This window comes from Oncorhynchus mykiss, chromosome 27, assembly GCF_013265735.2.
Source record: "Oncorhynchus mykiss isolate Arlee chromosome 27, USDA_OmykA_1.1, whole genome shotgun sequence".
Taxonomy (NCBI): Eukaryota; Metazoa; Chordata; class Actinopteri; order Salmoniformes; family Salmonidae; genus Oncorhynchus; species Oncorhynchus mykiss.
In genome coordinates, this window is record NC_048591.1 from 4,381,151 (window position 1) to 4,453,239 (window position 72,089).

The window sequence follows — 72,089 nt, forward strand, 5'->3', positions numbered from 1 at the left end:
GAAGCGCTGGTCTGTTAATTGCTTGCAAGGCATTTGTTTACACTGGGGCTCGGTTAGGGGCACAGCTGGTCCTCATCAGGGCTGGTCTGGGCTGATGTGTTGTATGAAGTTGTAAAAAGAAAACATTTGCAGCCCTAGGAATGCAATGGGCAAAAGATGGTCAAAAAAACATATCCTCCTTTTTCATGCTGCGGTGAGTTTTAGTGCAATAATAATGATGCCCAACACAAGTACAACGATGTTGAGGATTTTGGCTATCCTGGACGGCTATTATTTTTATTTGATAGGGCCATAAGTAAACAAGAAAATGCATATTCAGAGGTGGCGCTTCTAGTGGCTGGTGATTTTTATGCAGGGAAACTGAAATCTGTTTTACCTCATTTTTACCAGCCTGTCACCTGTGCAACTAGAAGCAACAAAACTCTAGATCACCTTTACCCCACACACAGAAACTCATACAACTCTCTCCGTTGAGAGTGATGGTCCATGGCAAGAAGCCTCCAGTGATGATCAGTGGCACGAAGCCTCCAGAGACGGTCTCCAGTCCAGAGTCTCCAGCGACGGCCTCCAGGCCTGAGCCTCCAGCGACGGCCTCAAGTCCGGAGCCTCCAGCGACGGTCCCCAGTCCGGGGCCCGCAACGAGGTTCCCCAGTCCGGGGCCCGCAACGAGGGTCCCCGCACAGAGGCGCCACCAAAGTGGGGTGAGCCAGAGGTGGAGCGGGGTCTACGTCCCGCACCAGAGCCGCCACTGCGGATAGATGCCCACCCGGAACCTCCCCTATAGGTTCAGGTTTTGTGGCCTTGGGGAGGGGAGGGGGGGGGTACTGTCACGCCCTGACCTAAGAGAGCCGTTTTATGTCGCTATTTGGTTTGGTCAGGGTGTGATTTGGGTGGGCATTCTATGTTCTGTTTTCTATGTTTTTGTATTTCTATGTTTTGGCCGGGTATGGTTCTCAATCAGGGACAGATGTCTATCGTTGTCTCTGATTGGGAATCATACATAGGCAGCCTTTGTCCCTGTTGTGATTGTGGGAAGTTGTCTTTGTTAGGGGTACTATTGCCCTTGTAAGCCTCACGGTCGTTTTTTTAATTTCTCACCACACTGCACCTTGGTCTCATTCCGACGACGGCCGTGACATTAACATTCACAAGGCCGTATGGCCAGACGGATTACCAGGACGCTTACTTAGAGCATGTGTCTTCACTGACATTTTCAATTTCTCCCTGACCCAGTCTGTAATAGTAAAGTCCCTTTTGCCCAAGAACGCCTTTTTAAAAACATGGATGATATGGCTGACTTGTTTAAACAAATGTGGTTTCTACTGACAATTGAGATGTACAAACTATGGAATAATGGGATGATGAGCGTATAAGAAGCAATCCGTAATTTTGATAAAGATATTAATGAGCGAGCTAGGACGCCACTGCAAATAAGTCGTGGTGATTGGGGATCAACAGGCCTTTATTCCGTGGTTGTTTTAATTTGCTGCTACTTTGGTTGCAACTCAGATTCAAAATAATCCTTCCCAGCAGAATCAGGTTTAAATACTCACCTGGGGGGTACTATTCAGTAAATTGATAATCTGTCTTTCTAAAATATTGATGATAATGATGCATGTGATGCATAATCCAGTTCCAGTAGTTATTATTCATTTAAAATTATAGAATGACCTAGTACCATGGTGCAATTATGCTACATGATAAAAATGCATGCTTGTAATAGTACAATTTAGGGTACAATAGGTGGACATCACTCCATTTGAAGAACTTTTAGTAAACTGTGCACATTTTCAGTACCCCTGAAAATCTCATGGCGGCACTCTTGGTCTTTTTGTGTTCAGATACTGCTGTAAATGGTCCATTATGAACCGAAGAGTTGGGTGAGCTTGTACTCTCCAGCGGGGTGGCAGTGGCAAGCACTCTCTGCTATATGACTGGAGCTGTTGTCACAGGCCTAATATACTGTATCAAGGCTTTATATATTTGTTTGTGGAAAATGTAGTTAAGGTGCTGCACGGGATATTGAACGCTTCGAAACCACACGCCCCTACTTAGAGCACGTGACCTTTAGAAATCCAATCCCCACTTGGAAGAAAAAAAGTTTACCGTTACCATAGTTACAGGTACACTACACAATCAAATCGAGAGGAAAAGTAAAGATTGACTGCCACAACTATTGTAGCTACAGTAGCTAGCTAAACAAATAAAATACCTCGTTTCCTTGGTATTGCATAATATCCGTTTAGCAGATTACTTGTAAACAAATAAAACATGACAAAAGAGTTCGAGGATTTTGAGAGTTTCTTGAAGAATGTTGATGAAATAAGTAAGTACTGTACCAGCACCACCACCAGTTATTATTCCACAGTAACGTTAGCTAGCTGACGTTAGGTACGTGTGCGTTCGGGTTTGAAGCTAGCTAGCTAGAGTACTAGCTACTAGCAACTAGCTGAGTGTGAAATTTGTTAGGGACAGATACAGTCAAGTCATTTTAGCTGACTGTTCTGGTGAAAGACATAAGACCAATGTAGTTGGCTAACGTTAGCTCTAACTTTAAAATACTGTATCTAACGTTAGCTAGCTAGCATCTAGGCTTTCAGGACAGCCAGTAGCCTAATTTCTGGAAAGCAGTGGCGGCCAATGCCGTTTATGATGCGGGAGGACGATTTTATTTTCTATTACAGCATGTTGGATGACTGTCATTCACATTCCATGCACCCAGTTCAATGAAACAGAGATTTATGCTACTACATGATACTAGAATTGATACCTATCATGAGGTTGATACAACCCAGTTTATGAATTAACGTTTACAACGTAGGTGCACACAGGTAGAGAAACATTTTAGATGATAGACAGTGACACATGCAATACCCCCTTGCACACTCTTGTCTGCATCTAGCTTATCTAGGGCGTGTTGGTCAAATGCAGGTATTTGTATCCCTGCAAAAAAAACTTTCCAAGCCAAACCATGTCATAACTGCTACACACAGCCTACATCGTTGTCCCCATATTAGCTAACGTCCTAGTCAATATAGCTAATATAACTAATGCCTTATTAATGCTACAATCATGCAGTAATGTTACAGTACAGAGTCAGTAAGCAGTTACACCGGTGGGCCCTGGTGGTAAGAAATTAATACAACCAAAAGTTTACTTTGACTTGGAAGAGTTCCAGTGTTGTGTTGGATAGTCATAGCCAGCTAGCAAACATAGCATCCCTCTGTTTGAGCTAGGTGTTTGAGTAACCAAACTAGCTAGCTGCATTTGCTAGCTAAGTAATTAAGTGAAACTGAAAGTTAAAAAATGACTCTCTGTCCCTTGCTTCTCCTTCATTTTTGAAGAAATTAATTTGTTGAAAACTGTTCAACTATTGTCTTTCTATCTCTTTGAGGCAACTACTCACCACATTTTATGAACTGCAGTGCTAGCTAGCAGTAGCTTATGCTTTTAGTGCTAGATTCATTGTACTCTGATCCTTTGATTGGGTGGACAACATGTCAGTTGATGCTGCAAGAGCTCTGGTAGGTTGGAGGACGTCCTCTGGAAGTAGTCATAATTACTGTGTAAGTCTATGGAAGGGGGGAGAACCAAGAGCCTCCTAGGTTTTGTATTGAAGTCAATGTACCAAGATGAGGAGGCTACTGTAGCCCTTCATTGCAAAACAGTGTGTTTTAATAAATTATTTGGTGACGTGAATATATTTAGTATAGTTTTATCTAAAAAGGATAACCTTTTCAATGTTTTACCATTTTTATTTGTATGAAATTCACTGAGGAGGATGGTCCTCCCCTTCCACCTCTGAAGAGCCCCCACCGCTGGAAAGACAGCTCAACCACTTAGCCTATCTACTTTTTGGACTTGAATGCCAAAACATTCAGGAGATGGAGGTGCTCAAAGTTGACCCATTTTGCATAACCCACCAAAACCCACCAAAAGCACCATACCATGAGACATCCATGATGTCTTCATAACAGTATATATATTTTTTTACATTAGTTAAAAGCTTACAAACTGGGTTGTCAAACAATTGAATCATTTCTAGAATACCACGTCAACTCAGATTTTTTTCTCTCCGTTTTCGCATATGTTGCAGTTTGGACACTAATTTACATTGCATGTGTTGTGCCCACCATCGTTTGAGACACAACATACTCTTGAATACAGATTATGTAAAATAGGATCTAAGCTACAACATACGCGAGAAAAAAATTATCAGAGTTTCTGCATTTTTAGAGAATTTGTTAAATGTAAAAAAAAAACTAAAAATACAGTATATATTAAGAAAATTATAATAATTCAAGAAATTATCAAATAGTTTGTCAACCATTTTTGTAAGCGTTTAAATTAAATCAAACTCAACTGTTTATATTTTTCAGTGATGAAGACGTGAATTTCTCATGGTATGCAAAATGGAGCAACTTTGGTCCCTTCTTGAATATTTTGGCATTCACGTCCAAAAAGTAACTTTCTGACCACTTCTACCATGAGCAAATATGTATGGTAAGTTTTGTTCAATTCAAAAAGGGTGCAGTAAAAAAGTGATTGAAATGAAATGGAAAGACCCTAATTTGTTTTCCCTTTATTTGTTTATTCCTGATAGGGTATTGTCTACAATAGCTAGATAGCTACTTTAGATTAGTGAGGCGCACAGTCATTTCAGGGTAATGCAATGATAAAGAATAGTCTACTGCTGAAGGCAGGCTACAACCTAAAACTTTACCAAGGAAGACCTAAGGTGTTCATGTATAAATTCAGACAATAACAGGGATTATGGGAGTGGTACTAAGTGAATAAAGCAGGTCACAACCATTTCCAGAGGAGTGACAAAGTCAACACATCTAATGGAGTATTTCACCCAAATTACAAAATGTCACTGGTTTCCTTACTCTGTAAGCAGTATATACAGTGTATCTTACCTTGTCTGAGTGCTTACAGGGTAAGGAAACCAAAATGTAATTTTGTCATTTGGGTGGACTATCCCTTTAATCTGTGTGATCTCGCTCTCTGTTGCCGATGTGAGTAAATTTTTTAAACAAGCCAACACTCGCAAGGCTGCCGGACAGCACAACAGTGCCTCTTCCCCCTCAGGAGGCTGACAAGATTTAGCATGGGCCCTTGGATCCTCAAAAAGTTCTACATCTGCTCCGTTGAGAGCATCTTGACTGACTGCATCACCGTTTGACCGCAACGTGCTACAGAGGATGGTGCAGACAGCCCAGTACATCACTGTGTCTGAGCTCCCTGCCAGCCAGGACCTCTATATCAGCCTTGGTTTCTCAAATGACTGCCTCGCCTGGTTCACCAACTACTTCTCAGATAGAGTTCAGTGTGTCAAATCGGAGGGGCCGTTGTCCAGACCTCTGGCAGTCTCCATGGGGGTGCCACAAGGTTCAATTCTCGGGATGACTCTTTTCTCTGTATACATCAATGATGTCGCTCTTGATTCTCTGATCCACCTCTACGCAGACGACACCATTCTGTATAATTCTGGCCCGTCTTTGGACACTGTGTTAACAAACCTCCAGACGAGCTTCAATGACATACATTGACATTCAATGCCTGCCCGTCTAGCATCACTACTCTGGACGGTTCTGACTTAGAATATGTGGACAACTACAAATACCTAGGTGTCTGGTTAGACTGTAAACTCTCCTTCCAGACTCACATTAAGCATCTCCAATCCAAAACTAAATCTTGAATCAGCTTCCTATTTTGCAACAAAGCATCCTTCTGCGCTTCAGCACTGGTCATCCCCAAAGCCAACTCCTCCTTTGGCTGCCTTTCCTTCCAGTTCTCTGCTGCCAATGACTGGAACGAATTGCAAATATCACTGAAGATGGAGTCTTATATCTCCCTCACTAACTGTCAGAGCAGCTTACCGATCATTGCACCTGTACACAGCCCATCTGTAAGTAGCCCACCCAACTACCTCATCCCCATATTGTTATTTATTTTTTTGCTCCTTTGCACCCCAGTATCTCTACTTGCCCATTCATCTTCTGCACATCTATCACTCCAGTATTAATACTAAATTGTAATTATTTAGCCACAATGGCCTATTTATTGCCCTACCTCCCTAATCTTACTACATTTGCACACACTGTATATAGATTTTTCTATTGTGTTATTGACTGTACGTTTGTTTATCCCATGTGTAACTCTGTGTTGTTTGTGTCGCACTGCTTTGCTTTATCTTGGCCAGGTCGCAGTTGTAAATGAGAACATGGCCTACCTGGTTAAATATTATATTTTTTTTATAAAATCAGGCGGTGTCGGAGGAAGGCGTGAAAAATGACCAAAGAATCCAGCCACCCAAGCCAAATACTGTTCACTCTGCTACTGTCTGGCAAACGGTACCTCAGCATCGACTCTCGGACCAACAGGCTCCGAGACAGCTTCTACCCCATATCCATAAGACTGCTATATAGTTAATTAAATGGTTACCCGTTCAATTTGCACTGACCCTATCTTGCAGTGACTCTATGCACACTCACAAGTCTATACAGTACATACACATTACATACTCACACACTGACACTCATACAAAGCTCCACACATTCACATACATTACATACATGCACACACATACAGTACATGTAGATACACACACACACACACACACACACACACACACACACACACACACACACACGTATAACGGCAACACAAATACACACATGCATACCGACACACACACACACACACACTTTTACAGTCATTACATGCTGCTGCTTCTCTGTTCTTTATTTTTACTCTTATTATTATCTATCTTGATGCCTAGTCACTTTACCCTGCCTTCATGTAAATACATACCTCAATTACCTCGTACCCCTGCACATTGATCTGGTACCGGTACTCTCTATATACTGTATATACTGTAGCTTCATTCTTGTGTATTTTATTCCTCTTGTGTTATTATTTCCTTTTTGTTATAATTTTTTTAAACTCTGCATCATTGGGAAGGGCTCGTAAGCAAGCATTTCACGCTAAAGACCACACCCATTTTATTCGGGGGCGTGTGACAAATCAAATTATATTTGATGTAATCTCTTTAATTTACTCTATGTAATCTGTGATGTTCTTATACAGGCGACCTGGTCAAGGATCTGAGCTCCTCTGATGTAACGTCTCAGCAGAGAGCTGTGGAAAAGGCTGATTGCTACATAAGTACCTTGAAGGAGAAGGAGGAACCATGCAAAACCCTCCTCAACAGGACAGTGATAAACACCAATCCCTCACAACAGGCACCTGCACCGACGGTAACAGCTCAATACTCACTCTCACTCACTCTAATGACTTTTCAGATTGTATACCAATCGACTTGAGATCTTTCCTGTGGTCTGTAATAGGTTGGTTAGGGTGTGCATTGTATAACAGCAGGTACATTTTTAGCATCCTTTCATTTGGTGTTTTTTGTCTTAGAAGTTACAGTTGAGTAATTTGATGCAGAAGCGTGTGTTTTTGAATATTTTTCTTCTATTCTTTTATTGCAGGGTTCACAAAATGATCCCAGTTCAAGTGCAGGTGTGTGAAGCTAAAATGGGTCTCTCTTTTGCTGTATGATGAGATTCTAAGGTTTGGGACAACTATATAAGCAATCATTTAGGAACAACTCCTTCATTTGAGCATGATGTGTAGCAGATCAGGATCTGTGAAACTCACTTCTCCGCCTGAAGTGTCTCCACTTGCGTTGACAAATAGCTAGATTTTTGGTAGCGCTACTGGGTAAGATGCTTCAGTAGGGCAGTGGTCTGTGTTTACGAGGCAGAGATCATGGGTTCAAGCCTCGGTATGAGCCGAGTCAGGAGGAAGCGGTACTCGCTAAGTAAGCAGCATAACATCCATGGCTGCTTTATTGTTCTTTGAACTGCAGATTGCCCCTTCAAGTGCTTACATGGTACTACATCATACTGCCCAGAGCACTGGGTCTTTTTGATCTGCAACTCCACCTTTAATTGTACTATCCCTAAACATTTATTTAAACTAAATAAATAAATCCCTAAACATCAATCGACTTTGCTCAGAATAAATACGATTCAAACCTAGTAAATTGCACCACACAGTAAATTCCAATTCAATAGCATATGGATGTCAATACCCTTGACTGGATTACCAAGATCAGCCTATCAAGGTTCGGTAACAGTGTTTTATTAAATTGTATTTTCTTTTTTGTTAGGAGTTAGATTAGCTTTAATATTGCAGATAGATTGGGGGTTCTATCAATGTAATTGTTTGCATAATTTCCAATCTCCCATATGTTTAAAAAAATATATAATTATCTTCTTTATTCTTTTTATTTTTATTTATCCGTTAATTTTACCAGTTAAGTTGACTGAGAACAGGTAACCCCATTTGCAGCAACGACCTGGGGAATAGTTACTGGGGAGAGGAGGGGGATGAATGAGCCAATTGTAAACTGGGGATTATTTTCCCCTAACCCCTAACCATCCCTCCCCTAATTGGAGTAAACTAATGGACGACAATGCTTAGGCTTCTACTTCCAGCTTAATCATACTATATACATTTTACGGACACTGTATATTTGACAATAGTTCTCATTTTTTCTTTGTTTTTCTTTGTTTTTAGTCCCACCCTTCAGCTACTCTCAACCCCTCCCATCTATCTCTGTAAAACATCCAGTTTTGATTTCTAATTACCATATATTTTTCAACCCTGCTGTAATTTTACCAAGAGTATTATTATATTTGTGCTATTTGCAGGGTTAGCTCCAGGTAAATGTTGCAATTATTCAGCTATTCCTGAACCTATGACCAAAAGCAAACTACGTATGGGCAGTACCAAAACAATTGATTTAATGATTTTGTCTCTTCGCCGCAAAATCTACAGAGCTGGGATGGTTGTATTGATTGCAAGAATTTTATATAATAATTTGAATCAGTTCACAAACCATGTGCCATGGAATCAGTAGATCAAAAATCTCTTCCCAACTATTTTGTGAACTGTATGCCGCAGCTGTTCATTTTTTTGGTACTTAAATTAAACTGGTATACTTTTTTATTTAGCACATTTTCTTTAACCAAATGTGGTCTTTAATGTAGGAAAATCTACAGAGCTGGGATGTCAGCTGACTGACAGGTTCCTTATCTTCTCCCCCTTCACTTGCCTCTTCCATTTTTGCGGTAATGCTGCAATCAGTTGGTTGTAATTTTGAGTAGAGCAGACATTTCTATATATTTTTGTTAGCTGCATGTGTGACATAACTCCACCAGTCCAATTTATGACATCATTAACAAAGATTATAGATTTTTAGAAATGTTTTATCAGTTACTACTTATGAGTTGGACCATAATATTTGTTGCAATATTTGTTCTGTCTTTCCTGGTAGATTAAGCTGAAATTGCAACCAACTTTCTATGGCTTTTAAAAAAAATAGCTGTAGATATTCTAGAGATGATTTCATTTTCAAATAACCCGAAAGTGAGAGGTTGGAATCTGAATAAAGGGAAAAAGGAATTTTTTAAAACCGGGGTTAGCCATTCTTACTAATCTGCTGGAAAACCCGTTCGGATTTAAATACAACTTTTGTATGACTGAAGCCTTTAGTGAGAGGTTAAATTCTTGAATATTTAATCATTTCAGCTCTCCAAATTCATATTTATTATATATGTAGGCGGGTTTAAATTTTGTCTGGCTTGCCATTCCAAAATAAAGAGGAATATCTTTTTCTCATATAATTATAAAAACAAGTCAGTTGGTGTAGGCAGGGCCATATGTAAGTAGGTAAACTGGGATATGACTCAATCATTATACAGGGTAATTTGTCCACAAATAGACAGGTATTTACCTTTCCATAGTAGCAAGATCTTATCTATTTTTGCTAACTTTCTATAAAAATGTATTGTTGTGAGATCGTTTCTTTCTTTCTTTCGGGATATGAATACAGAGTATGTCCACTTCACCGTCACACCATTTTATTGGTAAAATACAGGGTAGTGATTTTTTTTAGTGATCCAATACGTAATATGGTAGGTACACTTATCATATTTTGGTTGTAATCCAGAGAGGTTACATAAATTATCTAGATCCTCTATAAGGCTGTACAGGGATACAAATTGCGGATTTAAAAGAAAACATGAGTCGTCAGCCTACAATGACACCTGGATTTCTAGCCCATTGATATTGTTGGATCCAATTTTCATAACTAACATTTCGATGGCCATAATAAATACTAATGCCACTAGTGGACAATCTTGTTTCACTCCTCTTGACAGTTTAATACTGGGCTCCTGAGTGGCGCAGCGGTCTAGGCACTGCATCTCAGTGCAAGAGGCGTCACTACAGTCCCTGGTTTGCGGTCGTGATTGGGAGTCCCATAGTGCGGTGCACAATTGGCCCTGCGTCGTCCGGGTTTGCCGGGGTAGGCCGTCATTGTAAATAAGAATTTGTTCTTAACTGACTTGCCTAGTTAAATAAATAAAAATGCTTTCTGAGAAGTAGCCATTATTTACTATTTTACACCTGGGGTTACTATACATAACTTTAACTCATTGTATAAGAGATGATCCAGAATTAAAATAGTTCATTTATATATAAATTCTAGTCTACTTTATCAAAGGCCTTTTCAAAATCAGCTATGAATACCAGGTCCGGTTTCTCAGATTTTTCATAGTTTTCTATTGTTTCCAGTACTTGTTTTATATTATCTCCAATGTATCGTCCATGTAAAAAAAACTTTCTGATTAGGATGAATAATATCCGACAATACCATTTCAATTCTATGCGCTATGCATTTTGCTAGAATTTTGGCATCACAACACTGATGTGTAAGGGGCCTCCAGTTTTTTTTAGGTGGATTGGATCTTAATATTTACCATCTGGGTCTTGTTTCAGTAATAGTGAAATCTGAGTATCTGATAGTCTATCATTTATATAGGAGTGGTTGAAGCAGGTTAATAACGGACCTCTGAGTACATCAAAAAAAGTTTGATATACCTCAACTGGTATGCCATCTAACCCTGGAGTTTTCACAGACTTAACCGCCTTAATTGCATCAAGAAGTTCCTCCTCTGTAATTTGGCTTTCACATGAGTCTTTCTGTACATATATTAATTTTACAACAAAATCCTTACAATTAACTTCAGTTAGTGGAGATGAAGGAGACTGAAACAAGAATTCATGCAGGAAGTACTTTTGTTCCTCTTTGTAAATATTGTTTGGTGAATCATGGAAGACTCCGTCATTTGTAACACGTTTCTGTAAATTATTTTTGATAGCATTTCTATTTTGAGGATTAAAAAATAGCTTGGTGCATTTTTCCCCAAATTCCTTTATTTCACTTGATTTTTTATAATATATTACACTTGATCTTTCTTGAATAAGTTCCTGTAGGTCTTTTTGTTTGTCCTCAAATGTATTCTGTGCCTGTGCTTATGTTTCCAAATAATGTATCTTTCGTAATCCAGTTAGTGCTCTCTAAATCCCCCCTGTGAAAAGTATATACTGTAGTCCCCAATTCAATTGTAATTCATTTAAATTGGTTCTGCTTCTTACATGGTTCTCTTCTGTGCCTAGTGTAAAATTGAATATCTGTACACATACTGTACTCAGGTACAAAGAGTGGAATAGAGTCAATCCCAAAGGTTTCCCATCGTATTTAACATCATTTAGTGCAAAGTTTAGTGCAACTCCAAGAATTAACTACTATGTTACCAGCTGACCACTAATGATCCACAAATGTTCTTCTCATTAATGCATTATCTAATTTCACCGTTTAGAAATGTAGAGTTTTACATTCCATGTAAAACACTTGTTTATATTCTCCTTAATTCTGTAGATCATTTCATGAAAATGATGGAAAGCGATGCAGAGGACAGACATCAAAGGAGACAAAGGAAACAGGAAAAGGCAAACGGTGTGTATGAAGTCATTTCTCTAGCATGGATTAGCTCTTGCAATTTCCTAATTAGGGTCGCTCTTAATTCAGCGGTTTTTAACCTGACACTGTATTTGTTTATGTCCTTACTCCCTCAGCCCTTAAAGAAAAGGGGAATGAAGCATACGCCCAGGGAGAATACGAGACTGCTGTGAAGCTTTATAGCGACGGTTTAGACGAGCGACGAGACATGCAGCCGCTGTATACCAACAGAGCACAAGTACTCTCAACTTCATTTCAGCTTCGCTTCACTTTTAGTTAACTTAAAAACAGTATGTTGAATACTATCGGTCCACTTTTCCCCCACTTTTTCCTCTGCAGTCCTATATCAAACTGGGGAAATATAAGGAGGCCATAAGTGACTGTGAGTGGGCTCTAAAGGTAAGGCTGACTAGGAACTTTGGGTCAATCACTAGCTCCCTCATTCTTCATAACGCCATTCCAGGCAGTGCCCTGGTGATCCTGTAGTGTCTTGGGAGCACAGAACATACCGTGCAGTGTAGAGTACAGTACAGTGCTCAGTGACTTCAATGAACTGTAAGTGGTGTAGAGAGGGGATGAAAGTGGGTTGGAGTACTGTATATACCCCTTAGAATCTGTAATAAAAGCAGTACAAAAAAATCAGTTGCTCACCTTTCAGGACAATCTATTTCGAAAAACATACAAACTAACTAGACAATGGGTTTGGCCTAATTCAAGGGAGTACCGTATTTGAAGCTTGAGTAAATGTGGTTTTGTCCATATTGCAGATGATGTGTTCGGTTGATGTGTCACGTATGATTCTCTTGCTCATATTATTTCTTTACAGTGTAATGACAAGTGTGTTAAAGCATATCTTCACATGGGGAAAGCACACCTGGCACTCAAGAATTATAACGAGGTGGGCATTCCATTTCATTTGAACCATATCTAACTGCATTGCAGAGAAAACAGCCTACAACTGTATTCAGTCATTCTGGATGCCTATCTGCTTCAAACCTTGTGTTGATCTCCTAAAATGCAGATTTTGCAACTTTTTAAGCTTACCTTTCCTTCAGCAAGTAGAGTCCTGCAAGCGTTCTGCTTAATACAATATTTAAAATACAAAGTGACTGCATTTCTTTCTTTAATGGTCTCAACATTTCTGCTTACTCTCTGTCTGTGTGTATTAGTGAGACCAGAGTCCCATATAATGATCTATGGCTCTGGTTGAGATTAGTAGAGTGCATCAGCCTATCTCATGACCAAAGGTAGCTGTAGGAAACGTAATGGACATATTTCTCTTTTACAGTCACGAATGTGCTATCAAAAGATACTGGAAATTGAGCCAGGACGGGAAAAGATGCTCAAAGGTAAGGCAAAATAACACGCTGAAAAGTCTTGTTGCAAGTAGAGTCTGTTACTCAGATTTGCTCATGGTCCCACTTAAACAAACTACAATTTATAAAGGCTTTTATAGAGCAATCATAACATCTCAATAAACACTACATAGATGTCTCACAAATCATTTATGAACAAACTCAGCAAAGTCATACTATGTAAGGGTTATATATGACCCATGTAATCATTTGGCGAGGATCATCAACTAGATTCAGCTGCAGGTGTAATAATTATTTTTGCTCAGAAAAGGGCCAAATCAAGGAGAGCCAAATCAAATCTCCACCAGTAGGGGAACCCAAGGACCTAGGCTAACCCACCATCATCAGGGATGTGATTCTTCCTGATTAATCAGAAATTACATTTTTTTTATGTACACTCCATTCATATACAGTGGGGCAAAAAAGTATTTAGTCAGCTACCAATTGTGCAAGTTCTCCCACTTAAAAAAATGAGAGAGGCCTGTAATTTTCATCACAGGTACACTTAAACTATGACAGACAAAATGAGAGAAAAAATCCAGAAAATCACATTGTAGGATTTTTTATGAATTTATTTGCAAATTATGGTGGAAAATAAGTATTTGGTCAATAACAAAAGTTTATCTCAATACTTTGTTATACACCCTTTGTTGGCAATGACAGAGGTCAAACGTTTTCTGTAAGTCTTCACAAGGTTTTCACACACTGTTGCTGGTATTTTGGCCCATTCCTCCATGCAGATCTCCTCTAGAGCAGTGATGTTTTGGGGCTGTTGCTGGGCAACACGGACTTTCAACTCCCTTCAAAGATTTTCTATGGGGTTGAGATCTGGAGACTGGCTAGGCCACTCCAGGACCTTGAAATGCTTCTTACGAAGCCACTCCTTCGTTGCCCGGGCGGTGTGTTTGGGATCATTGTCATGCTGAACGACCCAGCCACGTTTCATCTTCAATGCCCTTGCTGATGGAAGGAGGTTTTCACTCAAAATCTCACGATACATGGCCCCATTCATTCTTTCCTTTACACGGATCAGTCATCCTGGTCCCTTTGCAGAAAAACAGCCCCAAAGCATGATGTTTCCACCCCCATGCTTCACAGTAGGTATGGTGTTCTTTGGATGCAACTCAGCATTCTTTGTCCTCCAAACACGACGAGTTGAGTTTTTACCAAAAAGTTAGATTTTGGTTTCATCTGACCATATGACATTCTCCCTATCTTCTTCTGGATCATCCAAATGCTCTCTAGCAAACTTCAGACGGGCCTGGAAATGTACTGGCTTAAGCAGGGGGACACGTCTGGCACTGCAGGATTTGAGTCCCTGGCGGCGTAGTGTGTTGCTGATGGTAGGCTTTGTTACTTTGGTCCCAGCTCTCTGCAGGTCATTCACTAGGTCCCCCCGTGTGGTTTTGGGATTTTTGCTCACCGTTCTTGTGATCATTTTGACTCCACGGGGTGAGATCTTGCGTGGAGCCTCAGATCGAGGGAGATTATCAGTGGTCTTGTATGTCTTTCATTTCCTAATAATTGCTCCCACAGTTGATTTCTTCAAGCCAAGCTGCTTACCTATTGCAGATTCAGTCTTCCCAGCCTGGTGCAGGTCTACAATTTTGTTTCTGGTGTCCTTTGACAGCTCTTTGGTCTTGGCCATAGTGGAGTTTGGAGTGTGACTGTTTGAGGTTGTGGACAGGTGTCTTTTATACTGATAACAAGTTCAAACAGGTGCCATTAATACAGGCAACAAGTGGAGGACAGGGGAGCCTCTTAAAGAAGAAGTTACAGGTCTGTGAGAGCCAGAAATCTTGCTTGTTTGTAGGTGACCAAATACCTATTTTCCACCATAATTTGCAAATAAATTCATAAAAAATGTAACAATGTGATTTTCTGGATTTTTTTCTTCTCATTTTGTCTGTCATAGTTGAAGTGTACCTATGATGAAAATTACAGGCCTCTCTCATCTTTTTAAGTGGGAGAACTTGCACAATTGGTGGCTGACTAAATACTTTTTTGTCCTGACTCCTGATCACATCCCACCATCTTGTCACCAAATCATCCCTGTTAGGCATCCTCATTTATTTACGCATGATAACAGCCCTGTAACAAGGACAAGCCTACAATGACAACCCAAAGCTGGATGGTACTCATTGTTACCTTGCAAATAAAGCATTATTTTTTTTCCTTTGTGCCATCATTGCCGTTGTCAACTGTGGTAAGCTTATTTTGCTTCATTAAAACAGATGGTCCCAATAGCGTTTTGTTCTGAGTCGCATGCTCATTTCACTGTTTTGTGTCAATTTAGACTAGGATGGATTCCCAATGAATAATGACACTATCATTTTCACACGTTTTGAAGCTGTTGTTCGTTGTCGACGTGTGATTATGGAGATGTTATGAATCATCGGAAAAGACGGCAACAACGTTTCTGGAATACCCTCATTAACTTTCCCTAAATGTATTGAAAGTAAGATAATTACTGAATCTGTGTATTTAAGTGGTGATACCTTTAATTCGGTAGGGTTAGGAAACATTCGTATGGCCTCCTTGCAAAGTTGTTTCCATTTCTAATCTGTGGGCCCTACTACCTGTTTATAGCATATGATGCTATTTACAACATACAAATGCATATTATGAGGAACGCGGTGGTCATACTGTCCTACACTCCTTTGATCCACTGCCATGAGGTTACCTCATACTAGGCTCCTCAGAAGCCACCTGTCTCCGAGCCCATGTTTTCTCCTTTCTTCCTCAAGAGTATCTGACCCAAGTGGATTTGGAGGAAGAAAGAGAATGCCAGGAAAGCAAAGCGTGGGAGGAGTTTGATAAGGGGGAAGAAAAGGCCACGACAGTGCTCCAACTGTTGAAAAAGCTGGAGAGACCCGATCAGTTCCCGTTATACTACTGCGCAGGGCTCAAGCTTCTGTCGCACGCCATTACAGACTGTGAGTACGCTGTTGGGAGTTTCCCCATCCCTCCAAATCTTGTGTGAGTGTGAGTGGGTGTGAATGTTATTTCTTCCGCTTCGCTTTCCCCAACCCTCCTCATCCTATCCTGTGGGCCAGAAGGATGTCAATGGATGCTCCTTCAGGTCAAGGGAGGACAGCGTCGACAGGTGGGTTTCTCTTATTCATGGTTCTAGTAGTCGACTCCGAAAAAATGCAGTTCATCTACTGTTACTGAAGAAATGTGAAACTCCTAGGAGATCAAATCACTGCACAGACCTAATGTTTGTTATGGTGGTTATGGTCAATTTGTAATCCTCTGAAAATAAAATCCGGGAGGGAAGACCTGACCTGACCCCTCTGCGGTATTGATTTATCTTCCCGGTTCATTTTATCACAGTTCAGCAAACTCCCCAATATTGCCCAGCCGAGGCGCGAGGTAGGCAGAGGAAAGGACACACGGAAGTGCAATGATAAATATGTGTTTACAATCCAAGCATCCATGTGAGCTGTTCTATTACCAACACCTCAGATTGTGTAGAATGCCGAGGTACAGTACTGGATGATTTATGCAAATTTTGAGTGCGCTGGGCCTAAGATGCACACGCGTTTGCACTATAATGTTACTATAACTACACCACCAGGGACAATAATCAATGATCAATGGTAGACTACTACCACACATTTCCAGTCTGTGTTTTCACTTCCCTCATATGGATGAATACAACCTGTCAGATGATCTACTGCTTGTAAGACTGACTGTCTTACAATGTCATTGAATGAAAGGGCAAATGTAACATAATTCCCAGTTGAACATCTCTAAAAAGAGTGTAGAAACGGCCTGCCTGACATTACCGGCTCTCTCGCCACCAAATCACCTCAGGGGAGCTTTTTCCCCCCGCTCTTCTAGATTTTCTCTGCACACACGCCCGGTCTCACCATCTTTATGAGGGAAATAGCGGAGGATCTTTGGCTCTGGATGAGTTTTATTTATTCCACTCTCTCCTGCCCTTGACCGCCAGGCATTGTGTTTCTGAAGCCTGGCCACGGGCGCACTGTGATGATGTATGTGGCTCACTGAGGTACGGAGAGGCCTCCCAGTCCTGACGTTATCTGCTCTTCCTAACAGGCACTGGCCAGACGCTGTTCCGATTAAACAATGGCTTCAGTATCATCCAAACCAATGACACCGTAAGAAGGTAAGGGGACTCGAGAGAGACGCCCCTGACTGACACTGATAGGGAGTTAAGGACAGGCCTCCAACCGTGGTCCCAAAAAGTTTTTCAAACCAAAGAGATGCTGTCTTTAAACTCTCTCTCTGTTAGTTGCTAGTTAAATATTGCCAAAATAGAATGAGCTCCTTTAGAGATTTGGATGACCCTGTAATGTGCTGTGCCCCACGCAATGTACTACATGTATGTATAGTAGGTTTTATGTAGGTTGAGACACTAATCACAACTCCCTCATGTGAAATTAGTGAGGGTATTATTAGCCTAAAGTCGTCCGCAATTGTTCTCGCGAAGTATTGTGGACTTGTGGTCATATTTCAGACCAGCACATATTGTCAGGAAAGTGGTTCAAGTTTTCAGCAGAAAATAATGAGAAAAATATGCCGTACTCATAAAGAACACAATTTTGTTTCCTTATTTTCAGTTGCCTGTTGCAGAAATCGACAGCGCCATGCGCAGAGGAGCTGTGCGTGTCCGTACTGAAATTGTGGAGGGTGATTTGCGATGGAAATGGTTTGTAAGACAAGACATTAGTGTGATATTTCCTCCCCCTATTTTTTGCACATAGATTTTTTTTGTCAAGAGAAATTGTGTGAAGAAAATGCATGAAATGCCAAACATCTTCAATTATCCCATTGTTTTCTCATTATTCTGCCTGTCATGCATTTTTGCCAACTCCTTATTAAGTGCCCACTTGTTCTGTAGTCACACAGGCAATGTGTGCTTAAGTGGCAATCTGGGATTGGTACATCCATTATTAATGAATGATATAGCCATTGATTCTTGAAGAATATAATTTATACATGCCTCGTGTCTTGCAGAACCCACAAAATATAAGCTTGTTTTACTCCATTATTTGTCAACATTGTAATTGTAAACACACTTTGTGACTGCTTCATTGTTGTTTGAATCCCGGACTGCCCCTTTTACCACATCAAAATTCATGAACACTTGTAACCAAGAGAAAATAATTGCTCCTTCTCCCAAACGGTGACAAATCAATTATACAGCTATCCAAAACCTGTTGTGCCAATGTCAAAATAGGGGAAATGCATTTGATGTAAAAAAAAATCTGCCAATTAAGGAGGCAAGTGCAATTATATTGTTGCTATTGCATTTAAAGTAGGCCTACAATCATCCCCTGACAAATAGCGTTCGAATCGATTCAAAGTGCATGCAATGTGTTATTAAATTCAATCTTTGCCACAACTGTCACTGGAACTGTCCCTGTTGCTGAAGACATTTTTTTTCTCCTGGGCTGCTTGCTTTCAGATGAAAACCAAAAGATGCTGATGAGATGCCCAGCCTCCAAAGAGTACATTGTTGACTTATTAGTATCTGGAATGGCGGCGGTGCGGAAAGAATGCCTGGCGTTTCTGTCTTTGTACTCCCAAACTCCACATGGAAGATGCTTGGCCATTGAGAACCTGAATTTGCACATGTAAGAGATCAGATCCCTGTTGGTAATTGCGTGTTCTGGCTGACAAGAACCACACACTATTATCAAATCAAACCTACCTGCCTTCTCCTCTTTCAGCTCTTTCAGACAGCAGGTAGAGCCGTCCACTCAGAGTTCAGGGAAATTAAAATATGGGGGAAAGTATGGTTGTAGGGTCGCAAAATATGTTGTGCTCTATTAACAATAAACATTTAATTTAGGATTTTACCCCTTATGTACTGTGGGAATTGAAAACATGTTGATATTCTATTGCTGTATTTAGTCTCACATCAGACCTGCATTTGTACTTGCTGGTCCCTGTTATTCTGAATATTGTGTCATCATCCATCTTATTTAATCAGTAAAACAATGACATAGTAAGTTGGATAATTGTCTTGGTTTAAAGAGGTGTTAATGACGTGTAAAAATGAAATATTTGACTTTCTCACACAACTCTGCAGGTTGGTGGGAAACTTGATGATGTGCATATCCACACAGAGCCAGCTGGAAACCACAGCTCTAACTATTTTGGAGAACTTTGCCACAGAAAACCAGTATGTACACTGTAGCTAATGCAATACATAGTTTTTCGTAACAAAATGGTGGATGCTCTTACTTGAAGGAGGGAAAAACTCAGTCACTGAAATATTCTTTGAAGTTTTTATGTATTTTCTTAGCAGCAGATGTCAGAACAAATGGACACGTTTCAGCGTCAGCCTTCGTCAGCGTTTGAAGGACAATGCTATCACAATGATATCACTTCACAGGAAAAAATACATACATATTCTGACCATGACCCACCAGGCTAGTCTATTGTATTGCCATATATCATCGGCGTAAATATTAAAGAGCAGTTTTAATTCACTTGGCTGGACAGTTAGGAGGCTCCAAGCAAATGCAAAGTGAACAGCGGGGTTGACATCCCAATCCATCACCAGGCTCTATCCCACCGTTAATCTCAGTTGAAAGCCCGAATGGCCGCTCCATTCCTAAACTCACACTGTCACTTATGAAAATAGAGTCTGCGTCTCTGCATCTCAAGTGGCACCCTTTTCCTAATGTAGTGGTCAAAAGAAGTGCACTAAAAAGGGAATATGGTGTAATTTGGGACTAAGCCACAGAAGGAGAGTCAGAGCCACAGGAATAAAGCCAGAGAGCGTATAGTGGTTGAAATGGGAAGATCACAGTCTATTTGGTTGGACTTGAATGGTGCTGGAAGGGATTACATTACTAATGTGAGTCTGGAGCCTTTGTCAAGGACTCGCTTTTTGTTAACGTTTGCGAAAACAAGGCTATCACCTACTCTACGGTGCTGTTTGTGTGAGACGTCTCACTGGGCACACACTGGTTGAATCAACGTTGTTTCCACGTCATTTAAATGAAACCAATGTGGAATAGACATTGAATTGACGTCTGTGTCAGGGTTTCCGTTATGAAGATTTGTGACTGGAAAGATTTTAATTTACGGACGTTTGAGCAATTTACCGGACATCTATATGCATTCAAATCCGACAGTAGAAAGAGAGAGATAATGAAACCTCCGACCTGGTTTAGCCAACGCCATCAATTCATGAGGGATATTGGCCAAATTAGCAGCATTTAGGCTACTTGACCTTAAAAACAGCCCCCCAAAAATGACAAAAACACTATTCCTTGTGTTTCGATGTGTAGCATATGCTAAACTTTATAGCCCCTGGCTTTATTGGTTTTTACTTTCCGAAAACAATGTGTCCACTTCATGGTTCAGTTTTTGGCAATTTGAGCACTAAGTGCATCAGAGCATTGCATGCATTTGCGTCCACTGTATGATATTAATATTAGAACAAATGACATAAAGGAAGAGAAGCCCCAGAGAGATATAGAGATGTGCCGGCAGCATGCTATGACACCGACATGCATTTGTCAGATGGCTACTGTGTCTGCTAGACAGATATAGGCATACAGAAGGAAGCTTATTGTCACACCCTGACCTTAGTCATCTTTGTTTTCTTTATTATTTTGGTTAGGTCAGGGTGTGACGAGGGTGGTATGTGTGTTTTTGTCTTGTCTAGGGTCCTCACCTCAAGTTCAACTGTCGGATTCAGTTGGAGCGCTGGTGCACACTGCCTTCATATCATAAGCCGGCAGTAGTTAAGCTTAATAATAGCCACACCACACCAAACCTTCACAAAAGTTTCTAAACTTTATTAGGGTAATAACAAAAGTAAATCAAGCCATTATTTATAGGAAAAATACGAGAAGGCTATAATAATATGGCAAACACAACATTACAGTTGGAACTTAATTTGGCCAAAGAAAATGTCTCAACAGAATGAATCAAAAGACTTGGTTTAAAAAGACGAACTGGTTTAATTGCAGCAATTAACCTCTAATGATATTTATTTTACAACGGGCCTTCTTATAACTAACTTATCTTAAACTAAAGATGGAGCACACATTTGAAAAGACAATTCTAACTTAATTTAGCCAACGAAAATGTCTCAGCAGAATTAAACAAAACACGTTTAGCGTATTTAAAGAACTGGTTTAGATTAATAGACCTACAATAATAACAATGATATACAATAATAATAGGATAATGATAAAGCATATGATTATAAATACAGAAAATAAATACATTTAAGTTCTAAAATTGCATTCTCTCTGAATAGCGATTTGCACAGTGGCTTGCATTTGGCCGTGCCAACGCTCTTCTCATCTTTGTCCACTACATTATTCCAACTTGTCCACACAAAGGACATTCCGCTTGTTGTTTTTTCACTGTAGGCATACTGTTTATCCTCTAACTTTCGTTTTACTTCAATGAAAAAAGCCTCAATCTTCGCAATCAACAACAGCCTAGGCCAAGGCTCCTCTCTCACTCTCTCTATCTATCCTCAGCACCACACACACATGCTCGCAGAGTGAGAGAATGGTGGAGTGTGAAATTGGGGTGTATAAGCCCAATATAGACAGCATCTCCAGGACAATTTGTTTGGCTTCAGTTCTACAATTTAATTTAGCGTCTTTTCTTTTTTGGTGGGCCAAAAGCCGTCCATTACTTGCTAACGGTGGGGGGTGTGTGTTGACTTATTAAGTATGTGTGTAATTGTGTGTGTTATAAAACATTTCGATAATGTCGTCACATACTGTGGTTTGGTACCGCACGTCATGACTCATGAATAATAATATAATATCGATTGTGTTTGTAACCTCCTGAGATTCATTGTCCGTGTCCCATACTGTATGCAGTGTGCAGCCATGTGGGAACCTATTGTATAGAGTATGCTACATCACCATACAGCGTAGGCAAGTGATTTGTAGCATATCTACTGTATATTCTTGAACATTTCATGTTCATCATGGTTAACTCCCTGTTCATGTTACAGATTTTGCTTGCAGTTAAGGGACACGTTTACAACATTGATTGTGCCCCCTTTCGCAAGTCTGCTGGTAAGATATTTGTGTCGGAAGTTAGCTACATTTTCATCAAATACTTAATTTGCTCCTGATACTGTAGTTGTTGTAGCCTGGTCCTAGATCTGTCATGCCAAACATGACTACAACCATATGAGTTGGCAATACAGCAAAAGCTCATCTGCGACCAGACATTGTCAAAATATTTTTGGGATAATCTTTCCTTGTGTTCCGCTTGCAGAGAAACATCACCACATTCAACCAGCATTGTTTCCCATCGCTCATATCAACAATAGGCAATATGATTGGAGATGATGCCATCCATAACGAGGTTGCCAACTGTCAGGAGTTTTGGCAGGCCTTTCTAATCGCCATGGTGAATATTGCTCCATATTGTATTTATGACTAGCTTATTTTAAAGGAGCACACAACTTTGTTATTTTCCTAAACTGAACTGGGATGTTTATTTTTCTATTTGATTATTTTTCAATTCTAATGATGGCACACTTGCTTTGTCTCTTTCCAATAAAATAAAGGTTTTGAAATGTCACAGACTGAAACCTATTAGCCAGAATAGATAACAATGTACAATGGTCATTTCTCAAATCAAATCCAGTGAGTGTTGTGTTGCACTGTGGTTCTCTATTACAGAAGTGGTGTACTCACTGTGAATACAGAGAGATCCTTTATCCCCTCCTGGGACTGATGATCAACCTCTCTGGTAATCCCTCCACAGCAATCCAGGTACGATAGAGGCTGTTAGGCTGAGCGTATTCCAAATGGCACCATATTCCCTATATAGTGCACTACTTTTGACCAGGGCCCATGGCACACTAGGGTGCCATTTGGAGTTGGGCAGTGATTGACTAGTCCTTGGCCCACCTATCAGGGTAACACATCAATTTGATGGGAAGAGGGAGGGAAGGAGGTGAATGGAAAAACAAGAACAAAGAGAGCACTGAGAGCTTTTGTTTCAGACCCTTTGGTGTAATAATAATAAGCACCCCTATGAAAAAGTGATATGTACAGTGAACATTTGATTAACCTTTCTCTCTCTCGCTTTCTTTCTCTCCCCTTATCTTGCAGGAGCATGCTGTTCCCATCAGTGGAGTATGCTTGGGCTTGCTGAGTGATCCCGACGGGGGCATCATCACAGTGAGTGGTTGCACCACAGGGCCCCGACGCAGCTCTGCTGATGAGACCAAAACCACGGCATCTCTCACGGACACTTCTCTACGGCCCCTCTGGCCTATCATGCTCTAACTATCCATATCGCAAGCATTTTTCATATGCAAACAAAGATGGAAGAGATGGGTATTTGGAGAGAAACAATACGACACCATACTTGTTTTATGTATAGCAACTAGTTTTAGATATAAACACAACTCCTGCTTCGTCAGCATGTATTCCGAAGCATTGAAAAGTTAAGATTAGAACACGTATAAGAAAACATAGCACGGTCTGGTCTAAGCAGTCTCAAGGGGCTAAAAACTATTCAGAATGTATCTCGAACATACAGTGCATTCGAAAAGTATTCAGACCCCTTGACTTCTTCCACAGTTTGTTACATTACAGCCGTATTCTAAAATGGATTGTAAACTGGGTGGGTCGAGCCCTGAATGCTTATTGGCTGACAGCCATGGTATATCAGACTGTATACCACGGGTATGACAAAACACTTATTTTTACTGCTCAAATTATTTTGGTTTGTGATATATGGCCAATATTTATATATTTAACCTTTATTTACTTTGGCAAGTCAGTTAAGAACAAATTCAGCCTACCCCAGACGACGCTGGGCTAATTGTGCGGATGTGATGCAGCCTGGATGCGAACCAGAGACTGCAGTGACGCCTCTTGCACTGAGATGGAGTGCCTTAGGCCTCTGCGCCACTCGAGCGCCCAAATATACCACCGCTAAGGGCTGTGTCCAGGCATCTACCCTCGGGCCATATTGCTTAATTAAATAAAAATGTTCTTCAATCTACACACAATACCCCAAAATAGCAAAGCGAAAACAGGTGTTTAGAAATGTTTGTAAATGTATAAAAAATGTAAAACCGAAATACATATTTATATAGGTTTTCATACCCTTTGCTATGAGACACGAAATTGAGCTCAGGTGCATCCTGTTTCCATTGATCATCCTTGAGATATTTCTACAACTTGATTGGAGTCCACCTGTGGTAAATTCAATTGATTGGACATGATTTGGAAAGGCACACACCTATCTATATAAAGTCCCACAGTTGACAGTGCATGTCAGAGCAAAAACCAAGCCATGAGGTCGAAGGAATTGTCTGTAGAGCTCCAAGACAGAATTATGTTGAGGCACAGATGTGGGGAATGGTACCAAAACATTTCTGCAGTATTGAAAGTCCCGAAGAACACAGTGGCCTGCATCATTCTTAAATGGAAGAACCACCAAGACTCTTCCTTGAGATGGCCACCCGGCCAAACTGAGCAATCGGGGGAGAAGGGCCTTAGTCAAGGCCAAGAATCCGATGGTCACTCTGACAGAGCTCCTGAGTTCCTCTGTGAAGATGGGAGAACCTTCCAGAAGGTCAACCATCTCTGCAGCACTCCACCAATCAGGCCTTTATGGTAAAGTGGCCAGATGGAAGCCACTCCTCAGTAAAATGCACATGACAGCCCACTTGGAGTTTGCCAAAAGGCACCTAAAGGACTCTCAGACCATGAGAAACAAGATTCTCTGGTCTGATGAAACCAAGATTGAACTCTTTGGCCTGAATCTAATCGTCCGGTCTGGAGGAAACCTGGCACAATCCCTACGGTTAAGCATGGTTGTGGCAATCTTCAATATAGAAATGCTATGATCACTGGTTCTCTAGTAAATTGGTAGGAACATCCTATGTTCAAGAATGGCCTTTTTCCCTTTATTCAGATTACACCTGCTCACTTTCGGTTGTTCAAAAAATGTATTGAAACTTGTTACAAATGATGTCACGCATGATTCACCAAATTATATTTTGAAAGAGGAAGAAAAGTACTTTAAGAATATGTTTTCATTTCAGTCTCCTCCATCTCCACTAACTGAAACTAATTGTATGGATTTTTTTTCCTAATAATAATGTAAAATTAACATCTGTACAGAAAGACTCGTGTGAAGGCCAAATTACAGAGGAGGAACTTCTTGATGCAATTAAAGCCTTTTAAGGCTGGGAAAACTCCAGGGCTGGATGGCATACCAGTGGAAGTATACAAAACTTTTTTTTGACCGTTATTAGCATGTTTTAACCACTCCTATATAAATGGTAGATTATCAGACACGCAACAAGAAGGTCTGATATCATTATTACTGAAACAGGACCCAAGTGGTATATATATAGTGGCCTGGTTTTCATAGCTGATTTTGAAAACGCTTTTATATAAAGTACGACTGGAGTTTATATGTAAATGCCTAGAAATGCCTATATTTTGGAGAATCTCTTATAAAATGGGTTAAAGTAATGTATAGGTACCCTAGGTGTAAAATAATAAATAATGGCAACATCTCAGAAAGTTTTAAACTATCTAGAGGATTAGAACAAGGTTGTCCACTGTCAGCATATCTATTTATTATTGTCATCAAAATGTTAGCTGTTAAAATTATATCAAACAATAATATTAAGGGATTAGAAATCCGTGGCTTAAAAACTAAGATGTCATTGTACGCTGATGATTCATGTTTTCTTTTAAAATAAACAATTAGAATCTCTCCACGGCCTCATGGAGGATCTAGATACTTTTGCTATCCCCTCTGGATTAAAACCAAATTGTAATAAGTGTTACAAATGATATTACATATTGGATCACTAAAAAATGCTAATTTTACATTACCGTGTAGTTTACCAATTAAATGGTCTGACGGAGATGTGGACATACTCGGTATACAAATCCCAAAAGAAAGAAATGTTCTCACTCCAATACATTTTTATAGAAAGTTAGTAAAAATAGATAAGATGTTGCTAACATGGAAAGGAAAATACCTGTCTATTTGTGGAAAAATCACCCTGATTAACTCTTTAGTCATTTAGTCACTTTACCTATTTGCTTATGGTTTTGCCTACACCGAGTGACCTGCTTTTTAAATTATATGATCACTGGTTCTCTAGTAAATTGGTAGGAACATCCTATGTTCAAGAATGGCCTTTTTCCTTTTATTCAGATTACACCTGCTCACTTTCGGTTGTTTGAAAAGGAAATAATCTCCAAAATATCGTTATTTTTTAAACAAGCCTTAGAAAGTTGGTTGCAATTTCAGTTGAATCCACCTGAAAAAACAGAACAAATAATACAACAAATATTGTGGTTAAACTCAAATATACTAATTGATAAAAAAACAACAACATATTTTTCGAAGAAATGTTTTAAAAAAGTATAATTTTTGTGAATGATATCATAAATAGGACTAGTGGAGTTACAGTGGAGCAAAAAAGTATTTAGTCAGCCACCAATTGTGCAAGTTCTCCCACTTAAAAAGATAGGAGAGGCCTGTAATTTTCATCATAGGTTCACTTCAACTATGCCAGCAAAATTAGAAAAAAAAATCCAGAAAATCACATTGTAGGATTTTTAATGAATGTATTTGCAAATTATGGTGGAAAATAAGTATTTGGTCAAAAACAAAAGTTTATCTCAATACTTTGTTATATACCCTTTGTCGGCAATGACAGAGGTCAAACGTTTTCTGTAAGTCTTCACAAGGTTTTCACACACTGTTGCTGGTATTTTGGCCCATTCCTGAGAATAGAAAGGTTCAGTACTTTTGTGAAGCATCACAGCACAGTTGAAAAATATATGGCAAATAGAAATCCAAAATGGATGATTTTGAGAGATAGATGGGAGAGGTTGAATGGAGCTGAAGGGTGGGACTAATAACAAGATAACCAATGTAAAACAAACAGGGGTCTGTAAAATGTGTATAGGTTCAGAAATGTTGTGAAATAGCACAGTTACAAATAGAAATCAAACGGGATGGACATCAGAAATAGAGGAAGGACTAAAAACAAACAAAATATAACTATTGTAAAATAGATTGTGTCTAAAATGTGAATAAGATGTATAAACTGAAGGTAGAAGCCTAAGTGTTACAGTTTATTAGTTTACTCCAATTGGTGGTAAGGTTTGCGGGGAATAATACTGTTGATTCATTATTTTTATTTTTTTACTCATTAGGAATTTAGGACGCCTCGGAAGAAGTTGTTTATTAACGAGTTGCCATCTCCCAAATTAAACTCTAGATGATCTAAGTTACTTATTAATCATTACCTCATATCAGTCTCATTCTGAGCAGTCGTAACCTTCTTGGATCTGCGAGAACCCCAACCGTGAGCATTATTTACTAGCTAACTAAATAATTACACAGAATACACATACACAGTTACATGAGACAAAGGTCCCTAGTGGACTGACAAGATATGGCGGCTTATTACACAGAAATAGAGAATGGGGTGGGGAAAATAGAGAGAGAAAAAGGGGACATTTGTCGTGGATACATTCTAGGACTGTCCTCACATTAATCATATACCTTGCACACGAACCGCCGCCCATTTGGAATAAAAAAAAAGATTGTATTTACGCGTTGAATACCGTTCGTTCATCGTTTATCTCGGTCGGAACCAATCACTCTCGGAAAGTTGTTTCAGTGAGCTTTTCCTGTGGGCCACTTGTACATGCTCTGATTGTCCACCAGAGGTCACAATGTCCTTCTTAGTTGTCTCCAATGGGCTGTTTCCTAAGAACAGCTACTTAGCCGTACCAGTGATTGTCTGAGAGGGGAGTTTTCTTCTCCTCTTCCTCGTTTAGATAGTCAAAGTTCCAAAACCACTTTACACGCACAGCTGCAGACCGACGGTGTCCTGTTCTAGGTAAGTTCATTTTCTTCACCTCGTGTTGAGAGTTTCAGAGTTTCTAACCATTTCAATGTGTGGACCACTGTCTCACATCTTTCTGGTCTGATATGTTAATTCCTAGCCAGTCCTTTTAAGCACTCTGGTCAAAAAGGGCGGTTCCATCACACTGACACGCTTTTCTGACATCACTCGGGGCGTGGCTACTTAATGTGAAAAGGACATCAATTTTTTTTATCTCATTAGAAATCGCATTTCTATCTTAACAAAAAATATTTTTTTTCACATCAGATTGGATGAAAACTTGATGGCTAAAGGGGGTTTCCTTCCTAAGTTACAGTATTTGGTTCATACAGTTTTAATAACATCATAAAATTACAAACAATATGACATACATTTTCTACATCTACCCACTGACCATTTCCCACATTCGGGTGTGAGAAATATTGTTCTAAAGTTCACTTTTTGGACGTTAGAGTTTTGGGCTGGCAAAAGTCTTCTGGAGACAAATGTATTCCTTTGGTTGATACAAAGGAGCCAAGAGAGTCCTTTGCTGCATACAATTTACGACCGAGCATGAGGTGTCACAAAACCCCCACATCAATCCCTCCTCCCCTCTGCGGGTGAGAGGGGTCTGGTAGAAGTTGATCCATTGAAAACCTGATCTTTGGATCCTCACAGGAGAGTCATGACAGCACACAGCCAAGACAATGCAGGAGTGGCTTCAGGACATGTCTCTGAATGTCCTTGAGTGGCCCAGCCAGAGCCGGACTTGAATCTGATCGAACATCTCTGGAGAGACCTGAAAATAGCTCTCCAGCAACGCTCCCCATCCAACTTGACAGAGCTTGAGAGGATCTGCAGAGAAGAATGGGAGGAACTCCCCAAATACAGGTGTGCCAAGCTTGTAGCATCATACCCAAGAAGACTCAAGGAAGTAATGGCTGCCAAAGGTGCTTCAACAAAGTACTGAGTAAAGAGTCTGAATACTTATGAAAATGTGATTGTTTTTTGCAAAAATGTCTAAAAACCTGTTTTTGCTTTGTCATTATTGGGTATTGTGTGTGTATATTGATGAGAGAGAAAAAAACAATGTAATCAATTTTAGAATAAGGCTGTAACATAGCAAAATGTGGAAAAATTCAAGGGGTCTTAATACTTTCCAAATGCACTGTACATTCCTAAGAGGATCTCTCTCTCTCTCTCTCTCTCTCTCTCTCTCTCTCTCTCTCTCTCTCTCTCTCTGTGTGTGACATTCAGTGTGACATTAAGGATCTCTCTCTCCGGGTCAGTAAATGTGACAGAATATCAGCAACAGGTGTCGATGACTACTCTGTTTCTTTCCCCACTCACTCTCTTTCTTGTCCCACTGACTGAATATTGTTCTTTCTCTTGGCCTCAGAGAGCCACAGGTTTGCTGAGTAAAGTGCTCCCACAGTCCCCCGCTGCTACTGAAGACGCCGTGCAGAGAGGAGTCGTGGGGACAATGCGGAGGCTACTGAAAGTAATGCCAAGCATAATTTATTGCCTTTTTTTATTATATTTATTTTAGGTGATCACTGCCTGCCCGATTCAAGAGGCCTTTTTCCCTTCCACAGCTTCTTGATAAAATAATAAATGTGTTATATGGACTGATATAATGTATTCTATATACTGTATATGGTGTGAGAGAAATCATTTTATCTTGCCATGCAGGGATCAGGGAAGACCACCACTAAATATTTGATCAAGACCCTCACAGTGTGCACGGCTATCAGTCAAACGGCTCAGGAGGAGTGGGTGAAATGTGATAATCGTAAGATACATGTATGATGGATTGGTCTTGGTTTTTGAACTAGTGTGTTATGTGACAGATGCAAAATAACAAAAACAGATTTTGTATTATAAGATGTGTCCTCACACATGCGTGTGCGTGTTGGTTTGTGTGTATGAGCACGTCTGTTTTTATTTTGTTTGTATGTGCCTGTGTGTGTGTGCTTTTGTCTGTGAGTGTACGTGATTACATTGGGCAACTTTTATTTTGTCCTACTCATCAGGACTTCACACCCTGAGGAGGCTCCTGGGTCCCAGCAGTGAGGAGGCAGTGGCAGGGAACGCTGCCCTGTGCCTGGGCCACTGCCTGGGGGTGCGGGGGGCAGCCAGCAGCCTCCTGGGAACCGACACTGTCCTGCTCCTGCTCCGCCTTGCTGCGGGCGACGCCAAGAGAAGTGCTGTGCAGCAAAATTCTGCCATCACTCTGGGGAAGCTGTGTAAAGCAGAGCCCAGGTAATTGCTATGTTAATTAATCACACGTGCACGTATGCTTACACACACACGCACCCATACACACACACACATACACATGCAGGCACATGCACCCACACACACTCCTCAACATCTCAGCTCTTACACTGGCATAACACAGTTATTTATATTTGAGAACTTTCCTACTTTCCTAAAAAAATATATATCATTTTTTTTACTCCAAACATTTAGGAGACACCCAAAAGTACTCGTAACATTTTGAATGCTTAGCAGGACAGGAACGTGGTTCAATTCACACACTTATGAAGAGAACATCACTGGTCATCCCTACTGCCTCTGACCTGGCAGACTTACTAAACACAAATGCTTTGTTTGTAAATTATGTCTGAGTGTTGTGCTGTGTCCCTGGCCATCAGTACATTTTTTAAATAAAATAATTGTGCTATCTGGTTTGCTTAATATAAGCCATTTGAAATTATTTATACTTTTACTTTTGATACTTAAGTATATTTAAAACCAAATACTTTTAAGACTTTTACTCAAGTCGTATTTCACTGGGTGAGTTTCACTTTTATATTAAGGCATTAAGGTACTTTTATATTAAGGTATCTTTTCTTTTACTTAAGTATGGCAATTGAGTACTTTTTCCGCCACTGAGATTATAGACTACCGATCGCTGTCCATCAAATCAACGTTTATAGCTCCAATAGTGCAGTATTACCCAGCAATACAAAATAATACACACATCATTCCAAAATGTAGAAATATCAGAACGAGCAATGTCAGTGTCCGGAATATACAGTACTAGCCACAAGGTTGGACACACCTACTCATTCAAGGGTTTTTCTTTATTTTCACTATTTTCAACATTGTAGAGTAATTGTGAAGACATCACAACAATGAAATAACACATATGGAATCATGTAGTAACCAAAAAAGTGTTAAACAAATCAAAATATATTTTATATTTGAAATTCTTTAAAATAGCCACCCTTTACCTTCATGACAGCTTTGCACACTCTTGGCATTCTCTCAACCAGCTTCACCTGGAATGATTTACAAAAGTCTTGAAGGAGTTCCTACATATGCTCAGCACTTGTTGGCTGCTTTTCCTTCACTTTGCGGTCCAACTCATCCCAAACCATCTCAATTAGGCTGAGGTCAGGCGATTGTGGAAGCCAGGTCATCTGATGCAGCACTCCATCACTCTCATTATTGGTCAAATAGCCCTTACACAGCCTGGAGGTGTGTTGGGTCATTGTCCTGTTGAAAAACAAATAATAGTCCCACTAAGCGCAAACCAGGTGGGATTGAGTATCGCTGCAGAATGCTGTGGTAGCCATGCTGGTGTGTGCCTTGAATTCTAAATAAATCACTGACAATGTCACCAGCAATGCACCCCCACACCATCACACCACATGCGTAGATCATCTGTTCACCTACTCTACATCTCACAAAGACACAGAGGTTGGAACCAGAAATCTCTCATTTGAACTCATCAGACCAAAGGACATATTCCACCAGTCTAATGTCCATTGCTCGTGTTTCTTGGCCCAAGCAAGTTTCTTCTTATTATTGGTGTCCTTTAGTAGTGTTTTTTTTTTGCAGCAATTTGACCATGAAGGCCTGATTCACGCAGTCTCCTCTGCAATTTCTGAGCCTGGTAACTCTAATGAACTTATCCTCTGTATTCTCTGCATTGACTGACTTTCATGTCTTAAAGTAATGATGGACTGTCACTTCTCTTTGCTTATTTGAGTTGTTCTTGCCATAATATGGACTTGGTATTTTACCAAATAGGGCTATCTTCTGTATACCACCTCCCACCTCCTACCACAACACAACTGACTAGCTCAAACACATTAAGAAGGAAAGAAATTCCACAAATGTAATTTTAACAAGGCACACCTGTCAATTGTAATGCATTCCAGGTGACTATCTCATGCTGGTTGAGAGAATGCCAAAGTGTGCAAAGCTGTCATCAAGGAAAAGGGTGACTACTTTGAAGAATCTAAAATATTTTTGTTTAACACTTTTTTGGTTACTACATAATTCCATATATGTTATTTCGTAGTTTTGATGTCTTCACTATTATTCTACAATGTAGAAAATAGTACAAATAAAGAAAAACCCTTGAATGAGGAGGTGTGCTTCCAAACTTTTTAATGGTACTGCATATATAATGGTTTTTATAGACGGTATGGACATATTCATAGAGAACGTGTTTACAGCAGTTCTTATTTAGGTGTTCTTAATGTTTTGGACACTTAGACTCAGTATACATATGAAGTGGGTAAAACAGTATATACAGTGCCTTGCGAAAGTATTCGGCCCCCTTGAACTTTGCGACCTTTTGCCATATTTCAGGCTTCAAACATAAAGATATAAAACTGTATTTTTTTGTGAAGAATCAACAACAAGTGGGACACAATCATGAAGTGGAACGACATTTATTGGATATTTCAAACTTTTTTAACAAATCAAAAACTGAAAAATTGGGCGTGCAAAATTATTCAGCCCCCTTAAGTTAATACTTTGTAGCGCCACCTTTTGCTGCGATTACAGCTGTAAGTCGCTTGGGGTTTGTCTCTATCAGTTTTGCACATCGAGAGACTGACATTTTTTCCCATTCCTCCTTGCAAAACAGCTCGAGCTCAGTGAGGTTGGATGCAGAGCATTTGTGAACAGCAGTTTTCAGTTCTTTCCACAGATTCTCGATTGGATTCAGGTCTGGACTTTGACTTGGCCATTCTAACACCTGGATATGTTTATTTTTGAACCATTCCATTGTAGATTTTGCTTTATGTTTTGGATCATTGTCTTGTTGGAAGACAAATCTCCGTCCCAGTCTCAGGTCTTTTGCAGACTCCATCAGGTTTTCTTCCAGAATGGTCCTGTATTTGGCTCCATCCATCTTCCCATCAATTTTAACAATCTTCCCTGTCCCTGCTGAAGAAAAGCAGGCCCAGACCATGATGCTGCCACCACCATGTTTGACAGTGGTGATGGTGTGTTCAGGGTGATGAGCTGTGTTGCTTTTATGCCAAACATAACATTTTGCATTGTTGTCAAAAAGTTCAATTTTGGTTTCATCTGACCAGAGCACCTTCTTCCACATGTTTGGTGTGTCTCCCAGGTGGCCTGTGGCAAACTTTAAACGACACTTTTTATGGATATCTTTAAGAAATGGCTTTCTTCTTGCCACTCTTCCATAAAGGCCAGATTTGTGCAATATACGACTGATTGTTGTCCTATGGACAGAGTCTCCCACCTCAGCTGTAGATCTCTGCAGTTCATCCAGAGTGATCATGGGCCTCTTGGCTGCATCTCTGATCAGTCTTCTCCTTGTATGAGCTGAATGTTTAGAGGGACGGCCAGGTCTTGGTAGATTTGCAGTGGTCTGATACTCCTTCCATTTCAATATTATCGCTTGCACAGTACTCCTTGGGATGTTTAAAGCTTGGGAAATCTTTTTGTATCCAAATCCGGCTTTAAACTTCTTCACAACAGTATCTCGGACCTGCCTGGTGTGTTCCTTGTTCTTCATGATGCTCTCTGCGCTTTTGACGGACCTCTGAGACTATCACAGTGCAGGTGCATTTATACGGAGACTTGATTACACACAGGTGGATTGTATTTATCATCATTAGTCATTTAGGTCAACATTGGATCATTCAGAGATCCTCACTGAACTTCTGGAGAGAGTTTGCTGCACTGAAAGTAAAGGGGCTGAATAATTTTGCACGCCCAATTTTTCAGTTTTTGATTTGTTACAAAAGTTTGAAATATCCAATAAATGTCGTTCCACTTCATGATTGTGTCCCACTTGTTGTTGATTCTTCACAAAAAAATACAGTTTTATATCTTTATGTTTGAAGCCTGAAATGTGGCAAAAGGTCGCAAAGTTCAAGGGGGCCGAATACTTTCGCAAGGCACTGTAAGTATTAAAGTGATCAGTGTTCAATGACTCTATGTAAATAGGGCAGCAGTGTAAGGATCAGGGCAGGGTACTGGGTGCAGGCTGGTTAGGGGTGACTGTTTAACAGTCTGATGGCCTGGAGAGAGAAGCTGTTGTCTTTGGTTCCCAGATTTGATGCACCTGTACTGTCTCTGTCTTCTAGATGGTAGCGGGGTGGACAGGCCATAGCTCGGGTGACTGAGGTCTTTGATGGTCTTCTTGGCCTATCTTTGCTGTAGTGCTGTAGATGTCCTGGAGGATAGGCAGTGTGCCCCCAGTGATGTGTTGGGCTGACCTTAGCACCCTCTGGAGAGCACTGAGGATGCGGGCGGTGCAGCTGCCCTTCCAGGTGGTGATACAGCCCAGAATGTTCTTGATGGTGCATCTGTAGAAGTCTTAGGGGCCAAGCTGTATTTCTTCAGCCTCCTGAGGTTGAAGAGGTGTTATTGTGCCTTCTTCACCATGCTGTCGGTGTGGAGGGACCATTTCAGGTCCTCTGTGATGTGCACGCCAAGGAACTTGAATCTTTTGACCCTCTGAACTGGGGGAATGCTCTCTCTGCTTTCTCCTACAGTCCACGATCAGCTCCTTCATTTTGTTGACGTTGAGGGAGAGGTTATTTTCCTGGCACCACTCCACCAGGGCTCTCACCTTCTCGCTGTAGGCTGTCTAGTTGTTGTTGGTAATCAGTCCTATCACTTTTGTGCTGTCAGCAAACTTGATGATTGAGTTGGCAATGTGAGTGGCCAATCAGTCATGAGTCAGGAAGTCTAGGACCCAGTTGCACAGGGCGAGGTTCAGACCCAGGGCCCTGAGCTTAGTGATGCGCTTCGGAGGGCACTATGGTTTTGAATACTCAGCTGTAGCCAATGAACAGCATTCTTACATAGGTATTTATTTTGTCCAGGTGGGATAGGGCAGTGTGCAGTGCAATGGCGATTGCGTCGTCCATGGGTCTGTTGGGGCGGTATGCAAATTGTAGTGGGTCTAGGGTGTCGGGTAAAGTGGAGGTGATATGATCCTTAACTAGCCTCTCAAAGCACTTCATGATGACATAATTGAATGCTACTGTCACACCCTGACCATAGTTTGCTTTGTATGTTTCTATGTTTTGTTTGGTCAGGGTGTGATCTGAGTGGGCATTCTATGTTACATGTCTAGTTTGTTTATTTCTATGTTTGGCCTGATATGGTTCTCAATCAGAGGCAGGTGTTAGTCATTGTCTCTGATTGGGAACCATATTTAGGTAGCCTGTTTGGTGTTGGGTTTTGTGGGTGATTGTTCCTGTCTCTGTGTTAATCATCCCTGTAACTGTCACTTCTGCGGAGAAGCCTTCATTAGAAATGTACATAAAACCCCATGCCATTACACACAAATATGTAACCTTCATTTCGACATATAGGCTACTGGCCTAACTGTTACATGTTATATGCAAGGTGTTGACATACGTATGGGATTAAGAACAACATTGTAGCGAATTCAAAAGGGCACCACGAAAGGGACTGGTGCATGCAACTCCATTTCTCTTCGCGGTCAGTAACGGTAACAAGAGAGAACTTCATTCGGTGTTCTGACAATGCACCATGGCCGTTAGAATGGTATTATTTTGGGGATACCGTGTGTGTGTGAGTGCGTGTGTGCGTGTGTGTGTGTATGTATTTACTCATAACATGATGCAGCCATCAATCACCATGCTTGAAGAGTAGTACCCCCCCTCCATACACACACAGCCCACCCATCTCTACCTATGTATTTAACCATCCAAGTCAGTGTGGTACCTCCCTCTGAAAAGACCCTATCTCTGGTGCAACCTCTTCCAGGTCCTAATACTTATAATAATATGGGTAGTATGTGCTAAAAGAGCAAGGATTTTCTTGTTACTAAAGCCAATTCTAAGGTATAGTTTCAGGTCATCTAATTAAGGTCTTTTAACGGTGGCGCACACAGCAACAGGGAGCCATTCTCAAAATAAAATGTTGGGTTTATTCTCAAAATATTGTCCCTTTATTCTCGAAATATTGTCACTTTATTCACGCTATTTTATTTAGACTATATTTCAGGTTTTTAAAGTACTATCCGTGCCCCACAAAAAAATCCAAGTATTCTTTTTTTTAAATTCACTTCGCCCTAATACTCTTACGTACAGGTAGTGTGTCAACCTCTGGCTCGTTCTTTATGCTGTTCTGTTCTCGTTTGCCTGGAAATACTGTGTGGAAATACGGGAGTAAGTATGCCTTAAAAGTTATTTGTAATAAATATAATTTATTTAGGATAACATTTTATACAGAACTCTATCTTGTTTAAAACACAATTGCAAAACATAACTTTACTGAATTTAAAATGGATTCAATTGAGATTTTGTGGCACTGGCCTACACACAATACCTCATTATGTTTTTAGAAATGTTTCCAAAATACATTAAAAATGAAAAGCTGAAATGTGAATTGAGTCATGTATTCAACCCCTTTCTTATTTTTTATTTTTTTAAACCTTTATTTAACTCAGCAAGTCAGTTAAGAACAAATTCTTATTTACAATGACAGCCTACCCGGGGAACAGTGGGTTAACTGCCTTGTTCAAGGACAGAGCAACAGATTTGTACCTTGTCCGCTCAGGGATTCGATCCAGCAACCTTTTGGTTACTGGCCATACGATTTAACCTTATGGCAAGCCTAATAAGTTCAGGAGTAAAAATGTGCTTAACAAGTCACATAATAATGTGCATGTACTCACTTTGTATGCAATAATAGTGTTTAACATGACTTTTTAATTACTATCTCATCTCTGTACCCCACACATACAATTATATGTAAGATCCCTCATTCGAGCAGGGAATTTGAAACACAGATTCAACAACGAAGACCAGGGAGGTTTTCCAATGCCTCACAAAGAAGGGTACTTATTGGGGATAAAAAAAGCAGACATTGAATATCCCTTTGAGCATGGTGTGTCACGCCCTGATCTGTTTTTCACCTGTCCTTGTATTTTGTCTCCACCACCCTCCAGGTGTCACCCATCTTCCCCATTATCCACTGTGTATTTACAGTGGGGCAAAAAAGTATTTAGTCAGCCACCAATTGTGCAAGTTCTCCCACTTAAAAAGATGAGAGAGGCCTGTAATTTCCATCATAGGTACACTTCAACTATGACAGACAAAATGAGAAGAAAAAAATCCAGAAAATCACATTGTAGGATTTTTTATGAATTTATTAGCAAAATATGGTGGAAAATAAGCTTTTCTACAGACACTGCCAAAAAATTGTCAAAGAAGGAACTTTATGTCCTGAATAAAAAGAGTACAGGTTTGACTTCAATCGGCTTGAAAATCTATGGCAAGACTTGAAAATGGCTATCTAGCAATGATCAACAACCAACTTGACAGAGCATGAAGATTTTTTTTCAAGAATAATGTGCAAATATTGTACAATCCAGGTGTGCAAAGCTCTTAGAGACTGACCCAGAAAGACTCACCACTGTAATCACTGCCAAAGGGGATTATAACATTTCTGTATTTCATTCTCAATAAATTTGCTAAAATAAAATAAAAACACGTGTTCCCTTTGTCATTATTGGATATTGTTTGTAGATTGGTGATTAAAAAAAAGCAATTTAATCCATTTTGAATTCAGGCTGTAACACAATAATGTAGAATAAGTCAAGGGCGTGAATACTTTCTGAAGGCACTGTATATGCTCCTCTTACTAAACTCTGTGGTGCAGTAGACAGCAGCCTTCAGCAAGTTGTTTCTACCCTGCTGATGCGGATGTAACTGTTGTCCCAACTGATGTGCGATGGCATAAACACGTTTAACCTCGAAGTGCTCTAAGTTTAATCTCGAAGTGGCAGAATACCCTATACATTAAAGGAGTATGCTCTGTGTCTCTACTCCTCTTTTGACTTCCCATGACAACATCCAATTCAGGGGAGAGAAAATAATAGAATAGGTTCACCCACAGGTCAACTTAGAGGGACATCATTATGTTTGCTTACATGATTCTTGTCTGTTTTTGTTTCTAGGCATATGGCAAAACTCAGAGAACTTCACGGATTGGAGATACTCCACTCCTGTATGAAGCTGATCACATGAGTCTCTCCAACCGACCCCAAAAAAGGCTCCCAGTCTTTTTATATCCCTTCCTTGTGCGTGAAAACAAAGTTCACATATGCCATTTGGAAATGACACCTTTCATTCAGCATATCACGCTTAACATATCCCGAGGCAGACATTTTTTTAAGTAGCTGTTTCTTAAGTCTTTTTTTTTTTATTGTAGCACGGTTTTATATTCCCAAGTACCCCCCTGTGTTCTGTTGTGTATTATGACAGGTTGCCCAAGGACAATGTAGCTCAGCCTCACACAGGGTTTTTAATTTTCTGTTATGAAACACTAACTAGTACATTTAAAAGTTCCTCCCTACCAGCTGGCATAATATTTAATATGTAAAGTTTAACTTCAAACAGCATTTAAGATGTTCCGATAGCTAAGCAGAGTGCACGCAAAAAGTCATTATTTTTAATTGGATTTAGTTGTTCTTTGCATTTTGTACACAAACAAGGTCATAAACATTAGCAAAGTGTTCAGTTACGCCAAGTTGGCTCGTTCACCCTCTGAATGGCACACATACTGTACACAATCCATGTCTCAATTGTCTCCAGGCTTAAAAATCCTACTTTAACATGTCTCCTCCCCTTCACCTACACTGATTGAAGTGGATTGAACAGGTGCCATCAATAAGGGATCATAGCTTTCACCTGGATTCACCTGCTCAGTCTGTCTTGGAAATAGCAGGTGTTCCTAATGTTTTGTACAGTCAGTGAACATCACTCAGCCATTTCCTAACATACAGTGGGGTTCAAAATTATTGGCACCCTTGATAAAGAGGAGCAAAAAATACTTTATAAAATAAATAATACAAATACTGAGCTATTTTGTATTCTCAATTTAAACACATATTGAGAATATTATTTTATACAAATACAATTGCTCAGAGAAAGATTTTGTTTAACATGTCATATTTGTATTCTCAAACAGATAGGGGAGAACATTGTCACCGCTAAGTTTAGTATTTAGTCATTTTTATTATAAATTGAGAATAGAATATGCTTCTAAACATTATTGTGGATGCTACCATGATAACGGATAATATTGAATGAATTGTGAGTAATGACGAGTGAGAAAGTTACAGAGGCACAAACATCATACACGCAAGTCATGCTAACCTCTCACCATTACCAATAATAGGGAGGTTAGCATGTCTTGGCCGTATTCATTTAGTGTCTCTGTAACTTTATCACTCATCAATGCCACAATACATTATTTACCATTCATTTCTATTGGGCACAAAATAATCTGAAACACAACCAAAACAAACTGCAAATGCATCCAACAAGTTTGTAGTCACAAGCGTGATGTAGTCATTGCGTGCTAGGAATACCCGACCGAGTACTAAACTTTTAACTACTTTGACAACAGGGGTGCCAATTATTTTGACCCTTATGCTTTTGAGAGAAAAAATATTACTTGTTAAACAAACTGTCTTTATCTGAGCAATTGTATTCGTGTAAAATAAAATAATTTTCCTAAATGTTTTGCTCATCTTTGTCAAGGGTGCCTATCTTTTTGGAGGTGACTGTATATTAATCATGTGTGGAAATGGCTGAAATGCTCACATTTGACATTGATTTTAAAGAGCATTATCATACTGGATGTGTTTGGGGAAAATGGATTAGGATGATAGCGTATATTCCTGTGGTTTAGGGCTGTTCATGTGATTATAAACCCTGGCACTGGGTAAACAGCTTGAGGATATATATTCTATCTATGGCATGGAGGACCCCCTGCTCTAAATAGATCATTACACTGCATGCTTGTTAACAGCTTTGCATCACTGCCAATCATGTAAAGATTACAACCATGAGTTTAATTAAAAGGGCAATGTGTGTGTGTGTCTGGTTGTGTGTGTGTGTGTGTCTCGCTCTCTCTTTAATAATGCCATCTTAGAAATGGAGCAACAGTAGGGAAAAGGATCCCTATTAACATATCAGCCCCACGATGACTGAAAAGAGAGGAGACCTGGAGCTTGTTTACAGTACATGTCACCGAAATCTAATCCATGTATCAAAATGAAATGAGCCGAGGACAAAGCTCTCCGTATGTGATCACACTGGCTGTATATCTACAAAACTACAGCTCCCACCTGTGTTGGATTAATAGCAAGCAGGGTTTGCAAGCAACACTTTTATTTCGAAGAATATTCACCTGTTCTGGTATAAACAGGATGAGCAGTCATTTCTATTTAATGCTATTTGTTTTCATTCTCACAGGTACGTATTTGCTTTTTTGTGTGCCTTTATATGATATATGTATGATTGATGATATGTTGGTGGGCTCCTTGCTGCTTGCTGCTTGTGGTTTTCCCTGCAAGGCAATGATGTTAAGCAAAAGATATTGGTTAATAGTTCATGGTAATGGCTAAAGAGTGATTTTCACTGCAGCTTTTGTTCTGAGGCTACTAATAGGTTAACAGTAGACTAGTGTCCTTATTGGCAGATGAATCATGATATTGTCTCTGTTAAGGCTGGAATAATTGCTAGTTAATTGCTACAGTATACAACACATTCGGGAATTAGAGTGCATTCCAAATGAGTTTCTTATTAAAAACGTGACATAGTAATGAATATTGATCTGTTTGGGTCGACTTAATGAACCCAAGCTGGATATTTCGCCATGCATGATTAAACATTTCTGCATTATGTTGATTGATATTAACCATCTTCATAGGAAATGATTTCCAATTCGTGACATCCAAAAGACGATTGACTCAGATTTATCTCCTTGTAGTGCAAGCTGAAAATGGAGACCTGCAAGGTTATCCCTATCCGTCACCGCCAGCAGCAGCAGAAGTTCCAGTCTCAATAGAGTCTGTGTCTAAAGAGCACAACAACAAAGGTCATGGTGGAGCAGTAACAATGCCCACAGAGAATAGCCACCTCCAGACTGTGGCTGTAAGTGCATCCCCGGGGACAGATTTGTTCCATACGCCACATGAAAGGCACAATTTCACGAACGCCACAACTGCTGAAGATGCAATTGCTGCTTCATCAACTGGAGGCTTTGTTTGGAAAGAGGGCTCCGATTTACCTATGCCAGCTGAGGCCACTGAAGCAAATCTCACATTGATCTCTAATTATGAAGCTGGATTTGAATCGATGAAGAATGGCACCGTGATGCCTGTGGCTCATTTGTCCAAAGGCGTGGAGGAAGAGAAAGAGAAAGCATCAGAATTGCCGCTTCACTCTCTACTTGTTAACAGGAATCCAAGAATCGCTGAGTCTATCACTGTTATGTCCACACGACGGAGGCTGGGAGTACCTATGGTGACTGCCACTCGTCCTCACATAATTGATAACTGGGCCAGGTCAAATGACAATGAGGAAAAACGAGGCCAAGACGCAGATGAAAATGGGATTTTGGAATTGGAAAGAAACAAGTATCCATTGAGTGAGTCAGAATCCATCTTGCATGACAGAAAGGAAGTTTCTTTGACTACGGAGCGCGTGATGACAAACATGTGTTTGAATTGCCTGCAAGAAAAAAGGCCATCGTCAACAGAAAAAATGGCTGTTCTGTCTGCGTTTTTCGACCGAGGCAGCTCACTCAGTCTTGGAGGAAATGGAAATATGCTTACTGTAAACTCCAGTCACCACAAGGCCTCAATGCCGAGCTCATTTGAAGCGACAACAAAGAAACAAGAGGACAGAACAGTAGTATTTGATGGTGCCAAAACATCCAGAAAGAGCACATTTGATTTCTCTGTAAATCTTTTGGATGGGCTAGATTACGAGCTCATACCACCCCTTTCCTCATTAAACTCTGAAATGAATCTCAGTAAAACCATGTTGAATGATTCATTTGCTAGTACATCTTTCTCAAACTCGGGAACGATTGAAGTCAAGGCAAACACAACCAGAACAGTGTTTCTTACTTCAAAGGTGGAAAATATGACAGTTTCCAGATTGAGTGATATTAGCAAATCTTTTGATAAAAGGTTGTTATCAACAACCAGCATGCCTTATCCTTCAACTTCAGAGATCTTTCACACTTTATTATTATCATTGAGAGATAAAGAAGAAAAGAGATCTGGGAAGACTGTGAATCTCAGAAACCAGTCAAAATTGGTTTCTCAAATCCAAGATAATTCATCTGTAAAACTACAAAACATATCCTCCAGTTTACTTCATAGTTTTCTTGGCAATCACACATTGGCGGGTGTTGACATTACAAATAAGGACACAGAGTTTAGTTTAGAAAATGGGGGAGGGGAAGAGCGGGAGCATGCTGTTGGGCAAGTTATGACAATTCCTCTCACCAATGCTCCATCTCCTTCTGTCCATGTTCTCTCTGACCAGAACATTGAAAACAGTGGGATTAATGACTCCAACAGTGGGGTTAATGACCCCATCAGTGGGGCTAATGACCCCAACAATGGATCAATGATAAGTGGTATGCTAGACTCGTTTAATTCTCTCTTTAGCCAAGCTCGTGAAATAATCACATCAAAAAGCCACACCACTGACCACATTGATGAATCAGCCTTGCCTATGAGAATGCCATCAATCGAAAGCCAAAGTGCAACAACATCCTTCCGCTCTACGAGGCAGACCACGGCAGCTGTCAAAGTTCCTCCTGCCTCTCAGGCTCTGACAGGGAGTGCGAAATCTTTGATGTCTGTGTTGAGTACCACTGGCCACCTGCCAGCACAGCCCAGTGTTCTGTTCAAAGAGCAGCAGCCTATGAGCCTCCTGCCAGAAGTCCCTAACATGCAACGTGCATCTGTAACTATGATGAGAACATTGTCCAAAAAGCCATATTCTAAGAGTGCCGACAATGCAAACGATATCGATAAACGGACTGCGCCTCCAGTTGTTTTGTCACAGACAGTGAAGCCAAGTGCTAAAGTAAATGCTCAGTTGCCCAGAACAACAGAGAAAGGACTCACGTTTTCCGCAAAGCGTATTTCTGAAACCACAAGTAAGTTAGACATTTATGTGTCCGCCATGATGACGACAACAACACACGTCGATGTGAAAAGGTCAACCGAACAAAGACTTGCCGTAGGTCGCGGTGACATCAAGTCGAGTGGTGACACCTTTCGAATCTCTGCAGACAGTGCTGGGAACCTTGAACCACCTAAAGAATTGAAAAATGTGAACATACCAAAGCTGAAAAACAACAGAGGACAGGAGTCTGACTTCTCTCAGCCTCAAGGTTCTCTTGAGGAGGTGACAGAAATGACAATGGACAAGAGCAGCACTGTTCACCATGGGATAATGAAAACCACAGAAAGGCTGGCTGGAGAGGAAAAACACACTTCTCCAAACACGTCTCCCTCCCATCTTTTAATGAAACTGTTGGGAGAAACGGCAAGAGACATTCATCGGGCTGAAAATCTCTCTGAATCGCTGGAAGAAGAAAATAAGTCATTCTCCAGCCAAGCGCCAAGTCATAAAATGCCAGTGCAGACTGTGATAACCCCAAGCCAGACACTATCCCGAATGGTATCTTTTAATAAGAAGCCACATATTGTGTCTAAACCACAGCAATTCTCTACCCATAGGGTCACGCTTACAAAATATGCCGATGCGTCGACAAAACATAAGCAAAGCAATCAGCAAAGGCACTCAACAAAAGGTAAAAAACAAGTATCTATGACGACTTCCTCGCGGAGCACAGGCCCTCCAAATCAAATCAGAAATGTGAATGGAACATTTGACGTCTCTCCAGAGAGTGTGAAATCAACGTTTTCTACACCTGACAGTGTTGGAAATCTGTTTTCACTTACCGCTGCAAAATCGTTAATCCCAGTTGGGCAGTCAACTATTCCGCCTAATATTGCAGTAAAGACATCTGCTTCCCACACATCAGTAATTCAACATGTTTCAGCTCAAAAGCATCACATAAGCATTTCGACATCAACAACATCAGGAAACTCAGTCTCTCAGTCCATAACTGTTGGAAAACATCTACAGCGTGTAGGACCGGCGACACCTCTCTTTGACATTGTTAAAGAGGACGTCATGACCTCTGACATCACTGAGGCATTAAAGGGGAGCCACCTTGTTCCCCTCTTACCGCCTCGTCCGTATAATGACACATCGACTAGTCCACCCACCGACAATTACTCGCCCACAGGGCCACTTACCGCCAGCCTGGCTTTGCATCATCGCCAAGGGCAATCTTCTACTGAGATAATGCCTTTCGGCGCTCCATCTCAAAGCCAATGGGACTCGTTTACAGATTCGGAGGAGAAAGAGGAACGGCATTCAAATACCTCAAATGCTTCTGCCGATAACGAGCAAATAAGCCCTTCAGAGGCTCCAATAGTGCATGAAGTGAAAAGTGAGCATTCTGGGTTTAGCACAGGGACGGTGCCGTTCGCTGCCGATAGTTCAGCTGCCACCAGCCACATTAACTTAACTCAATCACGACCTGATGAGACCATGGGATTGAGGGTCAAGGAACCCGCCCTGCCACGTGCACTACTGCAACAGACCACTAATGGGGTCGGGAATGACCATGCTTTGTCTGGAGTAAGTCCAGCGCATGAGTCTGGTAGAAAGATCCTGGGGTCTGGGAGTGGGTCAGATCCATTGGCCTTGCACCAGAGAATTGGGTTATCATCCCCTGATCTCCTCACTGGGTAATTATCACAGGATATTTCATTTAATTAACAAAATAATGTATTATGATATTAAAAAGTGCATTCTAATATTAACATTCAACATTAGTTAGTCAAGTTATTTGAATTGAATTGGATAGGCTAACTTAACTATACCTATGCGACTACACAGTAATATCAATCTTTTTTTAAACATGTATTTGCATCACAAGTGCTTTTTTAAATCATCGGTTTCATGTTTGTTCTAATCTGTTTTCAGATTAGCGGTCATTTCCGACGATATTTGTGCCACTGGAAACTACACGGCCGAGATGAACTTGAACCTGGAACGCGACGTTCTGCCCGGAGACTTGGTCCCGGCTCTGGGGATTCTCCAGGTGGTCATCAACCTGAAAACCAACAACAGCCAGGTGATCCTAGAGATAAAGTCCTGCTGTCTCTCGCCCACTGTTCAGCTTGATGACATCAACATAACCTGTTATGTGTTTTCCAGGTAGGTGTTCATATTGTTGTGTTTCATTTACGGAATATCTCCAGCAGCCCGACTACCAACAGCTCCAGAATAGGACTAACCTGTCAATGCTGACTAACATTCCAATCAAGTCAAATAATGTCCTGGAATCAAATCAATCCCGCTTGATCCAGGTTAGCGGGCATGTGTTGAATGTTGGAATATTTTTGTTCGCCGTATATAGACGGCACCGCCCAAGGCTTGCTTGCTGATGGTCTTATCGCCGTTAATTAAGCAGCATTTCTGGGATGGATGGCAAATGAAACATTTAGAGAGCGCAGAGCGGAAAAAAACAGAAAAAAAACTCATGTCTACCAACAGTAAATAAACTCTTTAGCTGTGGACCACCACCACTGCCTATATCTGAACAGGGACGTTTTATTTACTTGGAAAATTGTTGACAAGGAAGAGGGGTGTCTTTTTAATCCCCCAGTTAGGATGGGGATTGAAGGACAGCGAAACATGTCTCCTTACGGTCAGGTTTGCTCCCAGACCAATCTGAACTCCGCTTATGTCGGCTGAGTAGCCTATCATTTCCAAAGATCCATCTTTTAAGTCTGATAAATCCCTGAATTAGTGCTGAATATGCTTTTATCAAATGACTTGTCTTAAGATCATATCGCATAAACACATCCTCATAATAGTTTTAGGAGAGGGGGCATTTATGCAGACTCATAACCTCAAATGGCAAGGCCTTCATGATCAATATGAACAGGAAGTCAATGATAACCAACTCCATTGTTCCACTCTTCTTTACTTTGTGTTGACTTGCGGTTGTCGGAAACATTTGGGACCTTTGCTATTTGAATTACACTCACTATCAAATTCACTTCAAAACAAAGTTCGTTGTCGTTCCTATCACATGTCCTGTGAACGTTTTTATGCTTCTGTCGACCGATACTCAACCCTCCCTCTCAGTCCCACAGTTGTTGTGATTTGTTGTGTGAACTTCCAGGTTACCGCTGAACCCGCGAGGAATCAGGCTGTTACCCAGCATCCTGTCAAAGCGCGCCAGCTTCACCATCAGTCTCTTCCAGATGATTAATTACTCCATGGCATACCTACACTGCGATCTGAGCATCTGCCTCAGGAACCATACCGAGTGTGAGAGGGTGAGACTGGGATGCTAGTAGTAAGGGCGAGGCAATTTTATCGCGTGCACCGATCAGTTAAGGAAGAGGTGGGGAGTATGGGATGTAGGAGAGGGGAAGTTGTGTGGGTTAGACTACGGTTCGGGCACACAGGTCTGAATGCCACATTGTGGATGATGGGGAGACATGAAACAGGTCTGTGTGATGAGTGTTCAGTGGGGGAAATGGGGGAGCATGTGTTGATATTTTGTGAACTGTGTGACGTCGACAGGGAGAGATTGTGTGAAAGAGTTAGAGATCCTGGACAGGGTTGGGGCTTTGGGTGCTGTAGTGGGAGGAGGAAAGGGGAGGAGGTGGTGTCTAGGGCTCTATTTCACTTTTCTTAGAGCCATTGGAGGAAACAAGGAGACTTACTGAGATACTGAGATGGAGATGCCCCCCCCCCCATTGGAATAGCTGGAGATGGAACATTCTCATAAAGCTACATTTCTTTCAATTTCTATTGTTTAGCCTGTAGCCTAGCCTAGCGAGCCGCCTTCAAGCTGATAATAGGCCTTTTATGTGTTGTTTAGTATGTTGCCTAGCATATGACCTAGTGTGCTGCCTTCAAGCTGATAATAGGCCTTTATGTGTTGTTTGAGGTATATAGCCTTGCATGTAGCCTTCAAACTAAAACCTCACTATTGTTAGAAGATTAATTATGTGCTGTATAAAATTATATATTTCCATTGACATTGATATCAAACAACAACAACAACAACTGAGGCAACATGTTTGAGGCATGTTAATAACAGAGGAGTGCACCTGGAAAGAGACCCGGAAACATCGGAATTACCGGTTATCTCCTCCAACTCATCGTTTTCCACACACACACGCCATGTTTTTCTCTGTTCTGACTGCAGCAGTGTCTTCAGCACAGAGACCTCTTCTCTGAAGAGGGTCCAGAGGCTATCACCAATCTGAGGAACCGCATATCCTTTGGTCCCATGTTGAAAGGAGCAGAGAATTCTTCTCTCCCGGGGGAGATGGGTAATTATTAGCACGACTAAGTAATCAAATGTGACCAGTCTTGATAATACGCTCAAAAGATCCTTATCAGAGAGGAAATTAGTGCCTGCTGTGTGTAGACTGTTGTGCATCACAAATGGCACCCTATTCCCTATGGGCCCTGATCAAAAGTAGTGCACTGTATAGGGAATAGGGTGCCATTTGTGACAACTTGTGTTACTTGTATGCATTTCAGATACAGCAGCTGAGATGGAGATTATGCTTGTCATCCTGGGGATGGTGGTGGGGTGTTCGCTGATGACGGGGACCCTGCTGCTTCTCTGGATGGCCTATAGACGGCGGAGGGCCGATTGGATGGTTTACTCAGAGTCCAGAGCGTGCTGCGGCTGCCTGCGTAGAGGAGACATGATCCTACCATAGCCAAGTAGGAGACAATGGTCAATCACGTCAGCCTGCAGACCAGACCAGACACTGACCAGAATCAATCCAATTCACTCCTATAATAAGTGATTCCCGGGCAGAGCTTCTGTGGTCCCAAATCTCACTCCCTTCACCGACGCAGTGAATGCCTTACCTTTACACTGTAGTAATATGACACAGAAACACATGTACAGAACAGATTACCTGATGGTCGATTATCTCGGTCAATTTTTTTGCATGGTAACAATTGCTAATTCACCAAACAACTGTGCACAGTGAAGATGAATTGACGATCAAGAGTGTTTTATGATCATGTGCATTTTAACACGATGTGCGTATTGTGTATACACCATATTATTATTTCTAGTCTATTGTACTAAGTCCTCTAACCCTGCCACTATCTGGAAGCAAATAGTTTGTTAAAAAAAAAGTTTATTATCCTCTCAATGATTCTCAAACATCATCTCAAGCATGAAGCATATTATCATACCAATTCTGGCCAATTGCTTTTAAAAACAATACAGATCACGGGCTACTTTCACTAAGACACAAATGACAGCGACAACTTATTAACAGCTCTGTCTGCACTACTTCATCATGCACCATATTACCTCAACTGCTACAACAGTTTGTTCCTGATTTGCCACAAGCTCAAATGATTAAACGACTTCCACAATGCTCAGATGGATGACTGGTCCTTTCATACACATGCATGAATAAATGCTAATGAATATCATTGTATGCAAAGCTCATATACGGTGTTCACTGTAGCATTGCCAACAGAACAGAATATGAAATGTGTTGGTTCGTAATTCATCACTTCTTAATTGTGTTTGGGAAAGTTAACAGAGTTGTGTCCCTCTGCACACCATGTAGATGAGATACAGGTACCCAACCAATTAGAGTGCAAAGGAGGAATAGCAGCCAGGGGCTTGTTTTAGTGATGGATTGAGGTTTGAGTGTCTATGGACACACCCCTCAGGTAGCCTCTTACGACTCTGCTCTCTGCGAGATTGGAATAATCAGTGGCAGATCCCATTGGTGGATCGTTCAGAAGGCAATCCCAATAGTATGTTAGCAAGCTGCGTTGTAGCCAAAATGTACTGATGTAGGATAGCCGGAGGCAAAGTCTGGTCAGAGGGAGGTCTGCCATGGATGCCCTGGTGACAGTTAGTACAGAGATAGCCAAGGTCCTGAAAATAAAAGGCGTGATGAATGTTGTGTATTTTGAAAAAGCTTACAATACCATGTGGAGGGACGGGTTGTTGATCAAGCTGAGTGCATTGGGCATTGGGGGACGTCTGTATAACTGGATCATGGACTTCCTGTTTGATCGGGTCATACGGTTGAGGGTGGGGTCAGAATTGTCAATGTGGTTTGAAGTGGACAATGGTACTCCTCAGGGAAGTGTGGTTAGTCCGGTGTTGTTCACCCTGATGATAGATTACATATTTAAGGAGGTGGTACAGGGTGTGGCCTTGTATGCTGATTTAAAAAATATATATATATTTCACCTTTATTTAACCAGGTAGGCAAGTTGAGAACAAGTTCTCATTTACAATTGCGACCTGGCCAAGATAAAGCAAAGCAGTTCGACACATACAACAACACAGAGTTACACATGGAGTAAAACAAACATATAATCAATAATACAGTAGAAAAATAAGTCTATATACAATGTTAGCAAATGAGGTGAGATGAGAGAGGTAAAGGCAAAAAAAAGTCCATGGTGGCGAGGTAAATACAATATAGCAAGTAAAACACTGGAATGGTAGATTTGCAGTGGAAGAAAGTGCAGATAGAAATAATGGGGTGCAAAGGAGTAAAATAAATATATACAGTAGGGGGAGAGGTAGTTGTTTGGGCTAAATTATACTGTAGATGGGCTATATACAGGTGCAGTAATCTGTGAGCTGCTCTGACAGCTGGTGGTTAAAGCTAGTGAGGGAGATAAGTGTTTCCAGTTTCAGAGATTTTTTGTAGTTTGTTCCAGTCATTGGCAGCAGAGAACTGGAAGAAGAGGCGGCCAAAGGAATAATTGGTTTTGGGGGTGACCAGAGAGATATACCTGCTGGAGCACGTGCTACAGGTGGGTGCTGCTATGGTGACCAGCGAGCTGAGATAAGGGGGGACTTTACCTAGCAGGGTCTTGTAGATGACCTGGAGCCAGTGGGTTTGGCGACGAGTATGAAGCGAGGGCCAGCCAACGAGAGCGTACAGGTCGCAGTGGTGGGTAGTATATGGGGCTTTGGTGACTAAACGGATGGCATTGTGATAGACTGCATCCAATTTATTGAGTAGGGTGTTGGAGGCTATTTTGTATATTACATCGCCGAAGTCGAGGATCGGTAGGATGGTCAGTTTTACAAGGGTATGTTTGGCAGCATGAGTGAAGGATGCTTTGTTTCGAAATAGGAAGCCTAGATTTAACTTTGGATTGGAGATGTTTGATGTGAGTCTGGAAGGAGAGTTTACAGTCTAACCAAACACCTAGGTATTTGTAGTTATTCTAAGTCAGAACCGTCCAGAGTAGTGGTGCTGGAGGCAGGTGCAGGCAGCGATCGGTTGAAGAGCATGATTTTAGTTTTACTTGTATTTAAGAGCAATTGGAGGCCACGGAAGGAAAGATGTATGGCATTAAAGCTCGTCTGGAAGGTTGTTAACACAGTGTCCAAAGAAGGGCCGGAAGTATACAGAATGGTGTCGTCTGCGTAGAGGTGGATCAGAGACTCACCAGCAGCAAGAGCGACATCATTGATGTATACAGAGAAGAGAGTCGGTCCAATAATTGAACCCTGTGGCACATATGGAAGAGACTTGTTGAGTATATTAAAATTCATTGTAGGAAGGTACTGAACCTCATGAGGACAGTGGCAGGATTTGATAGGGGGTCAGATAGATAAACACGGCTGTGTATGTATCAGGCATTGATCAGGCAAAACGGTACTACAGCGCCTGGATAGGATACAGTCAAGGGCCCTGAGATTGGGGGGCAGGTAGCCTAGTGGTTAGAGCGTTCGACTAGTAACCGAAAGGTTGCAAGATCGAATTCCCGAGCTAACAAGGTAAAAATCTGTCATTCTGCCCCTGAACAAGGCAGTTAACCCACTGTTCCTAGGCTGTCATTGAAAATAAGAATTTGTTCTTAACTAGGCAAGTCAGTTAAATAAAGGTCAAATTAAAAATAATGTGTGTTGGTGCCTTCAGGATGACACCTGTTGAGGCATTTCAGGTGGATAGTGGGTAACTGCCACTGAGGATAAGGCAGGACAAACTTGCATTAGTGTACTGGATGAGATTTAAAGGGAATTCAGAAGGACATCCTGAGGTCACGGTAACTGGGGAATGCGGGGAGTGGGTAAGAAGAGGGTGTACAGATGGACAATTGGGCAGAAAGTGGTAGAATATGGACTCGGGGAGAGCGAGATAGAGCCAGCAATTGGAAATGTTCCTCCGTGGCTGTTTCTGAAACCAAGTGTAGATGTGGATATTATTGAGGGTAGGAGAGAATGGGGTGAGACGGTGTGTGTGTGTGGAGAAATATACAGTATAGATGAATTGGTTTTATTTTTTTTTAAGGATATATACAGATGGTTCAAAGGATTCAGGGGGCATGGGTGTACATCCAAGATTTTAATGTTAGAGTATGTAAGTGGTTAACTGATTATGTGTCAGTGCATGTTGATATGTTTGAGAGGCATGGAGGAGGTGAAACCACTCAAGAGTGGAGATCTGTTCTGATAAGGCTGCAGTGTTGAGTGGTGTGGAGACGGGCAGGTCGGATAGGGGAGACTTGTTTGTGGAGATCATGCTGTTAATGGGATTGGAGAGGATGGGTGTGGTAGTAAGCTTTTGATGGGTTCCTGCCCATGTGGCTATGGAGGGTAATCAGAAGGCTGATGTGGTGGATAAGTGTGCGGTGAGGAGAGAGGGGGTAGATATTCAGGTCACGTTGGGCCGCAGGGAAGTTAAGTCCTTGATCCGGGCAAAACGGCTCAATCTTTGGCAAAGGGAGTGGGATGCTAGTAGTAGTTTATCCTGTGCATCGGTCAGTTAAGGAAGAGGTGGGGAGTATGAGATGTAAGAGAGAGGAAGTTGTGTGGGTTAGACTACGGTTCGGGCACACAGGTCTGAATGTCACGTTGTGGATGATAGGGACACATGAAACAGGTCTGTGTGATGTGTGTTTCGTGGGGGAAATGGGGGAGCATGTGTTGATATTTTGTGAACTGTATGACGTAGACCGGGAGAAATTGTGAGAAAGGGTTAGAGAGGCTGGACAGGGTTGGGGTTTGGGTGGTGTAGTGGGGGGAGGAAATGGGAAGGAGGTGGTGTCTATTTCACTTTCTTAGAAGAACAGGACAAATGAAGAGAATTTAATGTAGGTAGGCCGTGACTGGCCTCACACTCCAGTACAGTAGGTGGCAGTGTATGCACCTTAAAAGTTGGATGCAAATGTAATCTCTCCTCCTTCAGTCGTCTTTTTCTTCTTCTGTGGACTTTATATGGCGGTTGGCAACCAACTTTAAGATGTATTACCACCACCAACTGGACTGGAGTGTAGACCTCAGTTCATCTTTCAATCACCCAGGTGGGTATATGAGCCTAAAAACCAATGAGGAGATGCGAGAGGCGGGACTTGTAATGCGTGAAGTTTCAGAAATAGAATCAAGTTCTATTTTAGTGCCTGGCTATGCAGACACTCATTGACGTGCGCCAACAGTTTAGATGAAATTATTGAATCTTTTTTTATATATATATATATTTTTCTAGCAACACTCGCGCACGCAACACTGGCGGTGTGGTCAGCATATAGCGTTAACGAGCTAGCGTTGCTAACTGAGATGTTTTATAACAAAAAGGCTGAGGTGACTCACATTTGGCGTACTGTAGTTGACAATTTGAGCTAAATGTGTGTCTCAAGTAACCTGGGGAATCTATATAAGGCTGGAGAGTTCATTTGTGGAGTATTGGCAAAATGTACTATTTAAAAAATATATATAAGAGTTTGGACTTGGGACTTTTATTACCTACCAATTGACAAAAAAGTCCCGGAGGTAGCAGTATCCCAAAGAAAAGATATTTGTTTTCTCGTTGAGTTGTTTAATGACAGGCCTATCACTCTTCATTATTTTTTTCTATTAATAAAGATGGATCACATTGTATCTGTCTCTCATGCACACACCCCTTTCAAATTAACAGCTGCCATGATCCATAGCATCCCGTTGCGAGACAAAGTACTCAGCCAGAATTGCATAAAGCGTCACTATGATGTGTTTACGCTCTCTCCCTGGACAGGCAAAGATGTCTATAAATGAAAAGCAGCCAATAGGCAGACGTCGCCTTTGAGATACAGTAGCTCAGTGTGTAAAACACAGATCGCACACACACATGCACAGCGCATGCATGAACACACACGCACAAAGGGAGACCGGCGCAGACAGCCTGGAGGGAGAAGATGCTGAGCAGATTTAGGAGAATTGTGGGGAAATTGTGTTGAAGAGGATTTGTTTAATAATTTAAAAAAACTCCTTAATGGCGTCTTGTAATTGAAAGGGTGCGCAGCTGGATTCATAAAAGGAGAAATAGTCTCAGGATCCCAACCTCCAGGCATTTTGAGACACATGAGCCCAAGTCCAAATGAATCAAGGAACCGTTAATACGAAAGCTCCTCAAAACTGCACTGCGGGGAATTAGACGGATGCAAAAGAGAGACGGAAGGGAGGACGAAAACAATCTGAGTGTGGCGGAGATTTGGAATGTGCTTTCAGTAGTTCTGAAATATCCTGAAGCTGAACATATGATCATTTTGTTTTGTTAACGTGTGAATTATAAAAACAGCAGGAGGTCATGGTGCACAGTACCACAATGTATAGGCCTTCGAAGCAAACCTCTCCCCCATGCACATGAACGATTCATAAGATAGGCCTATCAATGTTACAGTTCTAAATCGTTCACAAAGACCCACTCTGTCTCAGACAAATAGTGTAAATATGATATAAATGTGCAAGCCATAACCAGAACATCACGGGTGATAAAAGGGTAGCTCGAGGAGGATGTCTTTATTTTATCATCTCCCTGAATTGACTTCACATGACCCCCGGGCCACTCATAAAGGATATCGCTTCACACCTTTCCTGAAAGATAGGCTAAACTAATGGAGCAGAAAGGTGAAGACAGAATGTTTTGTGCCAAATGTCACCCTATTCCCTATTTAGTGCACTACTTTTGACCAGATCTCTATGGGCATCCCCTATTAAGCCCTGGTCAAAGGTTGTTCTCTATCTAGGGAATGGCATTGTTATGGTGACATTGTTATGATAGTCCTCCTGCGGCGGCCTCTGCTGCATCACCCGAAAATCTGAATATTCAAAGCACAATGATGTGCAATTTGCCCAGCGCTGTATGTGCTGTCGTCCAATTAGTTCCCAGGCATGTGCGTATAGCTTCCGTGGGGACTTTTCTTTTGACTCTGAGTGCAGTTCCTCTGAGCACAGAGAAGACAAGTGTCCTACAACTGAAACGCGTCTCTCTCTAGGAGGATTCCAGACAGGAGGAGTTTCACAATGTGACATTGTTTATTGTTCATTGTGCAGAAGAGGCCCCTGCTATCAAGGATGACTTTGCATGTGAAGTCTGAGAATAAATTAGAGTATAATGTGAGATAATGCTTCGGTGTCCCACAGGGTCTGAAAAGTCATAACGAGCATTTATGCTCTCTTTAACAGGTTTTTGAAAGTCGTTTTCAGTTGGTCCAAGAAGCTGACTCTTCAGCAAGTAGTTCATGTATCATTACAGGGCAAAATCAATGTTTGATCAGATGTTTTCAGATTTCAAACGTTTCCTTCTGATGACGTACTTTGACGTCCGAGGCCGTCTGTTTTGTATAACCAGCGATATGACACAATCCAAAATAAGTGGAAAAGAGAATAGCCATATCATTTCCAGATTATCTTTCCCATAGCTGGAAAATGTGAATGAATCTTAACATTGGACCACTTTTCAGGTGAAAACAGCAGATTTGTTTGTGTAACGTTCCGTTAATGCTGTGTCATCATGCAGAACACGAATGATGGTTTCATTTCCATAATCGTAAAGTACAGTATTGCTGGTAATCCAGTGTCAAGTCGGGCAAATTCTTTCTGCTGTGCACACAATTTCTCTTAACCCCCTAAGGTCGATGTCCTCGAATTAACATAATACAACAATTCCCACTCAAATCTGTCAGTTTAAGCTAGAGATACTGTATCAGTTGTTCTGCATTGGATGCATCTCAATTTACCACCTCCGCCTATGTAACACTTCCGCATCTGCAGTGAAGGGTGAGAGGTGTTTGTCAGACCATGCGGCATTCTCACAAAATCATCTATAGCTTCTGAACGGCCTACAATCTTTTATGACCCACCAATGGAAAGATGAGACTCTTACGAACATGATGGTGTTCTCTGTTTTCCTCCACCAGTGCATTGGGACTCATCTGAAGTCGGTACAGCCGATCTGACAACTTCTGTCTGTAGCGTCCAAACAGCTGGGCTACACACTAATATGACCCGTCTGTGTAAAGGTGAGACTCTCACCAACACGTACTTGTCGGTTGTTTTGCTCTAGGGAAGTATACAGTATGTGGAGACTGTTTAGGGGAAAAAAACAAGGTGTTAAATACATGTACAAAAAAATATATATATATGTATATATATATATATAACATTTCCTGATCTTATATCTTTCAGATTTAGGATAGACTCTTCAGAACAAACTTCCTTTTGATTTTTGGGAGGGAACTATCTTTTGTTCCATGTCGTGAATCGTTTGAATGCGCAAATTGCAGTAAGGCCAATTATCAAATCATTTTTGAAAATATTTTTTTTTATACTTCAAGGTGTCTTAAAATTATATATAAAATATCAAAATTGTCATAAGGATGACCTTCTTAAAACAATTAAAAGTACAATTAAAAAAATACCCATCATTATGGATGTCTCTATTGTGATTGGTTGATACTCTGTCAAACACTGTCAAACACTCATGCGCAAAAGCTCATCATAGCATTTGAGTGAGTATATACACTACAGCATTCCAGGTATCAGAGCTATCTGCTTTATCAGGTTTCCTTCCTGCTCTCTGGTGGGAACCTAAGCAATTTTCTTGGCAGATAGCGCAGTGGAAACCGGTCTTGTTACATTGCTATGAAAACAAGCAGTGACATGGCTCCTCCCACAACCCACAGTAAACCACAATCGAGTCTTAGACACACTTGTTTGCTGCCTCGCCTCCTCAGTAGTTGTTTACACACTTCATGGACAAGGGTGACCCCGCGGAGAAATTATTCAGAGTTTGTGTGAGATTTGAGGCGGTGTTGTGACACACAGGAGGAGCTCTGCCCCCCTATGGATCGTGTTGAAGGGGGCCTGGAGAAGTTCAGGATCTTCAGGAAGGATGACTTTGAGGCTGACTGGATTAAGGTGACAGAACGCAGCTTTGGCCAGGTCTACAGAGTGAAAGTCAAGCTTTGGAGGGAAAAGTGTGCCCTGAAAAGCTTCAATACCACCCTTACTGGCACCAGTCTCTACAGGTATGGTTAATGTGGCTTTATTACAGGCCTAGAAGATATACTCTAGATCAGAGCAAACATTTCACAGAATAAATCACATCATTTTTAATGGAATATCAATCACTAAAAGGGAGCACATTTGGGAGTTTGAATAATTAGCAGTTTGCAGTAGTGGTCTAATTACTGGGAAAACAAGTGTTTTAGATTAGAAAGGTTGAAAGTGACAACAAAAATATTTGGGCTGAGGCTGCTCAGGTGTGTAAAAAAAACCTGTCAACTCCTCCTTACACTTATCTTTTCTTTATTTGTAGGAGAATGATAGAGGAAGCATCCAAGATGGAGAAAGTGACATTCAAGTACATTGTGTCCATCTACGGGGTGTGTAATGACCCTCCCTCCATGGTGATGGAGTACATGAATAATGGCTCCCTGGATCGTCTCCTCACCAGCCACGTGTTGATGTGGCCCAAGAAGTTCCAGATGATTCACGAGGTCACCATGGGTATGAACTTCCTTCACAGCATGAACCCTCCACTTCTCCACCTGAACCTGAAGCCTTCAAACATCCTTCTAGACGATCACCTCCACATCAAGGTGAGAATAGCTCCGCAGAGAGACTGGTATGCCGTTTAAGCAGCTATTCCTATTTTTAAAAAGTGTAATGAGCGAGACGAGGGTCCTTAATGATATCTTGACTATTTTGTTAATTAGGCATGCAAACATTAAAAAATGTAGGGTTATATCTGAATAAGAGTTCAGTGGTACATACGCAGTAATGATTATCTGTCTGAAGAAAATTTCCATCCAAAGATTTCAGATTTTGGCTTAATTAAGTGGGAGGAGGCTGGGAACAAGAAGGAATTCATTGAAAACTTGACTGCGAGAGGAAACATTTTCTACATACCTCCAGAGACATTCACTCTGTGCCCTGAGCATCCGGGAACCAAGTTCGATGTTTACAGGTGAGGTAGTTGCCAAGGGCAAATTCCTACAAACTCACACATAGGCCCACTATAGAACAGTGTAAATAGGCTAGTTTTCTCTCTCTCTGTAATAGAAACATTATGAGTTACTAACTAGATATTTCAATAATTTGTTCAGTATTTGATCCTAAAGTCATCGATTTTTTCAATATAGTTTCTAATGAGGTATAATCTTTGATAATGTAATTTAGATTTAATGTACTCTGAACAAAAATATAAATGCAACAGGTTTAGTGTTGGTCCCTTGTTTCATGAGCAGAAATAAATGATCCCAGAAATGTTCCATATGCACAAAAATGTTCCATATGCTCAAATGTTGTTCACACATTTGTTTACATCCCTGTTAGTGAGCATTTCTCTTTTGCCAAGACAATCCATCCACCCGACAAGTGTGGCATATAAAGAAGCAGATTAAATAGCATGATCACTACACAGGTGCACCTTGTGCTGGGGACAGTAAAAGGCCACTCTAAAATGTACAGTTTTGTCACACAACACAATGCCACAGATGTCTCAAATTTTGAGGGAGCGGGCAATTGGCATACTGATTGGAAGAATGTCCACCAGAGCTGTTGCCAGATAATTGAATATTAATTTCTCTACCAACATCGTTTTAGAGAAAATGGCAGTAGGTCCAACCGGCCTCACAACCATCCCACCCACATTCGGCTTCCTCACCTGATACCAGCCACCCGGACAGCTGATGAAAATATTGGTTTGCACAAACAGTCAGAAACCGTCTCAGGGAAACTCATCTGCATGCTTGTCGTTCTCACCAAGGTCTTGACCTGACTGCAGTTCGGCGTTGTAATTGACTTCAGTGGGCAAATGCTCACCTTTGATGAACACTTCCATGCTGGAGAAGTGTGCTCTTCACAGATTAATCCTGGTTTCAATTGTACCGGGCAGATGGCAGACAGCGTGTATGGTGTTGTGTGGGCAAACAGTGTGCTGATGTCAACATTGTGAACAGTGAGTGCCCCATGGTGGTGGTGGGGTTATGGTATGGGCAGGCATAAGCTACGGACAACAAACAAATTGCATTTTATCGTTGCCAATTTGAATGCACTGAGATATCTCACACATTAAGCATGTTTGGGATGCTCTGGATTGACGTGTACTACAGCATGTTCCAGTTCCTGCCAATATTCAGCAACTTTGCACAGCCATTGAAGAGGAGAGGGACAACATTCCACATCCTGATCAACTATATGCGAAGGAGATGTGTCGTGCTGCATGATGGTGGTCACACCAGACACTGACTGGTTTTCTGATCCACGCCCCATCTTTTAAAAAATGTCACTAACAGATGTATATCTGTATTCCCAGTCATGTTCAGCTATGAAAAGCCAACTGACATTTACTCCTGAGGTGCTGACCTGTTGCACCCTCTACAACCACTGTGATTATTATTATCTGACCCTGCCGGTCATCTATGAACGTTTGAACATCTTGGCCATGTTCTGTTATAATCTCCACCCAGCACAGCCAGAAAATGACTGGCCACCCCTCAGAACCTGGTTCTGCTCTAGGTTTCTTCCTAGGTTCTGGCCTTTATAGGGAGTTTTTCTTAGCCACTGTGCTTCTACATCTGCATTGCTTGCTGTTTGGGGTTTTAGGCTGGGTTTCTGTACAGCACTTTGTGACATCGGCTGAAGTAAAACAGGTTTTATCAATACATTTGATTGAAATTTGATTGATGTGAAATCCATAGATTAGGGCCTAATGAATGTATTTCAATTGTCGGATTTCCTTATATGAACTGTAACTCAGTAAAATCGTTGAAATTGTTGATGTTGCGTTTATATTTTTCTTCAGTGTTATTAGATACACGGAGAAAGAACCACATTGAAGTTATCCTGTCCGGTCAGAGTGGTCTTACGTGTTCCTTGTTTTAATTTAGCTTCTCTATTGTGATGTGGGAAATCCTGACCCAGAAGAGACCTTATCAAGCTGGGAAACGTGAGTAGTGGTAATGCATTCTGATTCAAGTATCAGATTTTCAAAAAATCAAATCACATACACAGTAGTTTTTGACAAAGTTCAGGTAGTTAAACTATACAAGCTTATAATCACATTGAGAGGTCATTTTTGAAAATCATCTCTCATCTGACAAAACATATAACTTCCTGTGTCACAGGAAGCAGTACAACGACAGTCCTGATGAAGGTGGCATCAGGTAGAAGGCCAGGCTTGGAAAATATCCCTGATGACAAGCCACAAGAATGTGAGCAGATGATCACAATAATGCAACAGTGCTGGGATCAGGATCCCAGAGAGAGGCCAGACTTCTCAGGTAACACTTCACCTGATTCCAGATCTGTTAGTGCTGTAAAATACTGTAGAGTAGAATATTGTCCATTTGGTTAAAAAGAAAATTAGTATTCTGCTTTTTTCCCTACCTCAGACACACCCACATGTTGAGAGGCACATGGTCAGCCATTGTGCAGTGCAAGATGGAGAGATATTTTTGGGGCTACGTGGCTTACTCAATGGCATAATGGTAATGATCTGACACCAGCAGCCCTCCAGTAGCCAATTCAGCTCACACTTTTCCATTGCCCGGCCTGGAAACTTTGGTTACTGGTCCACCTCTGTCTACTTACCGCCAACCAACTCCTATGGTCATTGTCATCAATGCCAGACATACGAAAAGATCTTAGATCAGGCTAGATAACATTGTGTGTCCCTCTCCATACCCAACCGCACAGAACAACAACAAAACAAACTATCTTCGAGACAACAAGAGGGGGAGAATAGCCACCCCTTGTTATGATCAGAAACAGTATAGAAACAGAATGGCCACCATTTTTTTATCAGAAAAAGGGAAGAAAGAAATTATGAAGGGCCTCCTTTGTTGTCTCCAAGTGTCATAGGCTTCCCTTTTCAAAGAAAAATACACCCTTTATTAAGCCTACAGCTATACACATTACCATGTGATTGCTCCAGCACATTGTTTCTTCAAAACAAGGCAAGCCCATATGTTGGAGATTGACACAATATGGCTGAACATGTTGTGTGGACTTTGTTCAGTAAACGATCTTACACTGGCTGAGGCCCAGTGGCGATTTTAGCATTTAAATGTTGTTGGGGCAAAAAATATAACATTTAAAATTATGCATGCCTGCTGAGCCACTACACAATAGTACACTAAGCAATACATTCATTGCACTACAACCGTAATAAACGGTGCCCACAAACTATTAGTCCCAACAGCAGTCCCAACACCTTGCTACACCTGGCTATCAGCGGAGCCTTGTCTGGCAGCGAAACAGTTCATTCAGCCTCATTTACTGGCTTTTAAAAAAACATAACTGATATGTCTGACTTGCTTAAACATATGTGGTTTCTACTGACAATTGAGATGTACAATCTCTGTCATAATGGAATGACGAGCAAATAAGAGGCAATCCGTAATTTCGATTAAGACATTAATGAGCAAGCTAGGACGGACGTTGTCAATATAACTATTTGTTCAGCACTTTTGAAATGTACAGCAACAGAATTCAGAACATGTTCCGTTCTTACAGAATTCTCCCTGTACACCAAGTCAGAACTGTAGGATAAATAACGCGGGCATATATGCAGACAATGAAAGCTCTTACAATATTAGATGATTACGTTTCTCTAAAACAGGCTATAGGCTACATGTGCACGTGCACCACCAAGTCAGGTGGTGGCAAAATTAAGATTATTAGCGTGAGGCACATGGGCTACTAACAGCTTACTACACAACATACACTTAGAATTACTTTTTTAGCTACAGTATACATATCTCCCTGGCATATTACATCATTTATGCAGGAGCATACAAGACATTTTTGGACTAACCTTGTGCTGTGCTCACTTCCTTCCAAACCACTAATCGTTGAATTTTAAATTTTCAACTTGTTGTGTAATGTTTGTGTCAAATGGCCGATGAGCACCAATACATTTTATCTATCATTTCTCTTCATTATTTGACAAGAATTTAAAAGGATTTGCCAGTAGATATTTAACTTGATTCATGATGAAGACTGCTAGCTAAGATTTTGAAAGTATGATGTTAACATGATCAGTCCAATCAAAGCTACTGTATATATATATATAACGTGATTTGATGTCATTTTATCTGTGGCCAATGACCTTGAGCCTTCTTGGATGGACACTTCTAATGTAACTCTATGTCACCACCCAAAGGGCTAGAATTTTCGAGGTCTCCCCTTAGACTTTGTGGTAAGGTAGTATCTCCATGAGTGACAGAACACTGAGCCAATCACGGTGCAACGTTCCATATTTTCTGCTGGCTTGCCCCACCACCACCACAGAAAGCTAGGCTGAAACACCTGCACGTTGGAGCTGCTTAACAAAAAAAGAGACCATATTTGAATGCGGCTTTATTAACTTAATGATTTTTTTAACGTTGTTTGCAAACTGATATGTGACGCGTATTAATGCCAAAATAATATGCAAAACAGGCAAGCCCAAAATGTGGAGCTCTAACCCAGCTGCCCTGAATGACGGGTCACCAATGCTGAGGCCAGATCCTCAGACGGGTTGCAAAGGGAGGGTATATTACTGGTAACTTTGTCAATTTCCTGTAAACTACCAGAATGTTGGTAACTTTCAAGGATGTTATGGAATTTTCATCACATGACATCAAGTGTCCTTTTTGGGTACTTTAGATTATCACAAGGGTCTTTAATTAACTTTGACCCACTGTGTGTGGCCTTATCTGTCCCACTATTGTTTGTGGAGTTATGCTCTGATGAAGGTCGACTAACTGAAGGCTTAAAATAAATGTGCATCTGACTGGAAGTTTCTCCAGTTTTGTATTTTGCCTCCAGCACCTTCACTATTTGGTTTTCACATGTAAAATATATAAAATTATAAAATAAGCGACCAAGCTGTAATGGACACAGATATAAAAAAAAAGGAATACTTTATATGAATGCATTTTTTAAAAAGGTACAACGTTTTTTATTTAACTAGGCAAGTCAGTTAAGAACAAGTTCTTATTTACAATGACGGCTACCCCGGCCAAACCCTAACATGGACAATTGTGCACGGCCCTATGGGACTCCCAATCACAGCCGGTTGTGATACAGCTTGGAATTGAACCAGGGTTTGCAATGATGCCTCTAGCTTTGAGATGCAGTGCCTTAGACCGATGCTCCACTCGGGAGCACTTAAGTTACCATAGATTGCCATAGATGTCCGGTTAATGACCAAAATTACAGAAAATTATGGTAACTTTGGTAAATTACCGGTAGTTTATTTACCAAGTGCTCAGACATCACTCAGATCTGAAATGCACAGCACTCAGTAACTCTGCATCTGTTTCTGCATGAAGATCATAATTATCCTGTCCAGGGCTTGTACTCTGACAGCTTTCTGATTGTAGACTTTGAGGAGACTCAGAGAGACTCGGAGAGCACATGCTCTGTTCAATGTAATGCTCACTGATGTGAGATGCCTTATTGTAATATTCTAAAATAAACTCAGATAAGATTGGATCATTTACAAAAGCTGCAGGCAAGCAATTAAGGCAAAGGATTAAAGTGCCATGTTAACGAATACTAATAAACACCATGTGTATGCATACACTGCCGCATCGAAATGAGCAACATTACTAAGCAATTTTCCATATTACAGCATTATTACACATAAGAATAGGTTATTTGCATTCTACTTCACATGTCATAAAATGGACACCGTAAATCAGTATGACCAAAAGTGTTCAATCGTTTCAGGGTAATTGTTCTTCATCTTCAGTGCCCTTTAGTATTGTGTTGACTACAGCAGTTACTGTATAATATGAAAACTTTTAATAAAACTACTGTGCCTCATGGATTTTACAAACAGAATTGTAAAAAAATAGCATACATTATTCACACGTTTACACATCTTGTTAACATTTTGAGTATGACGGATGCATGCACTGCATCAATCAAATCCCTCTGAATTTGAGAATATGTTTTTAATGACCAAACCTCTTTGTCTGTTTGTTTATTTCCAGACACTGTTCGAAAGACAGAAGCTCTGAGCGACATCCTGGGAATAGGTGGATGTAGCAACGGGGATAAGACACACAAACCTGATTATACCATGCTGTCGCCCATCTTCAGAAGAGTGAGTGCTCAGTGCTGCATCCTCCATCAATGTTGAGATAACAGATACAGCATCCACCATCAATGTTGAGATAACAGATACAAAGCTCTCAAACAAAGTCTGTCTGTCTGTCTGTCTGTCTGTCTGTCTGTCTGTCTGTCTGTCTGTCTGTCTGCCTGTCTGCCAGTCTGCCTGTCTCTCTCTCTCTCCCATGTGAATGTATGTTAAAGAAGACCTTGACTATGCCAACTGTATGGTTGTATAATGTATGCGTTATAAACAGTTGTCATTAGCCCCATTAATAACAACATTGACTTGTTGATGTGCTGCTATTATGATGACTACTATTAACACTTGTTCATTATATCTCCATTAAGAAATCCACGTGCTCACTCGCCAACCCTCCAGGTGAGTGCATGGGGAAAACTCATGTTCTGTGTGTCTCAGTGCTTCTAGGGCTGACATTTAAAATGCAATTCTACCAAGTGTTTTCCACGTATTAAAAACTGGAGAAGGTGTAGCTTTGGACCATGTGAAAAAAATGCTTATTTATCTCTGGCTCTTAGACTGAACAAAATGCATTGGAGGAAAGCCATGTCTCTTTAGACAAAGCCAACTTGTATGCAAATGCATGCACTCTTCAATTAACCATGGCTACTGCCACAATCAAATGAGGCAGCAGACATATTGTTATACTGTATCAGATTGATTTGCATTGGCAATACCTCTGCCTCTGTGTCTTATCTGGTTTATGTTGCTTTTTTACATTCACAGACACGAGCAACACCAGGGATGACATTCTCAATATTCTATCAAGGAAAGACTTTGAAAACTTCAGACAGGCCCTTAGGAAGGAGCATGTGTCTATGCTCTTCAAAGACAACAACACTCTTCTCCACTACACAGTGGTTAGTGGTGACACGGAGAGTGTGAGGCATGTCTTGAGTCTTGGTGCGGAGGTAAACTCACAGAGCGTCAGAGGATACACTCCTCTCATTGTGGCGGTGCTCCACAAGTTCCACGAGATATGCTCCTTACTGACGGAGCACGGGGCAGATGTTAAACTTGGAGATGGGGACCAGTGGACTCCTCTGCACTTTGCCGCTCAAAGCGACGACAGCAGAGTTGTCCGTCTGCTACTGGACAGTGGCGCCCAGCCTAGCGTTAAGGAGAAAGCCGGGTGGACGCCGCTTCACCTGGCCACTCAGAACGGCCACGAGAACGTTGTGCGTCTCCTCCTGACGCGGATGGGAAGCGCCGAAGAGCATGAGGAGGTCCACGGGAGGACGGCGCTCCACGTGGCGAGTGTGTACGGCCACCTCGCCATCGCCAAGCTCCTGCTCGGTAAGGGAGTTGACCCAAACGGGATGGACCACTCCCTGACCACCGCTCTACACCTGGCAGCCGAGGAGGGCCACAACAGGGTAGCCAGGCAGCTGGTGACAGCTGGCGCCGATGTCAACTCCCTGGACAGCCGGCACTACACCCCATTACACTTCGCCGCCCTCAAGGGACACACGGGCATCTGCAGGCTACTGTTGGGCAACGGGGCAAATCCCGACCCCAGGACCCTCCAGGGTTGGACGCCCATGCACTTGGCGGCGCTGAAGGGCCACGCGACCACCGTGCTGGAACTAGAAGCCCACCAGTGCTCTATGGACCTGCCAGGAAAGGGTGGCTGGACACCCCTCCACTTGGCCTGCCACCACGGGCAAGAGGAAGTGGTGTCCAAGCTGCTGTCGGCCAAGGCCAATCCCGACATGGCAGAGGATAGCGGCTGGACTGCGCTCCACTTGGCGTGTAACGGCGGCCTTTTCTCCAGTGTGCTCCAGCTCATTTCGCATCGGGCCAACGTCAACGCTCTGAACAAGAGCCAGGCCACCCCATTACATCTGGCTGCCCAGAACGGCAGTGTTCCCATTATCAAAGCCCTGCTAATGAACGGGGCAGAGAGGAGTAGTAAGGACTCGACAGGCTGCACAGCCCTATCCCTGGCCAGGAAGTGTCAGAAAGAGGAGGTAGTGCAGCTACTGGAGGACAGTTAGTGAGCCTTTCACACTACTGTGCCGAACCGAGACGCACCAAACCAAGCTGTACTGAGCTGGTCTGGTTACATATCCACTGTTGTTGCTGGAATTGTGCTAAAAATAGTCATGTGAGAAGAATCTATCCGAGCCAGTACAATTTGTTTCGGGTTGGCAAGATAGTGTAAAAAGGGTACTAGAAAGCCAACAATGGCATGTTGAAAGATAACTCTGGACAGGGTAACACTGATGTCAGGCTTAGTGACTAAGAAGTACAGTACATCACTGTTGGGAAAAGTGTATTGATACTCTATTGATTTATGTCTCTACGTTATCGACGCTGTAATTAGGTAGGTTATTCTGAATGCTCAATATTATATAACATTGTTATTGTTAATTTAAATTGTAAGGATGACCTTGCTGTCTGTTGTCGACATCTATAAATATGTAATTATGACCATGAGTGGAATATAATATATATATATAATATAGCTTTATCTTGGCCAGGTCGCAATTGTAAATGAGAACTTGTTCTCAACTTGCCTACCTGGTTAAATAAAGGTAAAATAAAAAATAAAATAAAATAAAATAATTTTTTCATTAGCTGGCAAATAGTGAAGGTTTTTCATTCTACTCACTGTGGTGACCAACCAAGAGCACTATATCTTGTGCAAGACTAAGCTGCCCGGTTGACACATTATATTGAATAGAACTGAAATGCATTGAGAAATATATTTGCATATACTTATGTTCCCATTTCCATGGCACAGGTGACCAAACGTTTTTTTTTTTTGTGTTTTAAAAAAAATACTCCAGCATAGTAGCCATGACCATACCGTAACATATCCCATGAGTCAAACCATATCAGATCTGTCGTGTCTACTCAACTTAATGCTTCACTGACAGGTGGAAGTGACCCGAAACCTGTGTGCAATGGAATCGAAAACCCTCCCACAACGTTTATCTCACCAGAGAGGAATGACATCAATGTGAAGCATTCTAATCATTCTCACTGCCACCCTCCTCGCGAGAAGATAACTAGTTTGACAGCATTTCTCTCTCTCCCCAAGCAATGTGATTATCTCTTTCTGACACCAGCGCATTTCTCCCTGATCTGCAGGATTTGATCAACCCTCCTCATTCATAAAAAGACTGTGTGCCACTCCCATCCACAATAGTTTACAGCAGACTTCCTGAAAAATGTAACTCATCCTCACCGTCTAATCAAAGTTAGTCTGAATCAATGGCTCCGGCAAAACCTTTTACACCCACAGTGACACGTTTGACGGTTTCCATCGGGCTATAATTCAATTTGCAAATCCCTAACAGAATATCTGAGGAAGGTCAGGAGACGACGTGCAACAGCAGCTAATGGCAGTTTTGATTGGGCAAGCCGTTAAGGGCATTGCATCACAGCAAGGGATGCTAGTCAACAACAGGAGTTTAGATAGAAGAAGGAGCGCTTGCTGTCGTCCTTTTTCCCATGGGACATTCCTTGTAGGCCTGCTACTTTCAGACAAAATGTTGCATTATTAATGAATGCAATATGTTTACACAGTCTATGGATATTAATCGTACACCAAACTACCATTACAATGGTCGGTGGTGTATTTCATTCCCCAGCAGGCTAGAGGGTTATCTTTGAGTTGAGACAGCCTCTCACAGGGTTAAATGATCCACAGAGGCCTGTGGTGCTTAGCAACTGCAAACATGACTAATTCAGCCACTGAACCAGCTCCTGACCCAGGTGTGCCGCCTCAACAGCCCCCCCCCCCCCCCCCCCCCCCAAAGAAAGTCTCCTCTGCCCGGGCACCTCTGGTCTTGCCCAGGTAATTGACGGCGAGTGATCTTTCAAGTCTCCAGGGTGATGATGTGGAAAACATTTTTACCCTGTCATCTTAGCCACCACTTGGCTTCTCAGTATACCTGTATTTAAAAAAATACCCTTTTAGTTTAATCCCTTTTGCTGCCCAAGGTTACTATTTGGGCAATTATCATTACGTCGTTCTTCTAGCAGACCTGTCAGTATAGACACAGGTTAAAGTCACAGCTATTTTATAGGCTGGTGAGTTTGAAACACTTTCACCAGACATCCACTTGCTCAGCCAAAGATATAATAGCCAGCGTAGTCTAAGTATTAGCAGCATAGATACTGCGGAACTGCATTAAAATACCAAGCAAGCCCCTCATTCTCATATAACCCAAAGCTACTTTTCCATGCCCTTGTTTTCATCAATATACAGTATATTATTGCCCTTAGTCTTCTTGTCATCATGCATGCCCCTTTTATGATGATTAATATTTCAGTTTACTGCTAGCTCCTCAACAAAGTGCACAGCCCCCGACTTTCTCTCTCTTTCTCTTCCCCTCTCTCTCTCTTGCTCGTCTATATCTTTGTGATGGTTTTACCCATCCATTTATACCCCTTATCAATCTAAAGTCATGATATTTACTATTTCCTGACATTTTCTGAGTAGGTTGGCTTGTTGTGTGCGACGAGAGACATGTATATGTACAGTATGAGCTATAGCTGCAGTGGCTACCATGCACTGAGGGCCATTTCCCATTATACAATATGTTAGTGGAATAGCAACAATCAGACAGATTCATGGGTGATAACGGAGAGAGCTCCCCAGAATTGGACCCTTTGACGAATCCCTACCTGAACTTTCTGCACAAGTGGAAATTCTGACTTTAATAAAAGATTCATTTTGCTTTCCACTTGAGGGTGGATGGAGGGGGCACGATGGTTCACTGGCTCTCTCAGTATAGGCTCAACAACCACAAACATTCAAATAGAATTTAAGGTATCAAATAGCATTTTAGTGAGCAACTATGCTAGTTGAATTTTCAACACTGGGAAACAAACATTATTTTCTCATACTATATTAAGCTTCTTTAAAAAAAAAATAATAATACCTCACATAAATTGAATTACAGCCCAATACAAATAAATGCCTTCAAAAATGGTAGGCAGTCGGGCAGGAGGCAAGATCGGGTGGGACCATTCCAACCAATGAGAGATCAGATATGTGTGTGAACATCAGTCACAACTATTTCCACTAGTTACCAAGTTGTCTATATCATAAAAATGTATGGTTTTAATTTAAGGTCAGGGGTTAGAAGTGTGGTTATGGTTAGGATTATGTTTAAAATCACATTTTCAGAAGATACATTTTAGAAATAGTCTGGGTTTATAACATTGTGGGTGTGCTAACTAGTGGATTTTCTCAAAGTTGCCGGGATGTCACGTGTCCTCCTGAAATCAGCACACTCTTACAACTTAATCATCATGAAACTTCTATCAAATAAGTCACACATAGGAAAAATCTATTCGATGTATTGTTAACCAAATTTGACACTCTAATTGACCTCTACACAAAAATTCCTCGATTGGTGAGCAGGAAAAAAAAACTTGGAAATAACAGCACCTGCTGGAGAAAACAGATTTCGGGCCCAGTTAGCCCTTTCACTTCGCCTCGTCCTTTCTGGTCTTTTGAGGATGATTGGAGTCATCCTCATTGACCAGGATGTGTTGCACCTGTTGTCCTCTTTAGTCAGAAGGTGCTTCACCTGTGCTAGCACCGCTGATATTTAAGGACTTCAGTGCTTCAGTGCTTCAGTTGGAAAAATAGATATTTTAAGACTCAACTGGAGTTGCTTGACCAGCACTCTGTAGCCCCCCCCATGGATGCCTTTCAGAACCCACTTGGTCTCTTATTGGGGAACGGAACAAGTGAGACATGCACTCATGCACACACACACACACATAAACACATGCTTAATGTGTATGCACATACTGTACACACACGTGTGCACACACACACAAAGGCGTAACGCATGCACACGCGCACACAGGGATGCACGCAAGTCAAGGCAACACGTAACTCTTTATGTTTTCCCACTGACATTGGTCAACATTTTATCCAGCCAATGGTCTAGAATGACATGTTTAGAGCATAAAGGATGTGTTTCGTCAAATTGTTGTTATTGTAATAGGAATGCATTGTGATTTACCCCCCAAACCTTTGTGTTTGGGGGGTAAACATATTAACATATTGTGGCTGGCTCTTAAGGCTTTCAACAATGTATTTCTACAGTTGTACAGTGAGGTACATAGGCTATAGTGAAGTGAAACTCCTTTCTCTGTCTCTGTCGTCTCTTCTGAAGGATTGAATCAAACAACACATAGATATGTATCTGTTTCATTTCCTCTGTCTCTCCTCTATGTCCTTCAGGCTTCAGCGGAGATAGCACCATGGTGGCAGACGAATGGGATTGTTCTCCTCACGGCCTGCCAATCCCCTTTAAATATCACATCCACAACCTTTCTACAAATCCTCCGCGCACAGTGCTGTCACAATTCACACACATTGAGTGGGCCCCAGCACGATGGCAATCAGACATGCCTTGTAGTCTGGATCTGGAAGGCTTGTGGATTTCACTGGACTGTCTAGAACTGGGAGCTCTTTGATGTCACACGACAGTACTGTATGGGACGATGGCATGACAACTTAAGACATGTTTACAGTTGAGGCAATGCATCCTAGACTTCTGTTAACTGTCATATGGAAATGTCTGTAACCAACTCAAATATGAATGTGTTTACATTCTTACTCGCAAATGGGAGAAGCTTTCGGAATGGAGAAGAGGAAGCTGAGGATTAGAGGCTCCACAAATCAATAGCCAATCAATTAGGATGTGAAAAAGTTAGGCTGGGCTGCTGGGCTCCTTTTAACAATCAGTTGTCAACTGTAAACCTAATTTTCAGCAGTAGGTAATATCATTACAGTTGTGAGGTTTGCAGCTAGTGCATTTCAACCAGAAAACCTAAAAGGAATAGAAAAATCTGGTAACACTTTATTTTAAGGGCTCCTTATTACTGTGTAATTACACGTGTAATTAGTATTGTACTTCATTGTAATAACTCATAGTGACACTGTAAAAAAATCATGTGTAACTGGTAGTAATTGCAGTCTGTCATTACAGAGGTGTAACAACAAATGATTGAATTTCTTCTCAGCCGCATCCAATTCAGTAATAACAGTCACAAGGGTGTAGTCTCTTGTGGACAGATGCGCTGGGTGTCCGAGGTTACAGATGTTGGCGGCTCAATAGGCTTACCTGTTAATGCTCACTCTTCAAAATCTCCACTCAGTGTTGTTGCTAGCACTTGCCCCCAAAAAGCGTACCATCTGGGTTAAGTTGGTTGAGTTAAAAAAAAACAGATCAGATATACAATGAGAGTAAAAAACATTAGAAACACCTTCCTAATATTGAGTTTCACCCACTTTTGCCCTCTGTACAGCCAGAATTCGTTGGGGCATGGACTAAAAGGCGTAGAAAGCGTTCCACAGGGATACTGTCCCATGTTGACTCCAATGCTTCCCACGGTTGTGTCAAATTGTCTGGATGTCCTTTGGGTTGTGGACCTTTCTTGATTTGGGAAACTGTTGAGTGTGGAAAGTCCAGCAGCATTGCAGTTCTTGACACAAACCGGTGCGCCTGGCACCTACTGACATACCCGGTTCAAAGGCACTTAAATCTTTTGTCTTTCCAACCTCAGGAGGCTGAAGAAATTTGACTTGTCACCAAAAAGACTATTTTACAGATGCACAATCGAGAGCATCCTGTCAGGCTGTATCACCGCCTGGTACGGCAACTGCTCCGCCCACAACCGTAAGGCTCTCCAGCGGGTAGTGAGGTCTGCACAACGCATCACCGGGGTCACTACCTGCCCTCAGGACACCTACACCACCCAATGTCACAGGAAGGCCAAAAAGATCATCAAGGACAACAACCACCCGAGCCACTGCCTGTTCACCCCGTTACCATCCAGAAAGCGAGGTCAGTACAGGTGCATCAAAGCGGGGACAGAGAGACTGAAAAACAGCTTCTATCTCAAGGCCATCAGACTGTTAAACAGCCATCACTCACATTGAGTGGCTGCCGCCAACATACTGACTCATCTCTAGCCACTTTAATAATGAAATATTGATGTAATAAATGTATCACTAGCCACTTTAAACAATGCCACTTTAAACAATGCCACTTTACCCTACATTACTCATCTCATATGTATACTGTACTCTATACCATCTACTGCATCTTGCCTATGCCGTTCGGCCATCACTCATTCATATATTTGTATGTACATATTCTTATTCATTCCTTTACACTTGTGTGTATAATGAAGTTGTTGTGAAATTGTTAGGTCAGATTACTTGTTAGATATTACTGCATGGTCGGAACTAGAAGCACAAGCATTTCGCTATACTCGTATCAACATCTGCTAACCATGTGTATTGTGACAAATACAATTTGATTTGATTTGATTTGATACCAAATCCATGTCTCAAGGCTTAAAAATCCTTATTTAACCTTCCCTTCATCTAAACTGATTGAAGTGGATTTAACAGTTTAACAGCTTTTCACCTGGATTCACCTG

At 41.3% G+C, this 72,089-nt stretch overlaps 2 protein-coding genes across 2 annotated transcripts; both read left to right on the top strand.

The window, feature by feature from the left end:
- The first annotated feature begins 2,113 nt into the window (after nt 1-2,113).
- ttc12 (tetratricopeptide repeat domain 12) lies at nt 2,114-40,230 on the top strand. Its single transcript, XM_021587315.2, has 21 exons — nt 2,114-2,326; nt 7,093-7,262; nt 7,497-7,527; nt 11,798-11,875; nt 11,995-12,116; nt 12,218-12,277; nt 12,705-12,776; nt 13,167-13,227; nt 15,981-16,169; nt 17,299-17,368; nt 17,823-17,911; nt 18,671-18,839; nt 19,298-19,390; nt 22,205-22,268; nt 22,474-22,608; nt 22,884-22,976; nt 23,319-23,387; nt 29,487-29,588; nt 29,780-29,879; nt 30,121-30,349; nt 38,304-40,230. The coding sequence occupies exons 1-21, from the start codon at nt 2,272-2,274 to the stop codon at nt 38,371-38,373; spliced, it is 2,121 nt and encodes a 706-aa protein (XP_021442990.2). The 5' UTR covers nt 2,114-2,271; the 3' UTR covers nt 38,374-40,230.
- A 16,006-nt stretch (nt 40,231-56,236) lies between these two features.
- ankk1 (ankyrin repeat and kinase domain containing 1) lies at nt 56,237-66,103 on the top strand. The gene is made up of 8 exons (XM_021587317.2): nt 56,237-56,565; nt 56,856-57,138; nt 57,355-57,506; nt 59,431-59,489; nt 59,668-59,823; nt 63,526-63,638; nt 63,995-64,025; nt 64,392-66,103. Exons 1-8 carry the CDS (start codon nt 56,381-56,383, stop codon nt 65,660-65,662), a joined length of 2,250 nt encoding a protein of 749 aa, XP_021442992.2. The 5' UTR covers nt 56,237-56,380; the 3' UTR covers nt 65,663-66,103.
- Nucleotides 66,104-72,089: the final 5,986 nt, after the last annotated feature.

Excerpts from the sequence above, each read along its gene's own strand:
- ttc12 (XM_021587315.2), top strand. The coding sequence starts at position 2,272 with ATGACAAAAGAGTTCGAGGATTTTGAGAGTTTCTTGAAGAATGTTGAT. Across the intron at positions 17,369-17,822 it reads ACCAATGACACCGTAAGAAG|TTGCCTGTTGCAGAAATCGA; the intron begins GTAAGGGGACTC and ends CCTTATTTTCAG. Across the intron at positions 29,589-29,779 it reads CAATGCGGAGGCTACTGAAA|GGATCAGGGAAGACCACCAC; the intron begins GTAATGCCAAGC and ends CTTGCCATGCAG.
- ankk1 (XM_021587317.2), top strand. The coding sequence starts at position 56,381 with ATGGATCGTGTTGAAGGGGGCCTGGAGAAGTTCAGGATCTTCAGGAAG. Across the intron at positions 59,490-59,667 it reads ACCTTATCAAGCTGGGAAAC|GAAGCAGTACAACGACAGTC; the intron begins GTGAGTAGTGGT and ends CCTGTGTCACAG. Across the intron at positions 63,639-63,994 it reads TGTCGCCCATCTTCAGAAGA|AAATCCACGTGCTCACTCGC; the intron begins GTGAGTGCTCAG and ends ATCTCCATTAAG.